The sequence below is a fragment of the Puma concolor genome, chromosome B3 (assembly GCF_028749965.1).
Source record: "Puma concolor isolate L17-30 chromosome B3, mPumCon1.1.hap2, whole genome shotgun sequence".
NCBI classification, from domain to species: Eukaryota; Metazoa; Chordata; class Mammalia; order Carnivora; family Felidae; genus Puma; species Puma concolor.
Genome location: NC_141672.1, coordinates 63149141 through 63221229, shown reverse-complemented (window position 1 = coordinate 63221229; position 72089 = coordinate 63149141). Strand labels below are relative to the sequence as shown.

General features: G+C 36.4%; 1 protein-coding gene and 1 long non-coding RNA gene across 10 annotated transcripts; one reads left to right on the top strand and one right to left on the bottom strand.

Annotated features, from left to right (window-relative positions):
- Positions 1 to 20362: 20362 nt before the first annotated feature.
- MBIP (MAP3K12 binding inhibitory protein 1) lies at positions 20363 to 42439 on the bottom strand. Of its 8 annotated transcripts, XR_015252411.1 has the most exons (10): positions 42261 to 42439; positions 38356 to 38475; positions 36317 to 36541; positions 36131 to 36227; positions 33294 to 33359; positions 32913 to 33065; positions 29210 to 29307; positions 25494 to 25638; positions 22560 to 22598; positions 20985 to 21073 (listed from the first exon to the last, which is right to left on the bottom strand). XR_015252411.1 is itself a non-coding variant. In XM_025919068.2 (9 exons), exons 1-9 carry the CDS (start codon positions 42387 to 42389, stop codon positions 20966 to 20968), a joined length of 1032 nt encoding a protein of 343 aa, XP_025774853.1. In that variant the 5' UTR covers positions 42390 to 42439; the 3' UTR covers positions 20363 to 20965. The 8 variants fall into 8 exon arrangements, 7 of the variants coding, with proteins under 7 accessions (XP_025774853.1, XP_086566026.1, XP_025774852.1 ...); XM_025919068.2 differs by lacking the exon at positions 25494 to 25638 and having other exon boundaries at positions 20363 to 21070; XM_086709900.1 differs by lacking the exon at positions 25494 to 25638 and having other exon boundaries at positions 20363 to 21073; positions 42306 to 42439.
- A 149-nt stretch (positions 42440 to 42588) lies between these two features.
- On the top strand, positions 42589 to 66172 carry LOC147580006 (uncharacterized). 2 transcript variants are annotated; one of them, XR_015252416.1, is made up of 4 exons: positions 42589 to 42708; positions 59519 to 59610; positions 61222 to 61346; positions 64096 to 66172. It is a non-coding gene; the product is annotated as an uncharacterized LOC147580006 (long non-coding RNA). The 2 variants fall into 2 exon arrangements; XR_015252417.1 differs by lacking the exon at positions 61222 to 61346.
- The last annotated feature ends 5917 nt before the right edge of the window (positions 66173 to 72089 follow it).

Sequence of the window (72089 nt, the reverse complement as noted above, 5' to 3'; positions counted from 1 at the left end):
CCAGAAGTAAGTATTTAATTATGTCCTAACACATTTTCTTCTTCTTTGCCTGGAGGATTATATGCCCTAGTGACAAGCTCATTCACTCTCTGAGGTTACCGTGTGGCATTATGGACCATACCATTCAAAAACCTTCTTAGGAAGAAACTATTCTTTAACCAGTAATTATTCACTTAAGAGAAAAGGATTGCAAAAATATCTGATTTCATTGTAGAGTTACCATTACACGGTGGTTTTAGCATTTTATAAGCTAAAGTTGTTGGAACTTCTCAGAAAATTGATAAATATTGCAATTTATTTTTCTAAGTAAAAGATGAAGCTATATTAAATACAAGAAGAAAAGCATTTCAAAGGTTTTGAATTTGTAAATACTCAAGTGAATAAAAGAAAATAATCTTTATACTTCAATGCAAGACTTAAAGTACACCTTAGAGTAAGTTGTTGAACATCTTATCTTTCACTGTAAAATCTGTAGCCTTTTAAATTGAGGTTTTAAATATTAATATGTACAAAACATGGCATTGTGTATATTTCCATAAAGCTAAATAACCCTTCACTTAGAGAAAGAGGCTAGTGTCAGGTGTTTGTGAGAAGGATATAAATATAGATTTTATGATATGAATAAATTGAATTAATGTATGTTTAATAAATTCCCATTCATTTGCAATAAATACACAAGAAAGTTAAAATCACTGGAGTGTTTTTGTCTTGGTAGTGGCATAGAAAGAAAGAAGCATTAAAAAATCTTCCCTTTCAAGGTTTTGTTTAAAAATACAACCTAGAAAATATCATGGGCTTCTCCAGAGTCAGCCAAGTCACCCTTACCTTCTTAATCGATCGTACCTTTCACAGAACACTGATGTTCACAATGGTGAACAGCATTTAGAATTCTGACTTGTCTGCACAGTCATCAAAAAAAGATTTCATTACATCTGGTAGAGTTTTTAAAAACCTCTTTACATATTGTATATTAATCTGTGACACTCAGTAATGCATTATAAGTAGAACTTTCAATTTTCAAGACATGCAGTCTTTAAAAAACAAGTTTATTGTGATGCTCGTAGCTTTTATTAGACTGGCCCAAATAACTTTAACTCTTGAAGGATTCCATAGCTTTCTGGGTTAGGGAAATTTTAGCCTAAAATTCTATCTGATTTTTAAAGTAGACCTAAGTTAGGGGAAGAAAACAAAACAAAACAAAACAGAAGAGGTTAGAGAGGGAGAGAGCCAACGCATAAGAGACTCTCAAAAACTGAGAACAAACTGAGGGTTGATGGGGGGGGGGGAGTGGGAGGGAGGGGAGGGTGGGTGATGGGTATTGAGGAGGGCACCTTTTGGGATGAGCACTGGGTGTTGTATGGAAACCAATTTGACAATAAATTTCATATTAAAAAAAATAATAAATAAATAAATAAAAGAAAAAAATTGTAAAAATAAAATAAAATAAAGTAGACCTAAGTTTCCCCAGAGGAACTGACCTCAGAGACAATCTGGTAAGAAGAGGGTTATGCCAGCACAGAAAATGACTCACATCACATCCATGGCTTATATCACTTCTACCCACATTCCATTACCCAGAATTTATTTGCATGGTCCCTATCTAACTGCAAGGAATCTGAAAAGTGTAGTCTTCCCTTATGCCCAGAGAAATAAAATAGTATTGGTGAATCTCTAACAGATCTCAGCCACAATGATCTTTACCAAAAGATTAGAGGTCATTTACTTTTTCTCCCAGTCTCTTAGCTTGGCCTTTTTATGCACACATCTTAAGTGTCTTGACATCTCTGGTCTCTTTCATAGGCTGAGTTATTACCACTTGAGGTGAAAAATTAAAACACTCTTCCAGTTCTTCCAAAGCATTTTTTTAAATGTTTATTTACTTTTGAGACAGAGCAAGAGACAGAGTGCAAGAGGGGAGGAGCAGACAGAGGGAGACACAGAATCCAAAGCAGGCTCCAGGCTCTGAGCTGTCAGCACAGAGCCTGACGTGGGGCTCGAACCCACAAACTGTGAGATCATGGCCTGAGTCAAAGTCAGACACTCAACTGACTGAGCCACACAGGCACCCCTTAAACTTGTTTAAATGTATCCAAATGTCATAGAAAAATATCTATATAAGTTTATATAGTTTATTTCCAGAAAAAAAAAAAAACCAACACAGTGAAAGGTTCTGAATAGACATTGTGGTATTTCAGTGGTACTAATTATAATGCAAAGCAGGACTATAAAGTTGCAAGGTTCAACATTACTAAAGTAAGGAAAAATCCATTCATTGAAAAAAGATGGAATCAGTACTGTCTGTGAATTACTTAAATAGACTATGGCTCTCTGGATTAACAAGCCTGTATCTATTTACTTGTTTGTAACAGATGATTATAATTTTTTATCTTCTGGTTCGAAGGTGTGAGGAGAAATGTAAGTCTTCAGTGTGAAATTTAATATCATGTAGCATTGGTAATGACCTTTTATTATGCTCTTGGAAAGTTTGAAGTATATTATAGAACTAGAGAACTGTGCCATAATTAATTTGGGGAGCTAGTCCAGGAACACAGACGGAAGTAATTCACTTGCACTTATGAAACTGATTGGTAGAGAGAATCTATTTTACTGCTGAGACCAAATAGATTTTTCATGATATTGTTATGCTAAGTTGAACATCACACCTTTTATGTTCTCTCCATTTGGCCTTGAATAAACATCAGTACAAAATTAATCTAAATGGTTTGCAAGTGGTCATGAGCAGTTGCCCATCTGCTTTGGACAGAATTATACAAATCAATTACATGGACATAAAAGCCAAACAACTGTAGGTGAATCAACAACAAAAATAAAATGGATGAACTCTTAAGTTTTGTTCATCATATATGGCCCCTTTAGTAACCAAAGATGGGTAAATTACTCTCATTAACCTTGAAAAATTAGGTGATTTGTACATAATAGATTTGAAACAATACCTTCCTATTCCCGGTTATGAGTATTTTGTCTGTGACACAGCATAGTTTAATAGGAGGTCTACAAAGGGGATTGTTCTGATATGGTTTGTTCCTTCCCAGAAAGGTTGTTCCATAAAATTAGCTTGTATTTGTTTTTCACTTTATAACTCAAACTAAAAATCCAGTTGCTTAGATGAAAATGAACATTGGCTATCAAGAGTAAAGTATGTATTTCACTTAAAGAAGTCAGCACTGAACCTTTGGGCAGGGGCTTACCTTGAAAGAGGTCAAAGGAAACACCGTGTAACCTTTCTATTGGTTATTTGTCAAGAAAGTCTTAAATTATATTTCGTTGCTATGAAAAACCCATCGATAAAGAACATTTGCATGTTGGGCTAAAGTTAGGCAAAATCTGAAACATTTAGCTTTCTTGAGGTGTTCTTCTCCCATAAAAGTAAAATTTACTGAGAGTACTTTTCTAGCCACGAGACTGTTCAGGAGATCATTACTAGGGAGCCCTGAGGGACAGATTTTGGGTCCTGGCTCTCTGTTTATGGAAAGATGAGACACTTCAATATCACTACATGTTGCTTGCCCCCTCCCCTGTCAGGGAAGCCTCCAGTTTACTGGATCTGGACTGAAAATTCCAGTGGCCATCCTTTCAGAATTCCTTTGGAGGAAGCTGTTGGCTACAAGTTCTCCAAACTGAGAAAAGCCTATACACTAAGAAACAGGGCTGTATTACAGAAAGAGAAGATTATGTTGGCATGAAAATGATTTGATTGCTTGACTGATTAAACTGAAATCGGTGATGTAAGTTGATAGTTATACTGTGATGGTTAATTCTCTGTCAACTTGACTGGGCTAAGGTATGCCCAGATAACTGGTAAATCATTTCTTTTTTTTTTTCTTTTTTTTCTTTTTTTTCTTTTTTTTTTAATGTTTATTTTTATTTTTGACAGAGAGAGAGAGAGAGAGACAGAGCATGAGCGGGGGAGGGGCAGAGAGACAGGGAGACACAGAATCAGAAGCAGGCTCCAGGCTCTGAGCTGTCAGCACAGAGCCCAACCCGGGGCTCGAACTCACAGACTGCGAGATCATGACCTGAGCCGGAAGTCGGACTGAGCCACCCAGGCACCCCAGTGGTAAATCCTTTCTGGGTGTATCTGTGAGGGCGTTTCTCAAAGAGATTAGCATTTAAATTGGTAGACAGTAGAGATCATCTTTATCATTGCACGGTGGCCTCATCCTTTCTATTGAGTTAAATATAATAAAAGATAGAGGAAAGGCAAATTTATTTTCTTTTGGGCTGGGAAATCCATCTTCTCCTGCCATTGGACTTCACAGCTCGTGAGTTTCAGTGTTTTAGGTTTGGAATGGAACTACACCACCGACTTTCCTAAGTCTCTAGCTTGCAGATGTCAGATCACTGGACTTCTGTCTCCATAATCATGTGAGCCAGTCCCTCATAGTAAGTCCCTACCTGTCTGTCTATTTATCCTATTGGCTCTGTTTCTCTGGAGAACTCTGACTAATACACATGCCTAAGATACCTCATCAGATGTCACCGGCTTGGACAAAAAAAAAAAAGCCTTTTTGTGCTGGAAACCTACTTAAAATCACTACAGAAATATTATTCTCTTTCCATCCCTATCTTTGGTCACTATTTTTCATTTGTTTCATGGTAACTTGTTTTGAGTATTTGCTCTATCTTAAAAGCTTTGCATCCTTCATATTTTTGCTACCCTTCTCCCTTTCACACTTTCTTCTAAAGTGAGATGTGATAGGGGCGCCTGGGTGGCGCAGTCGGTTAAGCGTCCGACTTCAGCCAGGTCACGATCTCGCGGTCCGTGAGTTCGAGCCCCGCGTCGGGCTCTGGGCTGATGGCTCAGAGCCTGGAGCCTGTTTCCGATTCTGTGTCTCCCTCTCTCTCTGCCCCTCGCCCGTTCATGCTCTGTCTCTCTCTGTCCCAAAAATAAATAAACGTTGAAAAAAAAAATTTAAAAAAAAAATAAATAAAGTGAGATGTGATATAAATCTAGCATATTCAAAGCCTTAAATTTTTAGTATGTTCTCACAATATGTCTGGCAATCTTTCTAATTTCCATTTGCCATCTTTCTGTATTTTTTTTTACCAGCATCTGCACACATCTTGATTTCCTAAACACCCTGGGTTATTGCTTACCATTGTTATGTTTTCAAAACTCTTCATACATCAGGAATAATCCGGAGGGCTTAAACTTGGCACTGGGGGAGTTAAAACACTTGAGTAGTGTACGTTCTTAATTAATACAGAAAGAAGAATCACTTATAATTTATTAAAAAATATCCAATGCTGATCCAAATAATATTTTGGAGTAAATGGGTATGAAGTGAACAGTCTTCCATGGTTCCTCATTCACTGATTCTTCCTGCTGGTGTGAGGGCTGTTCAAAATAGCACTTCACTTTTTGGTTTATTTATTAAGATCCTGCACTCAACTCTAAGAAATTAGCCTCCTAGAGGTGAATCACTTCCTACACAGCAAAAAAGAAATCTGTTCCTATAGCAAAGAAGAAAATCCTGCATCTATTCCTAAGACAGACAATAAAGAAAAGATCAAATAGATTTATTGCATAGCCTATTCTAGGTGTGAAATAGGGCAGCCTGATGTTTAAGTAATGTGGACTATAGTATCTGAAAAGGGTGATCTCGTTACTACCCATTAGACAAGGGGTATGTCCGAGATGGGAACATGATGGGTTTTTTGGTGAACTTTTAAACTCGAAGCTCTTTAGTAATTGAAAAATGGAATAGCTCAAGGAAAAGTGTTTTCCCCACATATGATATTCTGAAAGCTAATAGCATAACTGCACTGGAAGAGACACTGAGAGAGCTCTAGTCAAGCCCTGTGTCAGGTATGTTAAAATCATCCTGCTGCGATTCAGTCTTTGCTTTAATTATCTGCAAAATACTCTGGCAGTGGGAATGTTTCTCTTCCCTCCTGTTCTTATTCAGGGTACTGGCTGTTGGTTTATTGAATCAGAATTTTCAAAGACTTTCTACTTCCATTTTCAGGTGACTGATGCCCGTTAGACTTTAAGTTTCTCAGGAAAAAAAAAAAAGAATATATTCCTCAATAAAGTCCACCCCAGGGACAAAGGCCAGACAGGGGCTAAGAGAATTACTAAATTTGGTCTTGTCTCTCTCCCCCTCCTTCTCTTCCATCTTTTTTCTTTGCTTCTTTGTTAGTAAGAAGTAGGAAGGCACAAACATATCTAGGAGTATTTAGAAGAGTATTAAAAATTTTCAAATGAGTAAAGTTGAAGATCTAATTGGCTTTATTCAATGACTCATGAATTGGGCAGCATATCATCTGGCAAAGAGAAAGGAGCCTGAGGAGCTGCACAAAATGGAAGCCTTTTATAGGCAGAAGTGGGGAAAGAGTGGCTTATTTCAGGCACGTTCGTTCACTTTTAGGAGGTGAAAGGGGTCTATCGGACAAATTACCTTACTAGTGCTGACCAGGAAATCCAGTCTGACCAGTTAAGATTTCATTCCTGGGAAGGACTGATACTGCAATTAAGTTAGGTATTAAGTCTTGGTTTGCTGATGTGGAGCTTAGCACAATTCATTCCATTTTGGACCTGTTGTTTCTTTTTAACAAGAGAAAAGCTCACACATCGTTCACACCATGCCCCATGGAGAGGGTATACACACACAAATATATATACTATATGTATATATGTATATATGTATACATACATATGTATATGTAACTTTCACTGTACCATCACTTTATTCAACTAAGCAGTGTTCTGCCTGTTCAGATTAGGCAGTGGAAAACTTGTTAAATAGGTATTATTAGTGTGAGGGCTGACCCCTCATCCCTACTTCCCATAACACTGTAACAATTATTCAAGAACCAATGAATAGTGACTGTGGACACTGATGTGGGGAACAAAGGCAAATGGAAAAAAAAAAATTTCCTTACAACTTACAGACTATTGGCAAGTCCTTGAAACAGGCAGAGTGACCTTCCTCTGGGAGCTCAGCTGCCTCCATGTAGACACTTTGCCAAGGGCAAAAGTATCTTAACGATTGTATCTTAGCAATTGTATCTTAGCAATTGTATCTTAACATTATCCTGACCCCCCCAGGATCCTGTGAGTCTACTTTTAACATAGAAATTCCTTTGGAAACTTCCTTTATCTCTATCCTCCCAAGATATGTGTTAGCAATCATCCTCCAAGCATATGGCCCACTGATATACATGTGAAGGGTCTCATGACTGTTTACTAAGCAGTAATAAATGACCTATTCCTAACAACAGCTAGCCCCCTCAGGGTTCTGGAAACCTGTTTCTAAAATATCTTGGGTTGTGCTGTCCCCAACCCCCTTCCAACTTGAAAGTGTAGAATTAGTCACCTGTCAACCCCAGTATAGCTCTTTCTGCCCACGGATCCTGTCCCCCTGCTTTAATAAAACCACCCTTTGCACCAAAGACCTCTCAAGAATTCTTTCTTGACCATTTGCTCTGAACCCCAATATTTCCACATCAGACATAACAACCCACTGTATGTCAGATATACAGATCCTGTCCTCTTTACCTCAGCAGATTCATCTGTTTCCTGGCTAGCTAGCCTTCTCTTTGAGATATATTACCTGGGCCAACATTCTCCCCTTGTATCCTGCCTGTCGAATTGTACCAAATCTGTGTTCCACTCCCTGTAGTTTTTGGTAGGTGTTTGGCTGATTAATCCAATGGCCATGCACATTAATCCGAGATCTCTACCAGTAGAGAGGCTAGTTTCAGAAAGGAGACATTGCTTGTGTCCCTCAAATCTCACTATGTGAGTGACCATTGACTGTCCAACTGGCCCTGGATAGCCCTGTGTCTTTGAAAAGGCATGAAGCGATGCTTCAGAGTGACTGGATCTCTCTCCAAAAACAGTTTGTATTCTAGAATTTTTGGCACAGACCTGGATGAAAGTTTCTTTTGGGGACAGGAGACCCCCTGTTCCCTTCAGCAAGGAACATTACTCTGCCAGAGGATCAAATCTACTGAAAGTAGCTGGCTTTCATGGGTCTGCATGCTGATCAAGCCTGCTTGGCCAATGACAAATACCAGGCTCGATGAGAGCGGTTAAATTACATAAGTTAGTAAGTGGATTTCTTTTCTATGGCATTTTATCTTTAATATTGGCACCTCAGCAAAAAGGCCATCTCTTGAATTTTGTAGTTCAGTAGAAAGTGTGTTTGTGATTGTACTTGTGGTATTCCAAAATATGCAAAGTTGATAATCTTTATAGCTCTATATCTCTCCATTTGAGAAGCAAATTGCCTTTTTTGCTCTTACCAAAAAAGGGTAATTACTCATAATTTTATTTTTTCAGTTATTTTTTTGCCTTTGCTCTAGCTGACCATTTTCTGTCTTTATTTTATTTAAGGTTGCCTCAGCCTTTCCCCTGCTTACCCATCTGCTGCCTAACTTAGCTGTACTGTAAATAAATTTGCACTCTTGTTAGGGGCAAGAATGTGGGCTTGAGAAAGCATGAGGGCAGGTTAACCAACCCTGCCTTTTACAGAGGGCAGGACTCACCTTTTTGAGTCTCAAATCCCTTATCTGCAAATAGGGATAATAACACAATAACCTCTCAGCATATTGTAAAGATTAAATGAAATAATGCACGAGAAGGCCTTCATCCTTTGTGTGTTTTGAGGAAGTACTCACAATTGTTAGTTCATACCAGCTCTTCCTTTTTCTCCATTCATTAGTCGAAATTCACAGCTGTGAATGAAATTGCAGATGTTTGCTATACATATAGTAATTTTAAAAACTACATTTAAACAGAACATAATAAGATACTTAAAACAGATCTGTGGTTTCTTCAAAGGGGGCCCTTTTCTGAAATTTTTACTTTGAGGCCCAGAGGTTAAGGTTAAGACCCTGTTTATAATAATAAGTTCTTAATCAAGTGTAATGTACCTAAGCATAGTAATCTCTTCTCCACAGTGCAGCCAGAAGCTGGAGTAATTTTTCTAATGTGCATGTCTGATGGGGCCATCCCCCTGCTCCTCCCACTGGCTCTTTAAGCTGATTTACCAGGCCCTTTGGACTTGGGTGCTTCTTCCCTCTCAAGGATATCACTCCCACTCTTCCCCCCCCCCCCCCCACCCCATGCCAGACACAGTGCTCTGCACAAGGTGGCTAAACAAGGACAGTGTGTTGAATGAATACGTAAATGAATGGATCAACAAAGTGGTTACATATTCTATACCTTTTGTCGAACTATAGAATTCAACAGATGGTCTTCTGTTAAAGGTAATTTCCCCCCCCCCAACATGGTAATTTTTTATTTTGTCTCGTGTTATGTATCTCGTGTATTTTTTGGAGGGCAAAGTTCTACAGTTGTAGCAAATGGTTAGTTTTAAATGGAAATCAGTTACATTAACATGTGCATATGTATTAGATATGTAAGAATAGTAAGAGTGGAGAGAGAGAAGTGCCTAGTTGCCCTGTTTTCATGAAAAACTTTCAATTCTTCAAAACAGTGGAAAAGAAATATGCTGAAAAATGAAATTCTTTAACCACAAGTTAAATTTTCCTTTTATCTTGGAATTTCTTACATGGAAAAGTTTTCCAGAGGAGGGATACAGACAGTAAATGTGCTATTTAACTAAATTATGTGCTTGGTTAGAGGAAACTGAGTGCTGTGAAGAAAGAAAAAAAATAAAGCAGGTGAGATGGTATCTGAAGTCTGGGGGGTAGAGGGAAGACATGATATATTTAGGTCAGGGTAGAACCCATGGTAGGATTGCCAGTTTTAGAAAACAAAAACAAAAACAAAAACAAAAAACAGGATGTCCAATTAAATGCAAATTTAAGATAAATGATGAATAATTTTTAAAATATACGTGTCCCATTCAGTATTTGGGACATACTTAAACTAAGATGCTATTCATTGCTTATCTGAAATTCAAATTTTACTTGTACCTTGTAGTTTTTCTGGCACACATATCCCCTCCAGTCCTACCCCCACATTAAGAGTGAGATTTGAGCAAAGATCTGAAGGGGATGTGAGACAGCAGACTAGGGGAAGAGTGTACCATGCCGAGAGGTGGGAGTATGGCAGGTGCATTCCCAGCAGCAAGAGGCTGAGGAGTAATGAGGAGATGAGAAAGAAGGGGCCAGGCAGAACATGGAGGGCTTGTGGGCCTTTGGACAGATTTTGTTACCTCTCTTGAGTGAACTATGTAAAGATCCACGTCAGCAAAGAAGGGACATGAACTGACTTCTTATTTCTCTCTCTCTCTCCTCTCTCTCATTTTTAGATGTTTATTTATTTTGAGAGACAGAGTGTGAGCGTGGGAGGGGTAGAGAGAGAATCCCAAGCAGGCTCTACGCCATCAACACAGAGCCCATGTGGGACTCAAACCCACGAACTGTGAGATCATGACATTAGCCAAAATCAAGTGTATGACGCTTAGCCAACTGAGCCCCCCAGGCACCCTGACTTATGACTTATTATTTTAAAGGATTAGTCTGGCTGCTGTGTTGAAAATAGAGAACAGAGGGACAAGGGCAGAAGCAGGGAGACCCCAGGAGGATTTTGCAGTAATCTAGGAGAACACTACAATGGTGGCTCAAACTGAGGTGATAGGAAGTAGTAAAGAGAAATCGTTGGATTTTGAATATATTTTGAAGAGACAACAGAATTTCCTAACAAACCAAATATTTGAAAGATAGGAGTTAAAGGATGAAAGGTAGTTTTATTTTAATTTTTTTTAACATTTATTTATTTTTGAGAGACAGTGGTAGGGGAGGAGCAGAGAGCAGACACAATCCCAAGCAGGCTCCAGGCTCTGAGCTGTCAGCACAGGGCCAGATGCAGGGCTGGGACTCACCACCTGTGAGATCATGACCTGAGCCACCCAGGCACCCCGGAAAGGTAGGTTTCAGTCTGAGGGCCTGAAAAGAAGGGAGCTGCTATCCACTGAGATTGGAAAGATAGAAGTAAAGCAGGCCAGAGGACAGTATCAGGAGTCTACTTTAGGAAGTGGTAAGTTTGATAAAACTCAAGACGTCTGAGCAGTGACTTCAAGTGGACCACTGGATATAGAAATGTGGTCAGGAGAGGAGATAAATATTTTGTGCACTCCACAATCTCCATTTAGATCAACATTCCCAAAGAGAAATGGCTTGTCACAGTCCTTTTTGGGAAATTTTTGCTCCTTCTAGTTTTAGTGAGAAAATACCTTTCTTTAAGCCTGTTGCTTTGTTTGGTTCCCTATCACCTGTCACTTTTCAAAGATTGAGGTAAGAGTGACAGATTTAAAATATTTCTTCGTTTTTTAATTCTCCTAAAATTCAGGAAAGTAAGAAGAATTATTTTTCCTACACAAGTTCCCTTTTAAGGTCCCTTCTAGTGAGATTTTTCTCAAGTTTGTCATTGAGGGTCTCATTCTGGGTAATCTTGTTCTTTCTTTCTGTCTTTTTTTTTTTTTTCTTTGTAAACTCATTCGTTTTAAGTTTGACTTTGGCTCTTTCAGAATCAGGGTATAAATAGAATTTAAAGTCACACAAGTGTCCAGGCTTGTTGGATTTTCAGTTTATATGAAATATGTGGCAGTTTCTAATAGGAGAGGTGATAGGAACATTTGAAAAAAGGAACATACATCTAAGAGCCTTAGATTTCAGGGATCTAACAACTGGGTCTGGGTTGGAGAAGATAAGATCTAAAAGATGTTATAATGTACTCACAAGAGAGATTCTAACTTTTTAAACAGTTTTTAAAATAGGTTTTTACAGCATCAAATAATTTTAAGTTACCTGAGAGTTTGTTAAATAGCTCCAAAAGCATTGAATTAGGAATGAAGTAATTTGGTTTTAATCCTGATTATTTAACTACTTAGCTGTGAAGTCTTTGGGCAAATCTTTTAACTTTTGACATGTCCCACTTCTCACATTTAAAAAATGAGGATTCAGTGCAGCTGTTTACCCCTTCCTAGAGTAAGAATGAGATATAATTCAGATTAACATATGAGAAAGCACTTTGAAGGCATAAAGTACTCTACAAATTCAAGGGATTATTTCCCTATTGTCACCAGTATTATTTAATCCAAGAAGAATTCCTCCTAATCATCAACACAAAACATTAAATTTGACTATTGGCAAAATATAAAACAGTCAGGGATGTACTTGTGTTTCTTGAAAGAAGATAGTGTTCTTTCAGTAATGGTATTTCATTGAAATGAGCACGAGTTTGAATACTGAGTGATGACTAATTTCTATTATATTTCCCATTTGAAATTTCAGATTTGTAGTTATTTTGCTGAGAGCCAGGAATCATCAGAAGACTTTTATTGGGGGAATAGTCACCTCCCAACATTGATTTTGTCTCCCAGTAGCAGATAGCTAGAGCTAGTGTAGTCAGATGGAAACATTAGAAACAAATTAGTCGATCAATTTATTAACACAGAGATTTAAATTTCACATCTGTTTCACTGTCTGCATATTCCTGAGCTATGCACAATACTTGTCCTCTATTTGGTTTGTTTGCATTTGTTTTTTCAGTTAAAAGGAGAAAACATTTGGCATGTGGGTGCTCAATATTTTTAATTGAACTAAGGTAGTCTAAGCCAGGTATGGAAATGTAATTCCCCTTGCCAGTGATTGGTTTAAGAAGGCACATGTAATACAGTTCTGGCCAATGAGATGTAAGAGGATGTCTCATAAGAAAAGAGACACCTGGAAGAAATGCTGACATTGTCCCACATTGCTGCTTCTGCTGTCCTATAGCAGAAGATGTGACACTTGGAAGTGTGGCAGCCATCTTGCCATCATGAAAGCTTGGAGGTGATAACAGAAAGATGGGAAAAATCTGGGTCTTCAGTGACAGTTACTGAACTAGTGAATTAACCAGCCTTGGACTTTTTTTTATGTGTGATAATAAACCCTCTTATTGTTCAAGCCAGTTAAGTAGAAGTTTTCTGTAATTTGTATACAAAAGTAGCATAGTGAATACACAAACTCTAATAGCTTGTTTATTAGCTTTTCTGGTTATTTTCATTCATACATTCTCTTGATTATGTTAGTTGTGCTTCTTGGGCATTTCCAGTTGTTCCTGGTTTTGTTGAAAAGGAGCAACGGGGGCTATTGTCACTGCTGTGGATAAGGGCATACACTGGTTAAGGCTTGAGGGCAGATTCCATCTGTTTTATGTATCAACATATACCCAGCCCCATTATAGTACTTGTTATTCAATAGATTTTAAATGAATAAATAAATTTTCCATAATTCTTTTTTTGTTGTGGTTTTTACCATGATGGTACATTGGACTGATAGTTTCAGGCAACAGACTAAGGTTAACAGAATGCCCTTTCAATTCCCTTTTTCTAACTTTACCTTATAAAGGCAAATAAAGGTCAGAGACCAGAACTTTTCAAGCATCAGTCATATTTTTTTCTCCAGATTTGTTAATTGGCATGAGAGTTCATCTATGCTTGTCTTTCTATTGAGATCAGAATTCCAAGAGCAAGGAAAAAAGAAAAAGGCAGTGAATAGCAGCTATTTAATAGGCTGCCACATGAAGGCTAAAGTTCTTTAGCAATAGTGAATTTCAAAGCATACTTCCCATGCTATTAAACCCTAAATGTTTAAATCAGCTGAGATACAGGAAAGAAACAGAATTGTCACAGTTAAAAATGAACATACGTTTTTTGCTTGGTTATACTTTTCCACCTACCACTAGGTATATATCTAGCTCTGTCAGTAACATTTTTATTTATAAGTAATTTGCATCCTTTTTTTTAAATTTTATTTTTTATTTTTTAAAAATTTACATCCAAATTAGTTAGCATATAGTGAAACAATGATTTCAGGAGTAGATTCCTTAATGCCCCTTACCCATTTAGCCTATCCCACCCCCTCCCACAACATCCCTTTTTCAAAACAACATTCTAGTAAATCTCTGGGGTGGCTTGTTTTCCAAGGTTGGAAGCTATGTGCATGGAAAACCTACCAATCCAGAGTCTGCCTCGCATAGTTCAGGGTACCATGCAAGAAATAAAAAGAGTAGAAACAATTTTAGGTGTCCCTCATGAGGTCCCTCAAATGAAGGACATGATTTAGTTTATTTATACATTTGAAATGTTAAATAGCAGTTAAAATAGATAAAGCATAGCTATAAAGATCAATGTGGTAAAACTCAAAAACAATGTTCAGTGAAAAGTAGCAAGTACCAAGCATGATACGATTAATGTTAATATATTAAAAAAATAGTAAAAAAAATGCAAAGGAATGATTCATAGGAACTTTAGGATATAGGTTCCCTCTGAGGAGAGAGACAGAGAGGGGTGGGGAGGGAGGAGGAAAGGGAGGGAGGAGCAACTGGGTTTTGCTATATGTGTACTTGGTCTTTTCCTTTAAAAATAAAAACTTGAAATATATATGGCAAGTGTTAACATCTGTTAACAGTTGTCTGATAGATTATTGTCTGTACTCTTACATGTTTGAAATAGTTCATACTTTTATTTTTATTTATTTATTTTTAAAGAGAGCAAGCAGGAGAGGGGCAGAGAGAGAGAGAGATTGAGAATCTCAAGTGGGCTCCACACCCAGCGCAGACCCCAACTCAGGGCCCAATCCCACATCCGCCAAGAAATCATGACCTGAGCTCAACCGATTGAGGCACCCAGGTGTCCTAATAGTTCATAGTTTTAAGGAACTAATTTCACATGGCAAAATCTATTATTAACCCTGTTTGATAATCTAAAGTTATATCAGTATTCAAGCTTTTAATTTTGAGATAACTTGGAAAAAATTTGTATTCTATTTCATAGTAGTGTAGAAAAAGGTCATCCTAGAAAGGCCATTTAAAGACTATGAAAATAGTCTAAATGGACTAAAGAAAATAGTAGTCATGATAATAAATTCCTCAGACAGTTTTGTGCTTACCAAGAGCTGCAAGTTATAAGAGGCAAGTAAGAACATTTGAAGCATTTTGTCCTACAAGGATGGTTTGTTTTTGAAACGATCCCAACTTTTTACACAGGGAAAGCAGTTTGCCAGCTACTTAAATTTTTACTTTCTTAAAAAGCAGAAGCATGTGAACATTTTGTAATCCAGGGATTTTTCTCACATTTTTATTCATTCCTTTTGACTAAAGTTTCCTAGAGGAAGTGTGTAGGGAGATGACCTCACATGTCTTTAAATTTCTTAGAACCATTTTTAAAAATTAAATATTTGAAAGTAATTTTAGCTTGCTTATGTATATGATTTTTTTTTACTTTGGAATTGTTATAAAAAATTAATATTAGGCATATGTGAATTTTACAAAGATCCTCAGATTTTAAAACTGCATCTTAACTTTTAATATACCAGGAAAAATAGTCATTGCCATTTACCATCTGGGTCCAGTGAATCTTTAAAATAAAATAATTATAATATGTATTTAAGTCATTTTATTAATAATTTATGAAGTATAAAGGGGTAGTTCAATTAGAAACTTTAATAAGAATTTAAGCATGATAAACACAATTTTTATTCCATATATTTTGGCTTTGAAGATGTATACACACACACACACACACACACACACACACACTTTAAAGGTAGATAGATATATGTCAGTTGAATGTGACCACCTGCTCATCACTTGCCAGGCACGAACCTGCAACATATCCATCTTGTAAATAGTGACTCTAGATTTCAAATACAGTTCTATTAGGTTCTAGTTTATCATTACTTATGGTTCTTTTGCACTTGCATCGTGAAAATACAAAACTTAAAAAAAAACTTTGATGATATGATTTTATTGAAGGATGGCAATTATTGGAAAACATTTAAAATTTTTTTAGATTTATAAGCATCAATTAGAATGAACAGTCCAGTAATTTTTTCATTTCCACATCGTTTATATCCTTTCAATTACCTTTGTATATACAAAAATGCTGTCTTCAGCACTTTACAACTTAGGAACTATATCAAGTAAATTTTGGTGAATAAACATCATAAAAAGTGAAAAAATACAACCACACCACCCATTTAGCAAAATTAGATGGCCCAGGTCCTTATAAAATTTGCATGATGACTATTGAATAAGTGGATGAAAATACCTGATATTCTAATTGTGCTTAGAAATATATGGTTCACTCATTCATTCTTGAGTTTGAGAAAACAGACTTTGAATACACAGTCTGAAGACTCATGATCTGAGATTTTGCTTATGTGGTCAATTTCATCTGAGATTTTGCTTATGTGGTCAATTTCATCAACATCATTAGGATCCAGAGCACTGCCCTCTGTCTCTTTGCATTTACCTTCTGATTCCTTTAATAATTGTGGAAATTCTGTTAATTTCCTTCTACTTGTCATTATAGTAAAAACAAAGAAATCTAAACTATTAACTGTAATCATCATTGAAAGCCTTAAAAAAAAAAAAAACTCTAAAGATGGTGTCTCTCTAGACCCTTATATCTTCTTAAAAGATAATGCAATACTTTGGGCAATGTTATGTGAAAACAGAAGGATCCTCACTTATTTTACTGTTATATATACTATTACATTCTTCTAGGTGTTTCCATCATCATTCCATTTCCTTACTATTTTAGTCTTTTAAGGCACAGTTGCAAATAGTTGATTAGTAATAATTAAATAGTTGCTGGATGATGAAATAAAATATTTCAAAAGATAGGAAAAATTAAATCAGAGATCCCATAATGTATCTTAGAGTTATAGAAGGGTCCAGTGGACCTCTATGGGAATTGAAAAATATGAGTTTTATTCTATTTTTAAAAAGTAAATTTTCTTTTTATCCCTTGGAGAATATTAAGAGACTAAAAGTCATGAAATATCAATCTTTATAAAGTTAGCACTGCTCAAAAAAGAAACCCAAAGCTAAAATTTTGTTTAATGGACTCATGTGATATCTCTAGGGTTAAAAGATCATAAAACATTTTCAGATAAAGTCATGGGGGAGAAAAGTATTTCTTAGAGAACTAAAAACTTTGTAAAGGCCAACTGTTCCATCAATCTAGATCACAGGGGCAGAGTTTTGGCCCATGCTTTCTTTGGTGGAAGTGCCACTTATTCCCCCAAAGGGCTAGGTCATGTGGCTTTTTTTGTTCTTGAATATCCTCTCAGGCCACAGATAATTGGTCCAGGGGTAGACAGTTTTGAATACAAATTACTCCTTTTTCATATTTTGAATTGTAATAAACACGGGACACTGGAGCCAAAGAGATAGGTGAGAGCTAGCAGCACACAGACCCCAAAGTCTTACACAAAACTAAATTGCAAAGAAGGAGAAAAGAAGACATTTTCAGAGAAGTCAAGCTATAAGCAGAACGGGGCATATATTCAGAATCCAGACGACATGGCTCAGTGTGACAGAGTGACAAAACCTGGCTGAACTTCCTGCAATTTGAATTACATTATTTTTTTTAATGTTTATTTATTTTTGAGAGAGACAGAGACAGAATGCGAGTGGGTTAGGGGCAGAGAGAGAGGGAGACACAGAATCCAAAGCAGGCTCCAGGCCCTGAGCTGTCAGCACAGAGCCTGACGCGGGGCTCAAACTCATAAACTGTGAGATCATGACCTGAACCCGAAGTCGGATGCTCAACCGACTGAGCCACCCAGGCGCCCTGAATTACATTCTTTTATTTTCTTTTTTGAAAATTTTATTTATTTGGGGGGGGGGGTAGGGGGCAGAGAGAGAATCCCAGGAAGGCTCCATGTGGAGCCCTATAAAGGGGCTCAAACTCATGAACTATGAGATCATGACCTGAGCAGAAATCAAGAGTCGGGTGCTTAACCAACTGAGCCATTAGGCACCCCTGAATTATATTCTTTATAACAACCTATATGTAAGTTAGAGTTGGGTTTCTGTTTCTTGAAAACAACAAATCCCTAAAACAGAAATTAGTGCCAGCAATGGGACTGCAAGTCACAGACTCTGAGTGAAAATGAAGAACTAGCTGTGGAATCAAGGCAGAGGGATAAAGGCAGGAGTGACAGAAAGGATTCCTTATGCCATGGAAAACTGGGTAGTATGGAGGTAAGAGTTGGCAAAATAGCTAAACAATTGTCTAAAATTTCTTGGGACCCAAACCACATGTCACTAAAGGCCAAGCTTAGATTTAAAAGTTGTCAAATGTCAAAATGTAGGATTAATTCCCTATGGACATGATTAAAAATGCAGTGGCAAAAAGTTTTCTATACCCAGTTGGCTAAAAGCAGATAGGGAAAAGCAAAATTACTTATCTGTTTCATAAAGGTAAGTCTTTTCTAATGAGATTGTTGAAGACGAGGTCCAGATACCATTCATGAATTTGGAAAAGCTCAGGGCTCAGGAGCCTAGCAATTGAAAGGCTATCCAGTAGTAGCTGGAAACCCAGCCCTTTTCCTCAGGATAAACATATTGATTACTATCACCCCTGCTAGCTCCCAACCCTTAGTAAATCACTTCCTTAGACTGGAGGGGAGGGATTTTTAGGGGTAGACCAAGGTGGAAGTGCTTCCTGTTTTGCAAAACCTTTTCCACTTTTCCTCCTTTATTCTCTTGAGGACCGGGCCATTAAGAACAATGGGTCTAAGAGGAGCCAAACTAACAAAAATCCTGAGGAAATGGTCATTAGGTAGCCTGGTAATTAAAGAAGCAAACTTACCCACACAGAAATTCCTAGCATTGACTTTCAGTCAAGGATGTACTCAAGAAAGATGGTGATTGAAAACGCTCTAAAATTCTGGGGTAGTTATCATCAGAACCTTAGTCTTGAATAAGTACCTATGCCAACTCAAATCAACATGGTGTTTAGTCCTGGTCTCTTTTGGAGGCTTGAACTCAAGTAGAAAGGATGCTGGCACCGGACAACACTTACTAAAGTGGAGAGAGGAGGCTTGAAGGGGACAATGGTAAAAGGAAATCCTTCTAGTGGACAGATCCTAGGACTGTTAGGCATGATTTGGGAACTTATTCTACTGTCAAGAGGGTCAAGAAACAGACTCAAGACATTTATTTCGGAGCAGACTAGTGACCAGTATGTGATCCTGTTTTCTAGGTTTCTTCTCTACCTCTAAGTCAACCTCATTTTTACTTTTTTTTTTTTTAATTTTTTTTTTTTCGTTTACTACCTTTGGGACAGAGAGAGACAGAGCATGAACGGGGGAGGGGCAGAGAGAGGGAGACACAGAATCGGAAACAGGCTCCAGGCTCTGAGCCATCAGCCCAGAGCCTGACGCGGGGCTCGAACTCACGGACCGCGAGATCGTGACCTGGCTGAAGTCGGACGCTTAACCGACTGCGCCACCCAGGCGCCCCTCATTTTTACTTTTACTGACTTTTTTCCTGTTGTTATTGGCACGATGGTAGTAAATGTGCCAGTAAACCCAGAGGAGGTCATTCTGGCAGGATCATTACAATGACCAGACTGTAATGGAGACTGAGGAGCAGTCATCTGCAGCTGTCCCTGTAATACTGGATTACGCTGGGCAAGACGATCTTGAAGGATGAGTTGCTCCACAGAGAAGAAATATAGTGGTTAAAATGTTAGTAGAATCGACCTAGTCCACAGCTACTTCTTGGGAATGATTTCAAAGCCCCTTTTACCTGGTGCCCCCATTCTCAAAGCTTCCACAAATGGTTGTGCAAGGTTGTGTGCATACTGTATATATCTGTGAGGTCCTGCCCCATCATCCTGGCCACAAATGATAGAGACCCCTGATCGCACTGAGTGAGATCTAAGAGGAGTTCTGCAGAGTTGGGTTCGAGTTTGCACCATGTCAACTCAAAGGCATGAATGCCAAGGCTATGGAGACAGGGCTAACATGTCACCCTGTATGGAGTAATGAAGTTACTATCAAGTAGTAATGAAGAGGCCTTCAGAGAAATCAGTTCACAGAGAATAAAGCAGTCACATAGATGATTAGGGGTAAGAGAAAAAGAATGAAGAAGAGAGACAGAGGGAAAGAGAGGAAGAGGGAGAGCAGAAAAGAAGGAAGGTAGGGCACAGAGAACTAGACATAGAAACAGTCAGAGGCAGCTAGAGACAGAGAGAGATGAACTGTTGGTGACCTCCTAGGTACCACAATGTCCAGCTATACTTCTTATAATTAAATTCCAGATTTTTTGATTCAACAATTTCCTATTTACAAGCTATTTTAGGTAGATTTGATTCTTGCAACCAAAACAATTCTTGACCTAAACATCTGCTCCTTGACTGTAGCTGCATCTTTTCAATGATTAATTTGCAACTATAGAAATACATATGCTGCCTAACATAACTGGGACACTGTAAAAAAGTGAGGCTGTCAAGAGAGAGGGACTATTTGTAACATCTAAACACTTTCAAAGACAGACTTGGTTTTATACTGGAATAATAGCTAACATTTACTGAGCACTGCCCTTGGGCCAGTTTCAAAAGCTGTATATGCATGATCTCACCTATTCATGACAACCGTAGGTTTTATTATTATCAATGCCATTTTACAGATAAAGAAATTAAGATACAAAGAGAGATTAATTTGCTAAAGGTCACACAGTAAGGGGATAAAGGTAGAGTCTACTGTTTATTTACATTAAAGTTGGCATTTGGGAAAAAAGTATGCATTCATTTAAAATTCATTTCAGTTGGTAAATTCTTCTTGCCTATTACGTACAAAGTACTGATTTAAACAAAAAAACTGGTTAACACTGATGTTACAAATATAAAGTCCTTTTAAATATCACTATTCAAAATAAATCATCCTTTCTGTGGCATGTACACACACACAAAAAGATGTGCTTTGAAATTAAGTTTTTCGGTTTCCAAAATACCTCCTTTAGAACAGAAGGGGACACGTTCCGACAATGCTATTTTCCACACCTTATAACCATTTCAAACTTCACTGGAATATCTGCAGATGACCTGCTGCAGGCCAGACTCTCATGAAAAGAACCTTGATTTCAGAGAAGGACAGTTACATTGATAAACACATATCCACTTAATTAATTGCACTGTAAGTTACATGTATATAAAAAAAGTAAAATGACAAGAATGAGAGGAGTTTTTCATGGAAGGTGGTGGGTAGCCATGGAGTCTGCTTCTCTTGATTTTCTGAGCAGGGCTTGTCTGAGGGCACTAATTTTTTCATCAAGTTCAGCCAGTGAATAATTCTGCTGTAAACAAGAATAGAAATTGCTGAATAAGACTCTGAAGTATCTTAATGCAGATAAAGGGCTAAATGAACTAGAAATACTGACAATACAGTAAATGTCTTTTTTTTTCCTTCATAAGAGTAATTTTTAAATGTTTTTATTATTATTATTATTATTTTGAGAGAGAGAAAGAGAGCGCAGACACATGAGTGAGGGCAGAGACAGGAGGAGCAAGCTCTGTGCTATCAGAGCAAAGCCTGACAAGGGCCTCGAATTCTTGAACCGTGAGATCATGACCTCACTCAAAACCAAGAGTCGGATGCTGAACCGACTGCACGACCCAGGTGCCCCCATAAGAATAATTCTTAAATTGAACTATTTATGTTGGCTATATCAGATAAGCAGAAAATAACAAGGCTTAAAATATTTCATACTTTTTTTCTCTTTCCTAATGAGGAAGCTCTCCTGGATACTTTTTTTTTTTCAACGTTTATTTATTTTGGGGACAGAGAGAGACAGAGCATGAACGGGGGAGGGGCAGAGAGAGAGGGAGACACAGAATCGGAAACAGGCTCCAGGCTCTGAGCCATCAGCCCAGAGCCTGACGCGGGGCTCGAACTCACGGACCGCGAGATCGTGACCTGGCTGAAGTCGGACGCTTAACCGACTGCGCCACCCAGGCGCCCCTCTCCTGGATACTTCTAAAGGATTGTAAAAACTTTTCTTTAACTGACTACTCTCACTTTGAAAGGATTGTAAAAACTTTTCCTTTAATTGACTATTCTCACAGTAAAAAAATTAAACTTTAGGATTAGCTTAACTGCTAGAAATTCTCTTTTGATGGATCAACTGCAAGCAACTACCTCTCCTGGAAAACACGGATGCTCTCAGAAATTTATTCAAAATTTTACAAAAAAAAAAAAGTAGAAAACTATTCTTCAAAAATAAACCAAAAATATTTTTTAATTTTCTCCAACTTTAAATTTACATTACTACCATTAACAGCTATGAGAACCTCACTAATTAAGATTCAACTAATTAATATAGTAGGACTGTGGACAGTGGTAGGCTGAAGTCAACCTCTGCCAAACATCCTTTTTGGATTTAGATGCTGCTAATTAGTAGGGTCAGCAAAAGGGGGAGGGGCGGGTGGGGTGCCTGGCTGTCTCAGTCTGTAGAGCATAGGGCTCTTAATCTTGGGGTTCCTGAGATGGGGGGGGGATTTAAATTACCTAGCATTTATTATTTTTCTGCATTTGGTAATTGATACATTCTGCCACAATTAACAGCTAGATACTTTCACATTTATATGACTCATATGAATCATTCCTTACCCTTGAAATAAAATTATTTAACTCAAGTTCATTAATTTATGCTGCCCCCCTTTTTTTTCAATCTTGAATCCCAGGGTATGATCTAAAAACAACCAGTGTAGAAACTTTTATTGATGAGAGGCATAAAATTTATCCAACTATTTCAGAAGCCACATGAGAATTCAGTAACTTACTTGAGGTGGTTGTACTTTTCTTCTTTTTCCGGAAAAGCTCTAGATAAAAAGAAAGTAATCAATGCTTAGAAAATATAAACAATTTTCCTTTATAGAATACTGAACACAACACAGAGAACCCTGGCAGAAACAAAGCCCACAGAACTCATCAAGCACTATCTGCCACTGATATCTGTGTCCTTGTATCTTGGAAGATACTCTCTAAAAGATGATCTTAAAAGTATATAGTAATAGGGTGCCTGGGTGGCTCAGTCGGTTAAGCATCTGACTCGTGATTTCTGCTCAGGTCATGATCTCAATGCTCAGATCAAGCCCCGAGTTGGGCTCTGTGCTGACAGCAAGGAGCCTGCCTGGGATTCTCTCTCTCCCTCTCTCTTTCTACTCCTCCTCTGCTAGCACTCTCTGTGTTCTCAAAATAAGTAAATAAACTTAAAAAAAAAAAAAACAAAAAACTATATAGTAGTAACATCAAAGCAACATGCTCCTCCCTGGCTACACACACATTCCCATTAATTCCCAGCTTCTAATGAGGGGGAATAATTATGGAAGGAGATGCTGTGGGGACTTTCTCGACTTAGTTTCCTTTCTTATAGCCTTTCAGGATACTGAACAAGTGAAGCAATAGAGGAAAACAGAATTTGGATTACCAGGTGAAAACACACACATCCTTGGTTGACTCTGATGATCACTGTGGTTGTCTGTACAAGCAGCTACCCACTGTTCCTCTATAGGACTCGGGAATGCTGATCGTATCCCACTGGTCTTGTCAGCGACTAGAATGGACATGGGCCCAGTTGTGGCCAATGAGTAAGAAGAGGTTTGCTGGAGACTCGGGAGAGAGCTTCTGGAAAAAGCTTTCTCACTTCTAAGAGAAAGCCTTCAAAAGAGGCAGTTCCTCTGGACACTGCTGTGTCTGAATAGGACACCTGAAAGTAGCTGTCTTGCAATGTGCCACTGGGGGAAAAGCCAATACCAAGCAGAGCTGAGGGGGAAAGAGCCCAATTCTTTGACAACCATGATTTAGCCCAAGAACCAATTAACCCTGAAGAGTGTACTACCACTGAACTTCCTACTTTGTAAGATAATTTCCATGCTGTTCAAGCCAATTTAAGTTTAAATCTCTATTACTTAAGCTGACAACATTCTCACTGACATGCTGCTGAGCCTTTTAAACCTTGGCCAAATGAATTTCTAGATTTTCTTAGTTTCACAGAACCATAAGCTTCTGAATGGCAAATTAGTCTATCGGTATATTTGACAAAGAAATTGTCAATGTAGGTGGCAAAAATTTCTCACGAATATTTCTGACCACTAAGATTTAGAATAAAAGGTAAAAACTTTCATTTTCCTTTGTGTCAAAAGCTGTTTCAAAGAATACTGAGGTATGCTTCTTTATCAGTAGTTACAGTAAGTGGGAAATCATGAAGTGTTGTAATTGTTTTTTTTTTAATGTTTATTTATTTTTTAGTGAGATACAGAGTATGAACAGGAGAGGGTCATAGAGAGAAGGAGACAGAATCTGAAGCTGTCAGCACAGAGCCCGACTTGGGGCTCAAACCCATGAACTGTGAGATCAAGACCTGAGCTAAAGTCAGACACTTAACCAACTAAGCTATCCAAGTGCCCCGAAGTACTATAATTATTAAATATGGGGGGAAAGGTGTTTATATAAACAGGTTCCTTCCTTTGCCAAACTAAGCTGGATACCTGTGATGGGGCCCATAGGCAGGTAAGGGCTTAAGGTTTAATTTTGGTCAGATGACTCCTCAGTCTTCTACCTTCCCAAGGGGTGCCTTTTTACACACCGATTAAAATATACTTCCCCTTGTCTTCCTAACAGTTTAGTCTATTAAAATATTGACAGTTTCCATGTCATTGAGCAATCAGATTATTATTATATCACAAAACCAAAGTGAGAAGTATCAGAATGAGGAGAATAAGGACATCAGATTCAGTAACTTAAAAACAGTAAAATGTGGTTTTGGGGGCTTAGTTTAGGTGTAGGGTCTTAAGTATTTCTTCCATTGTGGTCCCATCCCACTACCGTGATTCAGATTTCTTTTTGGTGTGGACAATGATCTATTTCCTAAACTATCTTTCTGGACTCTAATCTCTAACTCAAACTTCATAATGCCACCAGATAGGAACAAGTTTCTCTTTCTCAAAAACTTAATTGTGCACCAGTGACACCAGAATTGCAAACTGGTTAGTGTGACCTTCAAGGCCCTCCAAAATGTGTTTGTTTGCAGTTTTAATTTCTAGCCAGATCCAGTTACTACCTCACGCTTCAGGCCCATGACACACTTTCACACGTACATGGCCTGTGCACATGAAGTTGACTCCCTTCTTCCTATACTTACCTTCAGAACCAGGAGTTACCATTACAGACAAGGTTCAGGATCCACCTAGTCAGTGCTTTGGAACAAAGGTAACACACCTTCAAAAGTCCAGTAATGAACTAGCAGCCAAACCCTATCCATTCACACATTTATTCAATGCCTACTATGGTCTATGTGTTCAAAGATGAACAAGACACAGTTCCTGCCCTTCAGAGGTTCAAAATATAGTGTAAAAAACAGATGTGTAAACATGTAAGTGGTAAGTGCTGTAAAATGAACAATGCTATAAAAATATATTTGTGAAGCATGTTATATTTGCGGTTTCAAGGGTCAAAATTTAAAATCAGTAATAATTCTTTGGAAATACTAATAAGGATTTTATCTTTTAAATGTCTATTAAGGGATGCCCTTAAAAATTTTAAAACATTATCCCATTCAAATCTTATCACGTTGAATGTGAAGAATGAAGACCTTTAGAACTATTACTTTAAAAGGTAAAACAAAACACTAATCTTTGTTGTAATTCCTGCTTTATATACATTGTTTTGGAGTTTTATGTCTGTTTCATAACTGAAGAGAACTTTACGTAACTTACTTTTGTTCCTGAACCAAATGCAATTTATATCTTTTTTCCGTTAGCTTTTCCCTTTTCATATGCTGTGCTTCAATGTTACCCATGATAACCAATCTCTGTTCAACTATGAGTCTTCCCTGTGTTTAGAATTCATCTACATGTAAATCTGGAATAAACACAGATAAATATTCTCAGAGTTCAGAATTCAGTTTCTATAAAAATTCAATCCATAAGAAATATAATGGGCTCAATTTTCCCTTACTAAGTTTATTTTATGTTTATTTATTTTTGAGAGAGAATGCACATGAGCAGAAGAGGGGCAGAAAGAGACAGGGAGACAGATTCCAAAGCAGGCTGCTCGCTGTCAGTGCAGAGACCTACATGGGGCTCAGACTCACGAACTATGAAAACATGACCCAAGCAGAAGTCACTCACTCAACTGACTAAGCCACAGGCACCCCTCCCTTACTAACTTTAGAAGCTAGAAGACTGTACAGCATATGTACTCTTTTCTATACACTTTTGAAAGATATGTAGAAATACGTGATTTCCATATGTGTACTCCCAGCATGAGGATGGTGAGAGTGATGAGTATATGTCCTCTACAGGGTATGTGTTTTAACTCTGCCCATGTCCACAGATGTTCCTAGAGCCAGACCTACTTTAAGTGAAGAGTGTGGCTCCCAGAGATGGCACATTCATTCTGTTTAGGAGGGGTGAGTGCCTGTGCCATTGGGCCTGTGCCATGTTTATTTATAGGCCTTAATGATAGAGTTAATCTGAATGTTTAAACCTTTTCAGTGTTTTGTCCTTCCTTGTAGCTCACTATTAATTTGGACTTGTCATTTGTAATACTAATCCAGAAGTGATCCTTCTAAGCAAATATATATTGTTTAACATATCTGGAAATATATTTTTAGAGTACTAGTTTTATCACAAGTATGGCAACCTAACACATACAGGCCAATCCTGTTTGCATGTATAATGCTTCCTGCTCCTAAAGTTGTCACCAAGTTTCAGACTTAAGGCCTCTGACAATCCCAGTGTTCTTTTACCCATTCTGTGTTTTAATTATCACCTCTACAGACTTTCCCAATTATTTGAAGTATAAGTCCTACTCTTGAAAAGTTTACCTGATGTTTCTATCTGCATATCCTGATATGACTTTAAATTCACATTTCCTCCCAAAATAACTCCCCCTCCAGATTTTCTTATTTCTATCAATGATAGTATAATTTTTCCAACCAGAAAATTGACTCACCCTTGCTCTATGCCTCTTGCATTAATCTTTTCTATTCACACTCTCTTGTCCTTAGTTCAGAATCTCACTTCATATCTAAGCTAGTATAATAAAGTCTCCTTATTCTTGGTCTCTCCCTTTTCATTTATCTTGCAGAGTATTAGATAAATCTTCTGAGTAATTTGCACAAGTCTCTTCCCCGCTCAAATGCTTTCAATAGCATTTAAACTTTAAATGCTTTAAACTTCTGGGTATGGTATTTAAGGTCCTCTACAATCTGACTAGTCTACCTCTTTAACCAAAACAGTCTAAACATTCTATCTTGTGTATAAGACATCCCCAAAACAAGATTATGATTTGAAGGGCTTGTTCTTTTGTTAATCAAGTTCAGTAACAGGTAGATGTTAAGCTTTATAAATCAAAAAGAAAGAGAATAATGATGGAGCAAGGTCTCTCTGGAGGCATCCAATACTACGATATTCTCTGTTAAGATCAGTTCTGTTGTTAACAAGAGCTATATTAACAAAGTATGAAATTGAACTACAAAAATAATCTGCCTAGGAATTACTTAATGAAGGCAACTTGAATGGAGAAAAAAAACTTATGGCAGACTGTTTTAGGAAAAAGCATAAAATCTTTATCAAGTTTTCTAGGAAGATACATTCAAAGAACAACCCTAAAAGTGGAAAAACCTTTGCAATTATGTAATATCACCAAGAAATTTTCTAAATTAGACAACTGAAGGCTAAAGGAATTGTATGACTTATCCACATTTTACATATGACACAGTGTATTCATAGCTGGTTTCTGAAACTAAGTAAATGCAGAGTTACTGAGGTTTTGGCCACATGCTAGACAGTGTGCTAAGTGCTTGACTGGTATTACCTCATTTAATCCTTGCTTCAGCCTTTAGAACTTCAATAAACCTTATTTTACATTTGAGGGAAATAAATCACTAAAACTCTTTCTCTAAATTCTTGATCTTTAAGCTTCATTGCTCACTTTTGTTATATAAACCTGCCTTCTTCATCTGGAAATACTTCTTTTCCTTACCTTACTCGAATACCTAATTCACCACTTTGGAAAAATTGCTGGTTTACCTAAAATAATTTTAAATATATTTTCACCAGTGACTTATAAATGATTCATGCTAATATGAGTTATTTTACATAGTTTTTCTGACCCAGGAGTTTTAGTAAAATTTTCACTAAAAATTTAGTAAATTAAAACATTTTGTTCACTTTTAGATGACATTTTGTTCACTTTTAGGTGAAAAGTTCTAATATGACACTGCTTTAAAAAAGAGAAAAAGAAAAAAAACAAAAACAAAATAAAACCTCAGAAAAGGCAGGTGTATGTATAATCACCCCAGAAGACTGAGTAAAATAACACAGTGAACTCAGGGTCACTTGTCTGAAACCTGCTGATGTGACAAAAAGAGACTTATCAGTACAACACCGTTTCTTAAAGTCCTTGGAAAAAACGGTAAAAATGAATGAATGAATAAATAAGTGCCAGAGTTGAGGAATTAGACAAGCATTGACTAGTCTTTCAAAAAGTTTAGTGGTTAAGCTAAAGAAAAAGGGTGGCAGATTGAGGTGTTTGTTTGTTTAGTATGGAGGAGAAATGTAAACATGTATGAGCTGAGGGAAGGAGTCTGGACAGTGAGGGATTAAACAGACAGAAAGTATAACTGACAGAGCAGGGTCCCAGAGGAAGCCTTTGTTCTATAAGATAGCATTTTCGTAAGTGACAGGATTGACAACTACCTAGGCTGATATATTATGCCATGAAAATGGCTGAAGTTTGAGAATTTGGGTAATGTTTAATAAAACTACCCCTTTAAAAAAAATTATGAGTCTAAATACAAAATTCAAAATCATAATTTTTTAAAAAGTAGGTAATTCCCTACATATGACTATGTTTATCTTTGAATTATTATTATTTTTTTTACGTTTATTTATTTTTTGAGAGACATGGAGAGACAGAGCACAAGTTGGGGAGGGGCAGAGAGAGAAGGAGACACAGAATCTGAAGCAGGCTCCGGGCTCCGAGCTGTCAGCACAGAGCCCGATGTGGGGCTCAAAGTCACAAAGTGAGATCATGACCTGAGCCGAAGTCGGACACTTAACTAACTGAGACACCCAGGCACCTCTATCTTTGAATTACTAAAACAGTGTTTCACATGGGGCACCTGGGTGGCCCAGCTGGCTATGTGTCAGACTTCGGCTCAGGTCATCATCACGGTTCATGAGTTCGAGCTCTGCGTCGGGCTCTGTGCTGACAATGTGGAGCCTGCTTTGGATTTGGTGTCACCCCTGCTCTCTGCCCCTCCCCTCTCACGCGCTCGCACGTGTTCTCTCTCTTTCTCTCTCTCAACATTAAAAAAAAAAACAACCCACCAGTGTTTCACATATAGCAGGTAAATGAGTGAATTGTTATATGATGAAGCATCATAAAATAAAATATTTATTTTTTTAAAGACACTTATACTTACTACAGAATGAAAATATTCAGGAGAGATGCCTTCCAATTCAAGGATTTTATCCTCAAGTTTTTTAATTCTCTGATAAATGTCTCTTGGCACTGGACCACCTAAATACATTTAAAAAAATTCTGAGATTCTATTGAATAATTCTTCTTACAATATTTATTCTTAAAATACTATGCAGAGAAACTTGTGCAGAGGAATGGGAAATATTTAAGCCTCAGAAGATAACGAACAAGAGTAAAATAAAATGAAATCCTTAGCTCATATTTTTATGTTATACACTGTGGGATATATTATATTACACCTCTCCCCAAGCCCCATTTATGCTTCCTATATTTCTAGAAGATTTGTTATATGTTAAATTTATTACATGCTACTGAATAGTTCCTGTATCGGACAATTTGTACTTCTGACAGATTTTGATAGTTACTTGTGAGGAGAAAAATGCATGGGGACCACAGACAGTTCAATTTGGTGATTGCAATGTCTTTATCACTTTCAAGTTATATTTCTCCCTACATGCCACATTTTCCCCTTTAACCTAAAAGAATGTTTAGGAGCTTCATCGTAATTCCTAACAAACTTTCTGTGGAGGGGGAAGATAAGTTAAAGTTACTCAAATTTCAATGTTATGATTATATCCCAAATCCTTTTATTTCTCAGTACATCAATGTGACCATTTTGTCTACACCCCCACCATCTCTGTCTGGATTACCACAACCTCCAAACTGGACTTCTTGTTTCTGCCTTGCTCCCAGTCTGTTCTCAACACAGCAATGATCTTTTTAAAACGTAAGTCAGATAGTGTCATTTCTCTGCTCAAAACCTTCCAATACCTTTGCATCTCACTCAGACTAAAAACCAGAGCCTCTACAGTAGTATATAAGGTCCTAAACAATTTGGACATTCTCCCCACACCTTTATCATTCTAGCCATTTGGTTCCTTTTTTTCTGTTATTTGAGTAGGCCAAATACTCTCACAGCTTTAGCACCTGTGGTTCCCTACACAAAGCTTTCTTTCACCAACTTTAGGTCTGGGCTCAAAAGTTACCTTATCAGGAAGGACTTCTCTGACCACCCTTTAAAAAATACCAACGCTAAACCTCCCCACAGACACACTCCCTATTCTTTCCCTTATTTTATTCCAAACCATTACTACCATCTCCATATATTACTACTACAGTCCATATATTTTGTTTTATTGCCTGTTTCTCCACTTTTATGTGAGCTCCAGGAGGGCAAAATTTTGTTGTGTTCATTGGTATGGCTGTGCAGCTTGTGCACTGCACAAACCTAGGAATCATCAGTTCACAAACAGGTGCTCAGTATTTACAGACTGAACGAATATATAATTAGATAATCATTATGCAATTAAAGCATACAGGCAAATTTTCTATCAAAAGTATCAACTTTTGTTGAAGTATGAAAACTCTAGAAATGGGGTTCTTTTTTCAGAATTTTTTTATCTTAGGATCTTGGTTGTTCTTGCTCTTGAGTACAGCAAAATGAATAACTTATTCAACTGACTTTGCTCTTGCTGCCCCCTTTACCTAGAATGTCCTCTGCCTCACCTCTGTATCTTTCAAGAGTCAAACTTCACTGAATCAGTGAAGCACTGCCTGAATCTCTTCATATGGAGGCTCCTTGTGCCCCACCATGTCCTTCCTTCATAGCCCCTGTAACATTCCACTTCAGCATTATTCTTTCTCCCAGACTGTGAAGTTCTTGAAGCTAAGGACCGCAGCTATATCATTTCAGTCCCCCTTGTGTCTAAAATAGTACTTGGCACATAGTAGGCACTCAACAGATACTTTTCATAATTAACTACTTGATACTATTAGACTTAATAAGCCAATCAATCCTTTTATCTAGTTGTTTTTTTAAATGAATTTACTTCTGGGGGAGGGGTTAACATTTAATGCTAATCTCTTATTACCCTCAAAGATTTACTCCTTCTCATCTTCTATCTTCTATTTCTATCCGGCAAATACTCCAGCTAGACTGGACTCAGAAATTCCCTAACCATATTTTTGTGCCTCAGTACTTTTTGCACACGGTGTTCCCTCTTTTTGGAATAATTTGCTCCTGCCTGCTGACAAATTCCTACTAATCCTTCAAGGATGCAAATAACACTTCACCAGGGATACCATCTCTTGATTTCTCCTGAGAGTTCTGACACTAACTTTGTGCCCACTGTACTTTGCATACATCTGAAAAGGGAAATGAGCAATCGTTCATTTAAAAACCTCTTGAATACCCGTTTTTTGCCAGACGCTGCGCTAAGCACAAAGTAATGAACATGGCAGACAGTTTGCTCTCACAGACCTTACTATCTAGCAAGGGACATAGATATTAAACAAATACAACTGTGCTAACTGCTGTAAAGGAGGGCAGGGAGTACCACGTGCTACTGAGACTACATGAAAGGGCAATCCATAACAGTCTGGGATCAGGAGGGGAAAGCATGGGCATAAGAAAAAGCCTTGGTAAAGGCCCTAAGGACAGCAAAATGAGTAGGAGCTGGGAAGCCCAGAGGGGGCTGGAACTGGAGGAGTACATCGTGCTATTTAAAATTATAATCCCCTCCCATCCTAAGCTCCTTTCTCTTCTCTTGGTCAACCTGCTTTTCTCTGTAGCTCTTCTTGTGTAGCATATAATTTATTACTAGAATTTTTGTTTACATGTATTCTCAGTGCCTAGAACAGTACCTGGCTTACAGTAGGAACTTAATACCTATTTGTGGAATGAATATATAAGTACTAAGTTTGGTATGCATGTAAGGCCAACAGGAAACCATTAAAGAATTTTTAACTGGGGAGCAGCAAGATCAGATTTGAGCTTCAGAAAAAGCAGTTTGGCCATTGGTCCAGATTTGGTCTTGAGGAAGAAGAGAAAGAAGACTAGTGGCAAGCAACCAGCAAATATCCTTCCATCAGTCTCAGGCAGAGAACAGTGACTTCAACTAGAGAAGCAGATGTGGAAGTAGACAGAAGTGGGTAGGTTTGAGAGATATTCAGAAGACAGAATCAACAGTTATCTGGTGACTAAATGAGAAGGGAGACTGGCTTTACAGCCAGTTAAGACTGAGGTTTGATTTCGAGTTGTCATTACTACCTTGGGCCTGTTGCTTGAGCTCTCTGAACTCAGTTTCTTCATCTGACAATAACAGCACCAACACCTCACAAAGGTACTGTTAAATATTAGGTGAGTTGACATGTATAATACTTTGAGTGACTGGCACTTAGTATTATTCAATAAATGTTAGTTCATTTCCCCTATGGTATTTACTTAATTATATGCTTCTCCTCACTGAAAGATCTTTGGGGACTAGGATCACATTTATCAATACTTGGTACCTAGCACAGTGGGTGATAGTCGTGGTTAAGTTATGACACTGGTGGCAGGAAAAAGACTACATTAATTTTCAGCCATGACTTTAATAAACTGAGAGTGTCAGGATCTATTTGGAATCTGTTCCCTTTCTACTAACAGTCTCAAATTGGTGAGAAGTGCAAGAGGAGGGAGAACCTGAACACATGAACTGTAGATTCCTTGAGAGTAGAGACTATGCTTTGTTCATTTTCATACCAACCAGAAGCATGTTTTGTACGTGGCAAGTGCTCAATGAAAATTCTGTGACTCAATAAATTGTGTAGTTTAACTACTTGCAAAGGTACCTTGTTAGGGCACTGCCCAGCACTCTGCTTACCCGTCTGCAATCGCAAGTGAGCCTCAATATTTTGTAGTCGTTCTTCTACAGCCTGATTACCACAATCTCGGAGCATGCTGTTAGGTTTATGACCTGACCCTTGAATTCCTTCAGGTCTAGTCTGTGGTCCATATGTATTCACAACTCTAGAAACTAAATTAAGAAACTTTGAAATGTAAATTTAATACGCTCCAACGTCAGAAATTCTATCTCCCTAACAGTACTTTATAAAGACCATCTAACCAACCCAAGTATGAAGGCAAGACTTTTTTTGTGTTTTAAAATAAACAAAATTTAGATAGGAAGGTGATTTCTATTCCATTTTGTTTATAATTGAGAATAAACTTCTGTCAGTGATGAAGATATGTAGTGGATACTTACCTTTTACATGACTTTTAAATCCCGGGTAAGGAGTAAAAATGGCATCAGTTCTTGCACAACTGTTTTCTAAGGAGAATTTAGATGAGTATAAGTTTAAATATATTCCTTGCTAAGTGAAATAAGCCATACAGAGAAAGACAGATACCATGTTTTCACTCTTATGTGGATACTGAGAAACTTAACAGGAACCCATGGGGGAGGGGAAGGAAAAAAAAAAAAAAAAAGAGGTTAGAGTGGGAGAGAGCCAAAGCATAAGAGACTGTTGAGAACTGAGAACAAACTGAGGGTTGATGGGGGGTGGGAGGGAGGAGAGGGTGGGTGATGGGTATTGAGGAGGGCACCTTTTGGGATGAGCACTGGGTGTTGTATGGAAACCAAGTTGACAATAAATTTCATATATTGAAAAAAAAAAAGTTTAAATATATTCTTAACTTCAACTATATGAGATTTTGATAAACTTCCAATAATTCATATTAACATGCTACTAATAAAAGAATTATCATTTCAAATAACAGTAATTAAATTACCATCTTATTCAGGATAAAATTTAGTGACCTTTACCCTCTAAAATTTATAAGCTTTAATCGTACCTAATTTTTACATTTATAGAAAGAAAAGTCCTCAGCATTCAGTGGCATAATTTAATATAATTTTTTAACAAATACCAATATCCACCCAAACCATCTGGACCTTTGGAGAAAATACTTTATATATTATAGAAAGCATTTTAATTTTAAGCCAAAGAGACTTTATTCCCTTTATTTCATCACAGAAATAAATAGAACTCATTACTTTTACCGAAATGCCTTTTAAAAAAATACAGCATTTTGATATTACTTATTGGTCAAATTAGCAATCATCTAATAAAAAGGATTAGTTATACATTTAACACATTTTAATTTCAGAATCCCAAAAGCTATCTGTCTCTTTCCAGACTGTTCCTGTCTAAAGGTACAATTTTAGGAAAAATAAGTTGTAAAAATTTGTTCCAGTTTTTTCTAAGCTGAAAGGCATAGCTTTTTTTTTTTTTTTCTCAAATTAGGTATCAAAAATTAATTACAAACCCAGGGGAAAACTGGAATAATGTTAACCTAACATGAATAAATTTGAAACATAAATGTGTCAAATATTATGAAATTATACTTAAAATGACATTAAGCCATGCACTGCAGTAAATTTCCTGAAAATTTCCCCTTATATTATAATAAAAAATAGATGATAAAAGAGATACTGAGGGAAAATTCTTTTTTTCCCTATGGAAACTGATTTTCAAAAAAAAATATTTTTTGTTTCAGTCAGATTGACAGGTATCAAAGGAATACACGAACACATTATAATACATTCATATTTTTTCAGTCTGAGTTTCCTTAACAGTTCTGCTGACAAATTAAATTATGTGAATATTCTAAATTTATCTTTTATATAGATAGTAAACAGAATCATTTTTTCTTTCCTTTTTTTTTTTTTTTTTTTGAGATACCTCAATATACGTTCAAAGGGCCATCACTTCTCCATTCTTTTTCTAACATTTCATGGGGCTAAGGGTTAAAAAAAGAAGCTATCATCCATTCCAGAGTTATATTCCATGTATATAGATTAACTGACCCATCAGTGAGAAATTCAGCATGGTGTGAAGATAGTGAATGTATGAGTGCTAGCCACTCTTCACAGCAATTCTTGCTAGCACTGTTTTGAGCCAGCAAGGGATTGAATGGGCCAAGGAATCCTGCTGAGCATTTCAATTCTTGTCAATTTCTATCCCCTGGTGGTTTATAATAATAGAGTTAGCAGGGAGAACAGAGGAATAACATTAGTGACACATGTGCTTGTTCCCTCAACAAACCCTTTCTCATGGGTTGCTTGCAGTTGGATGGATTGCAATACCTGAGATTTTGCCACTATTGCACCTGTTCTGAAAAGCTAACAGGAAAATTTACTAAGTCTAGAGATATGCATGTATAATGTTAATAGCAGAAAAGGCTGAATTCAGGACCCACTTGAGCCTGTATTATTTCATTATTAAGAGAATCAGTATACCAATGTAAGTGTCAATTCTAGGTTCATCTCACAATTCTGTATTCATAATAATTAGCTAAGAGATGGTAGAGGCAACAAGAAAAATGTTCATTCCAATTAGGAACTCTTCTCCATAATTTTTTCTAAGAACTACTTGTTCTGATTATTACTATGATGCCTGAGTAAGATCTATGCCAGTGCTTTGCAATACTTTGTATACTGCAGCATACCTGCAGATTTGTAAATATACTATAGCACCAAGTGGAAAGGAAAAGGAGAATCTGATAAAAAGAACAGCAAATGCATGCACTGTGAGAGAAAGGAAGAAAGCATAAGACACCACAGTCTTCATGACAGTTTTTTTTATCGTGACAGAAAACATTTCAAACAGCTCATGAGTAGTGAGAAAACTGCTCCCTCTTGAGGAGTATTAACTTTCCTAAGTTCACTTTATGTATTAACATCATAATTTCAAAAGTACATTTACAGGCTTGAAATTTATATAGCTTAGTTCCTTCTTGGGAGACTAAGCAACACTGCCACCCACATTTCATCTTCATTTCTAAAGGAAATTTAAAAGAATCTTCACCTGTGGTAGCCCCTGTGTGTAGCATTTGATCTTTGCATAACTAAAATGAAACCTGTTTTTGCAATGTAGTGTATTATTAAACAGAAAGAAATTCTGCTGCCTTAGCTTCTAAATAAACCCGTGAAATAAACTGGTTTAATGTTATTCATTTTTAAAAACAAATGAAAAATCAGAGCAACTGTAAAAACTGTGCTTAAAATCCTATGAAAATTAACTTCTTCGAGGTAGTTACCTTGATTACAATCAATAACATTGCAAAATTCCCTCACGTTGTTTTCATTGATTTCAGCTTGCTTTCTTTCAATAAATGCAGATATTCGTCTGTCAATCTACAAACAATAAGTATGCATGTTTTAACAATTCAAGCATAAGATTTTAAAAAATAATACCCCCCCCCAAAAAAACCAAAACTTCTTACTTCTGCTTTTCCAGCCTTTATTTGAACTACTTCTGGATCAACATGGATCTGTGTCTTTTTCACATCTCCTAAATCACAATCTTTGTGCTTTTCTTCCTCTTGTAGGTCACTAATGGGAAATTTGGCATTTACTTCATTCTTACTCCCCATTTCTGTTTTTTCTGTCCCTCCAACAACAGTTGTATTCTCCTCTTTAATCAGAGGCTGAAGTTTTGCTAAAAAAGGCTGAGAAAAACACAATTCCATCTGCAGAGGTTCAAACTAATCAAAATTAATTACACATTTAATATATTTATATAAATTTCTGCTAAGTAAATGCAATATTTAATATCAAACAAAATATAAAAAGTTGGCATATCAGGATACATAGATCTGATCACATGTGTTTGCTGTTCTCTGCTATTGTGACCATTATCATTTGCTATAAATCTGTTTGAAAGAAAGAAAGAAAGAAAGAAAGAAAGAAAGAAAGAAAGAAAGAAAGAAAGAAAGAAAACAAACCTGAGGAAATTTAAAATTTTCTTTGAGGGAATCATTCTGTCACTCATCTTTTATTTTGTGCCAAATCAAAGCCTCAGCCTCTGGCACCAATGCCACTTAATTAACATGTCATTCAAATGCCTCCTCAGAACACTAAGGCTTAGTATTTTTCCTCCTTAACATGAGAGCCAGTGCTCTCACTCAGCAAAGCCCTGCATTATCACTGTATCACTGGAGATTCTCCACTTGAAACTGCAGTTGGCCAAAGTGAATGAGACAGCATAGATATGAAATATATAGGTGTTATGCTGAGTGAACACTCAGGCTTTTCCTGACATGGCAAGGTACCTTCTTGGGTCACGAAATTAAATTTTTAAAAAGAAAATAAAAACTCCCAAGTTCCATAGCTGAAAAGAGATATATGCCTATCATTCACTATACTGGAGGGAATTAAAAAAAAAAAAAAACAAAAAACAAAAAAACCCTATTGTATAATGTAAATTATACCACTAATTCCACCCTCCACCCCCCCAACAATCAGGCCTCAATTGAGTTCTACAACGCATTATTTCTGTCCTTTAATCTTAGGGTTAACTATTTCAATATGAAACAGAGTTAAAATTTCCCATAGTCACTGAACAGAGGGTTGAGAATTAATGTTTACTCCATTAATCAAAACACACCAGTACTGGTCAATGTTCCAGTTATTTTTTCATACCTATAATTTTGCTTCTGTTGTTTACTATATACCAACTATTCTTCTGAAACCTTATAACATCCTAATAGCAATAAAATGACCAATCCAAACAGTTCTTCCACTTACCTTTTGACACTTCATATTATATACTTTGATTAGAGATAAACTGCAAACTTAACATCAGTTATAACTGCAGAGATGTTCAGCTGGAAACTAGCAAATAACTAGTTACTAAACTGAAATATTATAAAATATAGCAATACTATTATAAATAATTCAATGTTGACTTCTAATATAAGGGATGAATTATTTCAAACTGTTAAGAAAAAGAAAAGATAAAATAGTGACTGGCTACTTACTAAGATGAGACATTAATGTCACAGAAATTACTTTCTTTTTAAAAAGTATGCTGAAACTGTTTAATTGCAATAGACACTCCAGGATGTGTCATGCTGGGATAATGCCACTTCTTGAACCACTGAAAGCACTCCATGAGCCTCCAAACTCACCCAAGGCATGGAATCATTATCATAGCATGACACACACCTGCCGTGTCTTATTGCTTAATTATAACCCACCATAGATGCTACTGTATTGAATTTTCGGCACAAGTCTAGAATTGAATAGAATTGCATTCATTCAGTCTTCATAGCCACATTGGCCTATTGGACTATATTCCTGAGACTGTCCAGATCACTATGGAAATGAACGGATTTAGATCTAATCTGGCTGAAGTAACCTTTTACTGATAACACTATTAATACAGTGTTAAGACGGACCTGACAAATACTCTAGCTTATAATTTAACTGCAATTAATTTCTATTCTCAATACTGAATTAACATTTTTAACAAGAAATTTACCTGTAAATATAAAACATGTTGTTCAAGTGCACTAAAGATCAAAGTGGGCTGGAATGCCGAGAGGCTCTGGAGCTTGTTCCAATCGATTGTAATTTTCACCACATCATCTCTGAGGTTAAGCTTCAAAGGGGCAAACCAGCGACATCACAAAAATTACACGATTAAGCTGAATATATGGGATGTCACAAAAATAATATTTCTTTAGAGTAACATGCCTATTTAGCTCAAAGTTATCAGGTTTTTAATGATACATTAAAATGCTCTACCTAGTTACCATTTTAAAAGGCCAAGAAAGGTGCAATTTTTATAGAAAAAAATCACAATGACATCTCATTCTAATTTTATTCTTGGGTCTGTGTAATGGGACCATCTCACAGGTGAAACTGTCCAGGAAAGATGGAAAGATAAGGCTTTTTTTGATACTTCATTATCTAAAACCTTTGGATGAGAGGCAAGAAAGACTTGCCCTTTTCAGTACTTCTAGCTCAGAACATTAAACAGAGGGGCAGGTACATTTATGCAAGTTCTGATATAAACATTTCTTTTTGTTAAATATGTACATAAAAACATAACTGGCATACATCATTACTCTGATGTTTTCTGAATCACATTTTTATCATTTTCAACTTTAACCAATTTTTAAAATAATTTAAAACTCAAGATTATTCATACATATTATAAAATCTAGGGACAAACTGCAGCATGTTTATTTACTTCAAATAAAAAAACAATTACTTAGCTGTGGAATCTGAAGTGAAAAACAAAAACTTTTCCACAACACTGGCCAAATCTTTGGTTAAATAGTATTTTCTAGTATTGTGTGAGGGCTTATCATATAAAACTTCTTATAAGTTGGCTATGTGTGACCTGTTAGAATAAAATTATATACAGAAAACTACCAAGAACCCGAATATAAAATTAGTATCAAAATTAGTGAAAATTTTAGAAGGAAAGCTTCCATACTTAGGCTCTTAAGTAAATAAAAGTGAACCATAATAAACTTTTCTAGGGACATGTGTTTATAGCATACTATAAAGATATGCTGCATCGTAGAATTATTTTTTCAGAAACCATTTATTAAAAGTCCTATTTTGTACAAAATAAAGGCAAGTGTTACATTAGTTCAAATACAGATGTTATGAGTTGTGATTATAATAAAACAAAAAGATGAATCACTGAATAAAGAACCAGAGACCCAAAGTTACCAAAAAGGCACTATACTCAATGAATACTATATGACAAAAATTTACCACCCCCACCCTTTGCATGAGACAAGAAACATTTAAGGTCCATATTAGATACGTATAAAGAAATAGAAGTTTTGTATAGACTGCATTGGCAAAGGTTAGTTTATGTTAACTAAGGTTTTACATTAAGATTACTGCATTAATCTTAGTTTATATTATTTAATGCCTGTAAAAATTTCATTAGACAACAACTTACGTATGGAAGTAAACTATTACTGTACTTCTACAGTCCTGTAAGAGATCTATAGTTGATAATAAATTTATGTGTTATTCATAAGAGAGTTATCCCTAAACACTAGTTATAATAGAGTTTAGGGATAACACAGATAAATCCTCAACCAAAGCAAAGCATCAAATTTTCTAGAGAAAATAACTTATAGAAAATAAATCTTAATGTTGGGATCATATTCTCCTTTCAATTCAGCATGATTATGTAAGCCTTCCAAGCACAATTAAAAATATTTGGTCTTTCAAGAAAACCACATGATACAAATTAACTTTAAAATTATCCCAATAAAAATAAATAAATAAATAAAATTATCCCAATATATCCAACTATTTACTTAACAAATTCCCTATTAGTAATACGAGTTCTATGCATTTTTACCCTACAGAACTTGTTATTGTAAACCATTCACTCAAAAATGTATTAGTTCGATATTAATATGGCCTATACAAATATGCATTTTCAGTAAAAACTTAAATTAATATGAAACTCCAAGCTAACAATAAATAATGCTTCAGCTTGGTAAAATGGGCCATGGAGAGGCAAGCAAGAAGGTTAAAATCAGTAAATCTGAAATCTGGGATAGAAAATACTTTTTAACATTCATTTTTGTTTCTTACTGAGGAGAGCCAACAATATAATGATACTATGCAGAATGAAATTAGGCATATTGACATTTTTTTTGAAACTTATAATTAAAAATGCAGCCTGCAAACTTGTTGCAAAAGTAAATAGTGATTTCCTCCAGGAGCAATTTGATAAGTATTGTGGCTTTCATGCTTATCTTTAAAGAATACATCTCAAAACATAAAGAGTAATATCAAAATGGTTAGCATTGTAAAAAATAGTTAGCATTTAATTGATGAGACAAGGATTTACTTTTTGACACTTGTATAGATGGTCCCTTCACTGTGTCATGTAAACTCGCCAAATATTTACTCTTAACATTTTTGACAAGTGACATAAGTAAACTTTAATCACATCTCTATTTGTACCGTCAGAATATCTGAATGTTTAAATTTTTTAAATGAGTTGTAAAAATTCAGTATGCAAAATATTTCAAAAGAAATGTTTAAATTATTTCTTAATGTTACTTTAAAAAATATCTCATCACTAAAAAAAAACCTTATGTAAATTATAGATGAGCAAAAACTTTTTTCATCCTGACATTTAAATATAAATAAACCTTACAATTCTAATGTCATAAAACATTCTTAAACTGTTAAACCAGTACAGGTCTTCGGTGATAAGACTAAAATATTTATGTCCCCCAGTCTTTAAAATTTTTTTAGTAAGTCCGTGGCAAACAATTGAGTTCAAAAGTTATAACTTTTATCAGATTCTATTAATAACTGTTCCATTACACCAAACTAATGTTCAACTTGGAGTAGTACTTTTTGCAAGTCGCGACATGTTAGAATTTCTTTTAAATACTGAAATAACTTTAAAAAAAATGTATTCTCTATCTACCCACGGCTTTTTAAAATAATGTTTTACCAATCAGACAAATGATCCATTTTTATAAAGGAAGATAACATTATCTTCGACACAAAAGTCTGCTACCCGCACTAGTACCAACCCCACAACAAACATTTAGAGCTAGAAAATATTCCATCTAAAATATGAGAAAAGATTTCCTTTTTAAAAGCAAACAAACGTATTTTCAAGTGTTTCTCATTTAAAATATGCTTTGCATTTTACTTCATGAAACGAAATAGTCACTTAATTGTAATAGAGTGTAGGGAGTACTTTTATTTAAGCCCAATTTATTATGATATATCTGCAGAGGTTATTTATTAGCCAGTTAAATTAGTTAATAATTAAATGACGATTAAACAACAGTTCCCGATGCAAACTGTTGTCAACCGTGGCTAACTCATCCAACTTTATGCAAGAAGTATTTAGATTAATTCCTTTTATTTTCCTCCTTGTATGAAAGGGTAAGAGATGCACACAACGACCAGAAGGAAAAAAAGAAAGAAAACCAAGTGACTCATTACAGCAAATCACTCAAAAAAGGCTGAGAGCTCTTTTCCAAAACTCTCAGGCCGCACTAGCCTATCAATTTCAATAATGAATGGACTGAAGGAAAGAGAGTCCTACGCGCCAGGCGCCTTCCCAACCTACACAGCTTTTTACACATTCATTCTCTCCAAACATGTTCTCGGAGCCGGGTTTTCCACTTACACTCTCCTCTCTCACTCTTGGGGAGAAGAGTTGCAAGGAAATCTAGTCTGCAACCCATCCTGAACTAAGTCCGTACGGCCATCCTCGCTCCGACCGTAGGCTGCTGGGCTCGGGCTCCTCCTCCGGCCTCAGTTACTCAGGCCGGATCCCGGCCGGCGTCCTCGGCCCCCCGCCTCCGCTAGAGGAAAAAAGGGGGGAGGGGCTGGATAGTTCCCATACCCCTACTCCCACAGACCACCACTCACTTGTCCCACCAGGCTATGCAGAGAGCGAAAGATTTCGCAGAGCACCTCTTGGGAGAGATTAGGGCTGCAGCTCCGTTCCAAACTCCTGTCACCACTGCTGGAGCGACTAAGCTCAGCGACAGCAGCCATGACACCTTCACAGGCTACCCCCGCCACCACCGAGTTGTGCTCACAAACCCACCCCCTCCCGATTTCGTCTCTGGGAGATGACGTAAAAACACAGCGTCTCATTTAGACTCGGCTTTCGAGGACCCACTCTCTCGTTGTGACTGACAAGCCCGTGCACCAATCAGGTGCAGCTATAGCGTCACACCGAGGACTGGGAGCGGGGAATTGTAGACCTGAACGAGGTTGCAGAAGGTATTTGGGTTGGTGATTGGAACTGTGGTCCACTGAGTGTTAGCATCTGAAGACTGTCTTGGTTCTTAGATGTTGCTTATCAGTGATGGTAAGAGGAAACATAGTTAAATGTTAAGAGTTTTAGAAGTTAAATTTTTAAATTAAAAGTTAAAATTTTAACATGGCGCTGTGAAATGGTCTGCAGAAAGGTCGGGGATACAGCAGTGCCCACACCTGCTTCTAAACATTGGAAAACTGTTTCACATAGAATTGTCATACTTAGAACATTACAACCTTGTAGAATCTACAGGGTTGTTTAAAACACAAATTAACGTCACTAATATTTCATGCGAGGGAGCGGAGGATAGAAAAGAACAGTAAGATGCTTTACTATGCCTCATTTACTATCAAGGGAATGACGTTAATTACTTTAAATCTGCAAAATAATTATGTCAAGTTTTAAAACGCGCATCAGCTGCTATTCTCTGGGTGATACTGTAGAGACGCTCACCCTAAAACTTTCAAAGTGAGACACTGTCAATACAATTCTAACCCTTTAACCCAAGTAATTGCCTGCAACACAATCTTTGGAATTAGAAGGAAGGCATAAATCCGAATTGAAATTTGACAGAGTATTATTCATCAGATTTATTAAAACATATTTGGGGCGCCTGGGTGGCGCAGTCGGTTGAGCCTCCGACTTCAGCCAGGTCACGATCTTGCGGTCCGTGAGTTCGAGCCCCGCGTCAGGCTCTGGGCTGATGGCTGGAGCCTGGAGCCTGTTTCCGGTTCTGTGTCTCCCTCTCTCTCTGCCCCTCCCCCGTTCATGCTCTGTCTCTCTCTGTCCCAAAAATAAATAAACGTTGAAAAAAAAATTAAAAAAAAAAAACCATATTTGAAGGACTTTCAATCTTATAGTCAGAGTCTAACATTAAAAAGTTTTGTTGTCCAGTTGAAGAACACAAATTTTAGAAGAATTTTTAATGTTAAGCTCTATTCAAAAACAAAACACATCAGTGTAGAGATAAGGGATGAGGGATTTAAAATTCTTAATTCTAATAGTCTAATGCATCTACAGTAGAGAAAGCAAAGGTGGAAACTTGCACAATATGTATTCTTCAGTTTTAGAGTAGGCTGAATGAAAAGAGCAGAATAGGCATCAAGAAAGTGGAATAGGGGCAGTAGGGATAAAAGAACGCCTTTGACCTGTCCCTTGGGAGCCTCTTAATTAGGCTTTCATTTCCAAAGATCAGGAGGCTTGACAGGATCTTGAGAAATCCTGTCTGTTTCCTTGTTCACAGCAAGATATACAATTTATAATCCAGCCTATGTCTAGAAACATCCAGAGAAAGATTTCACAATGTGTAATCCCAAATTGAGCAACCTTCCGTACCTAACTCATCTCCATACCTAACCTAAATTCACGATTCTTTGCAATGCTAGCATTTTTTGCCTTAGGTCTCTTTTCAAGGAGAATATAAGAGGGTAACTAGAAATTTTTGTTTTGTAACAAATTAGCAACCAGTTTCAGATCATTTCTTTTCATCTAGGTGTGAACATTTTGTTGTTGTTTTGTTTTTGTTTTTGTTTTTTCCCCAATATTCAGGACACTGGTAGGAAACACAGTTGGGACCACGCTTAGTATATTATAAGAATAGCATCTTTAATTAGGTACTGCTCATTCCTGTCCATGCCATCACTGATTTTGAAATTTCAAGTTTTACTTGTTCCCTTATTCCTCTATTATAGAATTTATAGCCATTTGATTTTTATGTATGTTGTCTATTTAACTCTGTTTCAATATCCAAACTTACACTTATATCTTAGTACTGCTTAATGAGATAATAGTTGGAATTTAACTCTTTTGTGCATTATTCCTACTTTCCAGGGATCTTTCTTACTCCTTCCTGATGCTTATTACCTTCAGTTTGGAAATTTCTTATTTTCTTCTATTTATTTTAAATAGGCTGAAAAGATGTGGATTTCCTTGGGCTAACTTTAAATAGAAATATGTAGATAGTGATGTATAACAAAAAATATGATGAAAGCTATGACATTTAGAAAGGGAATAAAGAAAATAATTTTCTCATTATAGAAGGCTAATTATAGTTTATAAAGTGGGATGCTGCAAAATCTGCTGCCTGACAGAAATGATTCAAAGTGTTGTTCTTTGTGTTACCAACAGAATTAGAAATACTGTCCTGCAAGTTTATGCTAAGAATCAGTTGAGAGGATAGAAAGTATAAATGAAATCTGGACTATCCATCTTATCAACAAAAATATGCTTTATGAAGAGCCTTAAAGGCACAACTCCATTAAATAATCCAGTGCACAGCAAAATGCCTGTAGTATTATACATGCTCAACATGTTTGTTCAATGTACATAGTACAAATTTTAACTAATGCAGCAAAAGAAAAATAAACGTTATTTATCTTCTCTGCTTCCCCATCACCTGATGGATAAGTGCAAGTTCCTTAGAATGGCATCTTAGTCTCTTCTCATGATCTGGCCTTTGCCTAAATTCGCAGCCTCATTTTCTGTCACAAACCATCTGGTGCTAATGCTCCTGAAACTGCTTTTAGTTCTTTAGAACTTTACTATTTTTGTCTCCATGTTTTTTATTTATGCCCCCACCTCAGTTTATAAAACTCCTATTCCTCTTTCAAACTATGGCTCAGAAATCTCTGATAAGTCTTCCCTCAATTCTCATGAAGAGTTTATCTTTTCTGCTAAACTGCTCCTGCAACTTGTATATACTTTTGATTATTGTATTTATCATATTGATATTGAAATTTCCTTGACTATGAGCCTGTCTCCCCATTGAGCCATGACCATTTATCATGTTTGTGTATTTAAGGTTCAGTATAGTACCTGTATGTCAGGTACTATACTAATTAATCAGTATATGCTTGTTAAGCTGAATTTATTTGCCTATCTAGAGTGAACAGATATGTAAATGGGAAAAAAAAACCCACAAGCTTCTATACTTGAGGGGAAATTGTAACTCATAGTAAGAATGATATGCAAATTCATTTCAAATAACAAAGCATATCTGTTTATCCTCTTCTAGAATAATGCCAATTTCAAAGTGCTCAAATTTTTCTTAATGAATAAATATAGCTAGCCTCCATAAACATTCTCATGAATGTTAGCCATACCAATTAATTGTACATTCTATGTGCCAGACACTATGATCAGCATAGGCAATATAAAGATGAATCAGGCAAAGACTCTCAAAGAGCTCCAATTTTAGTGGGCTAGGTATATATGTAAGCAAACAACTATGATATAGTGTGACAATGATCATTTTAGAAGTATGTATAAGATAATACAACCAGTTAATTCCTTTGAGGAAATGTTTGGGTTCAGTGTCAGGAGAAGCTCTAAACTGATATAGAATGTGGATTGAGGCTCAAATGATGAGTATAAATTCTCAATTTAGATAAAGCATAAGCAGCAACTTGAACATGCTTGGTGTGTTTCGGGAGGATATACTGAATAGAGAAGGATGGCTGAGCCAGCATTTCCCAGAGTTTGTTCTGCTGAATACTAGTTCTGTAAGATGCTTCTTTCAACAGAAGTTTCCATGGCCAAACAAGTTGGAGTAATGTTGACTAATTGTGTTGCCATGTCATGAAATGGGTCACAGTATTCCACTTCCTATTAGCAAGGAGTTCACACTACGATCAAGTCGAGGCACAACGAAACAAATTCCAGAATCCTACCTTTGAGGATTTGTTTACTGGGACTCTCCATAACAATTTCTGAATCAGTCAAGATTTAGTTAGAAAATAGAAACCATACCTGTTACTTGAACAGAGAAAATGTTAGTAAAAATGTTATTAGGGTACATTGTTAACTCAAAAGATACCAAGAAACAATAATATATCACAATTAGCAAATTCAGGAAGCAACTAACCCCTCTAGGGCTGGGGAAGCAAAGTGAAGAGTTTGGAATTATTAAGATTTAGAGCTTAGGGGAGCATTCCTGTGGAGTTCCTCAGAGAAGGAGATGGTGCTCAGCTGGGACTGGTGTCTTAAGAGGCAGGGATGTGATTAGGCTGATTTGGCAAGTGTTTAAAACTGCAAACAGAGGGGCGCCTGGGTGGCGCAGTCGGTTAAGCGTCGGACTTCAGCCAGGTCACGATCTCGCGGTCCGTGAGTTCGAGCCCCGCGTCGGGCTCTGGGCTGATGGCTCGGAGCCTGTTTCCGATTCTGTGTCTCCCTCTTTCTCTGCCCCTCCCCCGTTCATGCTCTGTCTCTCTCTGTCCCAAAAATAAATAAACGTTGAAAAAAAAAAACTGCAAACAGAGCATCAAAGCACTGTAGTACAGCACCTTGCAGTCTAATATACATGTAATTGGGATCCCTAAAGGAGAATAGAAAGAGATTGGGGCCAAAGAAACATTTCAAGAGATAATGACTGAGAAAGTTCCAAAAAATAATGAAAGCATCAAACGACAGATCCAAGAAACCAGGCAACTCCAGTATTGATTGTATACTGCTATATAACAAATTACCCCAAAATTTAGTGGCTTACAACAACAAAAAATTCTTGTCTCCTAGTTTCTTTGGGTCAGAAATTCAGGAGTGGCTTTGGTGGTTCTTTCACTCACTGGGGAGAAAGCAGAAGTCATAGTGCCTTTTAGGACCTAGTCTCTCAAGTCACACAGTGCCACTTCCATCTGATTCTTTTTGTTATAGCAAGTTATGATGTTTGGCCCATACTCAAGAGGAGAGAAATTAGGTTCCACATCTCTATTTCAAATATGAAGGAGGGGCACCTGGGTGGTTCAGTTGGTTAAGCGTCTGACTTTGACTCAGGTCATGATCTCTCTATCTGTGAGTTCAAGCCCCATGCTGGGCTCTGTGCCGACAGCTCAGAGCCTGGCGCCTGCTTCAGATTCCCTCTCTCTCTGCCCCTCCCCTGCTTGTGCTCCGTCTCTCTTTCTCTCAAAAATAAACACTAAAAAAAAATATGAAGGGTAAATAAAGATTGTTTTTATGTGAACAAAATATAGTTCCTATAGTACAGCAGACCTACATTATAAGAAATGTTAAAAAACTCTTTAAGGCAAAAATACCACAATACCAGAAAGAAATTTGTGTCTACACAATGAAATGAAGACCTTAACCAATAGTTAAAATAAAGTAACATATAAAAGACATCTTTTCCTTATTTTTATTTGTTATAAAGGTAACTAACTATCCAAAACAAAAATAATGGCAAATTTATTGTGGGTATAGCATACATAAGAGGAATGTATAACACAAATCGGGAGGGAGCAATTGTAAGTGTACACTTGTAAGGTTTCTCCATTGTACATGGTGCAATATAATATTTTTTTTTTTTCAACGTTTATTTATTTTTGGGACAGAGAGAGACAGAGCATGAACGGGCGAGGGGCAGAGAGAGAGGGAGACACAGAATCGGAAACAGGCTCCAGGCTCTGAGCCATCAGCCCAGAGCCCGACGCGGGGCTCGAACTCACAGACCGTGAGATCATGACCTGGTTGAAGTCGGACGCTTAACCGACTGCGCCACCCAGGCGCCCCTGGTGCAATATAATATTATATGAAAGTAGTCTGTGATAAATTAAAGATGTAAATTTTAAGCCCTAAGGTAACTACTAAAATATTTTTAAAAGAAATATAATTAGGGGCGCCTGGGTGGCGCAGTCGGTTAAGCGTCCGACTTCAGCCAGGTCACGATCTCGCGGTCCGTGAGTTCGAGCCCCGCGTCGGGCTCTGAGATGATGGCTCAGAGCCTGGAGCCTGTTTCCGATTCTGTGTCTCCCTCTCTCTCTGCCCCTCCCCCGTTCATGCTCTGTCTCTCTCTGTCCCAAAAATAAATAAACATTGAAAAAAAAATTAAAAAAAAAAAGAAATATAATTAATAAGCTAATAATGGAAATATGAGGGAATTATAAAATAATTAATTTTAAAATGTCAGAAAAAAAGAAACAAAAAAGATGGAGCAAATAGAAAATAACTAACGGTAATAGTTTTTAATTCAACCATATTAATAGTTACATTAAATGTAAATGATATAAACTCAAATTTACAGGCTAATTAAAAACTAAGTTCTAATTATATTCTGACTGAAAGAAACTCACTTTAAATATAAAGACAGAGATAGCTTAAAGGTTAAAAGATGAAAAAAATACCATGCAAGTATCCATAAAAATAAATCTTGAAATATTAAAATGACTATTTTAATATCAGACAATGTAGGTATCCTAAGAGCAATATGTAATGTTAGAGGGCCAATTTACCAAGAAGCTTTAACAATATTGTTTGTGCAGCAACAACAGTTCTTCAAAAGTGTTTCATATTATCAGAAAAAACTAATAGAACTGAAAGGAGAAAGATATAAATCCACAATTATATTTGGAGTCTTCAACACTCTTCTCTTAATAATTGGTAAAAAAAATAAAATAAAAAACCAGTATGTGGGTTGGTACATTTGGTAGAGATACACTAAGTAAAAGAAAATGACTCATTCAAGAGAGGAAAGACACATTTAACATTTCTTCTTTTATTTTATTATAGTTATGAATCACCTTATTTTTTATAAATACTTTACATTAAAAATATTTTTTTCTTTGAAAAAGTCATATAAATCAAGCTTTACAAATTCAATCCCACTTTCTCCCCCTTTGACTTGTAATTTAATTTCAGAGGTAGTTAGTCTTCATTTCTAATTCATTTTTACAAGTCAGTAGTTCCAAATGTTTAAGATTTTTGTTTCTCAGTAAATGTACAAAATCTATATAAAGAAAATTGTAAAACACTTCTGAGAAACACTGAATAGACTTGAACAAATTAAAAGACCTACATTCTTGGCTAAGTATTAAACATTATGAGCTTGACAGTTCTTTCCATATGAATGTATAAAGTTGATACAATCCCAATACAAATATCGAACAAAAATTTTTCTGGACCTGGAAGGTTCATTTTAAAGTCAATATGGGGGCACCGGGGTGGCTCAGTCACTTAAGCATCCAATTCTTGATCTTGGCTCAGGTCATGATCCTGCAGCTCATGAGTTTGAATGGCCCTCATGGAGCGCTTTTCTGGCAGTGCAGAGACTGCTTGGGATTCTCCTTCTCCCTCTCTCTCTCTGCCCCTCCCCTGCTTGCTAGCTCTCTCTCTCAAAATAAATAAACATAAAAAAAAATCTTTAAAAAAGTAAAGTTAATGTGGAAAAATAAACAGACAAGAATAGTCAGGAAAATCTACACACATACAAAATTATTATTGAGCTTTCAGCTTTTAATATATTTGCTGGACAAAAAAATCTTGAGTATTTTTGTCTTTCAGTACTTTAAAGATGTGTCTCCATTATTTTCTGGCTTGCATGGTTTATTGAGAAGTTTGCTGTATATGTCTCTTTCTTCCTTTGGCTACTTTTAACATTTTTCTTTTTATAGCTGGTTTTCAGCAACTTTGTTTATGCTGTGCCTTGTTTTTATTCTACTTGGAGTTCATTGAACTTCCTGGGTCTGTGGGTTTGTAGTTTTCATCAATTGGGGAAATTTTAAATTTTATTTCTTCAAATATTTTTTTTCTATTACCTCTTCTCTCTATTTTCCTTTTGGGATTCTAGCTATATATCTGTTAGGCCACCTAATATCTCAGAAGTCTATTTATTTCTTTTCCAGTCTTTTTCTCTTGATGCTTCAGTTTGGATAATTTCTGTTGTTGTGTCTTCAAGTTCACTGGCATTATCTCTGAAGTGTTTAATTTGTTCTAAATCCCATCCATTGTATTTTTCATTTCTTATATTGTACTTCTCTAGAAGTTCCATTTGAGTCACTGTTATATCCTCCACATCTCTCCTCATCATGTCATGTTTCCTCATATTTTCTTAAATATACAGAGTATATTTATATTAGCTATTTCACATATCATTGTTAGTTACATCATCTCTTAATTTTGTGTCTGTTTCTACTGATTTTCTTATGGTTATCAGTCATATTTTCCTGATTTTTTGGTTACCAGACATTTTACACAAATATTACATAAATTATACATTGTTGGTTTGTGGAATTTGAAGCATTCACTTAAATAGTGTTTTATTTTGAAATGCAGTTAAATTACATGTAATAAGCTGCTTTTGAGGTTTGTTTTTAAGTTTTGTCTTGGCAAGTTTAGAATAGCCGTAGGTCAGGGCTAATTTAGCCCCACAACGAAGGTAATACCTATTCTGAGTGTTCTAGTTAATGTTCCTTGCATTGCAAGAGCTTTTCACTCTTGTTGGTGAAAACAAACTATTCTTATCCCCAGCCCTCTAATGAGCACTGGGAATTGTTCTGCCTATTAGTTTCAAGTCTTGAGTACTTTCCTCTCACATGTACCTGGATCAATACTCAAAGATTCTAGGATACCCCTCTATAGATCTCCAGAACTCTCTCTGCAGAGCTCCCTTTTCTCTGATACTCTGTCCCACAGACTCTTAACTGCCTTGACTCTGCAAACTGATTGCTGTCTCTTCAACCCAGTGAGACAAAGACTTTACTTGCATTCCATCTTCCTGACCTGCAGACTGGAAACTGTCTATAGGCAGCAAACTTGTACAATTACTGGGCTCAACTTGTTTGTTTCCTGTCCCTCAGGGATGACAGTTCTATACTTTCTATTATCCAATATCCAAAAAACGGTTGCTTCTTTTTTGTGTTTTTGCTTCCCACCCCCCACCCCCCACCTAGTCATTTAAGTGGGAGGATAAATCTTGCCCCTTGGTCAGATGTAGCGGTCTGCCACTGCTTTAATTAGGCCTTTTGATTCCCTTATAGTTCATGCAGTGGTTGTGACACTCGGCACAGGTAACATCCTCCAGAACTGGGAAAGCCAAATTTATGCTAAGCCATTAGTACTATCAGGGCTACATTTTCATAAGGGAGGGAGAAGGTGTTGGTCAAAGCACAGATAATTCCCAGATGTCCCTGACAATGACTCGACCTCTAATATTCTACTGTTCTTAGAAGTTCATTCTCTGACTCTGATTTAACACCACTTAAAAGAGTGGTTCTGCTACTAAGTTTGCTTCAAGAACTACAATTACAAGTCCACTTCTCCAAACATCTTAAAGCAAAGATCTGTGAGCGTTAAACTTTCTGTATGCCTGAAAAGTCTTTATTTTGTCATCATTCTTGAGTGATAGTTTGACTTGTCAAAGGTTTCTAGGTTCCAAGTTTTGTTTTCTTTTTCCTCAATACCTTGAAAGTATTTTTCTGGTCTTGTATTTGTTTGTTTTCCTAGTACCAGTGTTACTAATGAGAAATCTAATGACAGTATTTTCTCATTTTTTACAGTATTCTGTGTTTTCTCTGTGGAAGCTTGTCAATATCCTTTACTTTTCACAAGCTTCACCATGAGTTCAGATATGAGTTTTTTTTAACTTAATTTTGATCAGCATTTGACAAAATTTTAAAATTCTGCCAAATTGCTACTCATTTTAGGTTAACGTATTGTATTGCCCACCTACCATTCTATTTTTTCCTCCTGAAAATATGTAATATGAATGTCATTTTTTTATATTTTGTTTTTCTTTTTTAAATTTTTTAATTAAAAAAATTTTTTAATGTTTATTTATTTTTGAGAGAAAGAGACAGAGAGCAAGCAGGGGAGGGGCAGAGAGAGAGGAGGACACAGAATTTGAAGCAGGCTCCAGGCTCTGAGCTGTCAGCACAGAGCCCGACACAGGGCTCAGACTCACGAACTGGGAGATCATGACCTGAGCTGAAATCGGACACTTAACCGTCTGAACCACCCAGGCACCCCATCTTTTATATTTTTTCTTATATCTTGGTGATAGGGGCTTTCCTCAGTTCCATCTTTCTTCATTAATTTTCTTTTCATTTATATTTGGTCTGCTATTTAGCCCATCTTCTGAGTTTTTTTAATATAAAATATAGTTTTTATTTCTAAAATGTCTGGTTATTTTTCTTAACTACTAAGTAATTGTGTGTTTTATCATCTGTTTTTATTTGTTTGTTGATCTCTTTTATCTCTTTGAACATATTAAATATATTCATTTAATATCTTACTGTACTAAGATAGCAACTAGCTGTTTTCTTTCTTCACCAGAGAACGTAGTGAGATGAGAAAATGAAAACACATTTGAGGGCTTCTGTCTTTAACATTTAAGGGGGATGCAAGGAAAACTTTTTATAGATTTTTTTAGGATTGTAAAAATAGGATTGTTCTCAGAGGCAAGAACATTGACTACATAAAATCAAATCCCTTCTAATCCTGTGGCTGCTTCTAGTATTTGGTAAATGTAATCTTGCCATCTATTCTAAGAAATTATTCTAAAACACACAGAGTTTTGGGGTGCTTGAGTGTCTCCAACTCTTGGTTAAGCATCTAACTCTTGGTTTTGGCTCAGGTGATAATCTTGCCATTTGTGAGTTCAAGCTCTGTGTCGGGCTCTATGCTAGCAATGCAGAGGCTGCTTGGGATTCTCTCTCTCCCCTCTCCCTGTCTCCCTCTCTCTGCCCCTCCCTTGCTTGTGCTCTCTCTCTCAAAATACATAAATAAATTAAAAAAAAATAAAAAAGTTTTGAGCATAAAGATACCCAAATACCCTTCTATTTATACATGTTTAAAAACTAGAAGTATCTTGTGCATTCAGTCAAATGATACTTAAAGACTCAAAATGGGAACATGGTTGTTATAATGTCAAAAGAAAAAGATAGGATAATAAACTGTATAGATTGTTAACTCGAATACTGGAATGATGCATAGAAAAAAGACTGAAAGGAAATTCACCAAAATACTAACTGTGATTGGTTTAGAGTAGGTTTTTTTTTGTATACTTTCCTGACAATTTTTCCTATAATTTTCTGTGATGACTGAATTGCTTGAAAAATCAAGGAAATGGGAAAAAAACCAATGGTCTAGTATTCGCTGCATGACTTAACTTACAAGTTGTTCAAATCAATTGAGACAGAGTAAGTGAAAGCATGTTGTAAACTATAAAATGAAGTAGTAAGCTAAATTATTGTTATTAGCAATAACTGAAGGGTAATATAATTCGTCTTTTGAACTCTTCCTATAGAGAGCTCTCTTTTCGGTCAATTTCATCTAATTTATTTTTGTCAATACAAATGGGGTAGCAGAACACTTCGAAAATCTCCCTGAGGATAATAAACTATATTACCTTTTTTGTTATTGCTTTGAACTCTTACCATGATGATAATAAACAAAGCCCCTTAAGCTGGTTTTACCTCCTGCTCTTGTACCCAGGCAACAGCAGTATCCCCTTGAAAAAAAAAAAAAAAAGATAAAACTATTGAGATTTAAAATACAGTTTTACAACTTTCTCTAAAAGGTGAGTTAGTTAAATCACGGGGGAAGAAAATACCAAATTTACAGGAACAAACGTGTGTTTATTTTTTTTTTTTTTTAGTGTTTTTATTTATTTCTGAGACAGAGAGAGACAGAGCATGAGTGGGGGAGGGGCAGAGAGAGAGGGAGACACAGAATCTGAAGCAGGCTCCAGGCTCTGAGCTGTCAGCACAGAGTCCGACGCGGGACTCGAACTCACACACCGTGAGATCATGACCTGAGCTGAAATTGGTCGCTGAACCGACTGAGCCACCCAGGCACCCCACAAACGTGTGTTTATTAAGCAACACATTAACTGCAAGGGATTTCATATGTAGATTATCTATAATTTGAATGCAATTTTCTAAATTTTTTTTAATGTGAGTGGTTTCACGAAGGAACATACTTAAAGATCATAAAAGCCATTTATGAAAAGCCCACAGCTAACATCATCCTCAACGGGGAAAAACTGAGAGCTTTTTCCCTGAGATCAGGAACACGACAGGGATGCCCACTCTCACCGCTGTTGTTTAACATAGTGCTGGAAGTTCTAGCATCAGCAATCAGACAACAAAAGGAAATCAAAGGCATCAAAATTGGCAAAGATGAAGTCAAGCTTTCGCTTTTTGCAGATGACATGATATTATACATGGAAAATCCGATAGACTCCACCAAAAGTCTACTAGAACTGATACATGAATTCAGCAAAGTTGCAGGATACAAAATCAATGTACAGAAATCAGTTGCATTCTTATACACTAACAATGAAGCAACAGAAAGACAAGTAAAGAAACTGATCCCATTCACAATTGCACCAAGAAGCATAAAATACCTAGGAATAAATCTAACCAAAGATGTAAAGGATCTGTATGCTGAAAACTATAGAAAGCTTATGAAGGTAATTGAAGAAGATTTAAAGAAATGGAAAGACATTCCCTGCTCATGGATTGGAAGAATAAATATTGTCAAAATGTCAATACTACCCAAAGCTATCTACACATTCAATGCAATCCCAATCAAAATTGCACCAGCATTCTTCTCGAAACTAGAACAAGCAATCCTAAAATTCATATGGAACCACAAAAGGCCCCGAATAGCCAAAGTAATTTTGAAGAAGAAGACCAAAGCAGGAGGCATCACAATCCCAGACTTTAGCCTCTACTACAAAGCTGTCATCATCAAGACAGCATGGTATTGGCACAAAAACAGACACATAGACCAATGGAATAGAATAGAAACCCCAGAACTAGACCCACAAACGTATGGCCAACTCATCTTTGACAAAGCAGGAAAGAACATCCAATGGAAAAAAGACAGTCTCTTTAACAAATGGTGCTGGGAGAACTGGACAGCAACATGCAGAAGGTTGAAACTAGACCACTTTCTCACACCATTCACAAAAATAAACTCAAAATGGATAAAGGACCTGAATGTGAGACAGGAAACCATCAAAACCTTAGAGGAGAAAGCAGGAAAAGACCTCTCTGACCTCAGCCGTAGCAATCTCTTACTCGACACATCCCCAAAGGCAAGGGAATTAAAAGCAAAAGTGAATTCCTGGGACCTTATGAAGATCAAAAGCTTCTGCACAGCAAAGGAAACAACCAACAAAACTAAAAGGCAACCAACGGAATGGGAAAAGATATTTGCAAATGACATATCGGACAAAGGGCTAGTATCCAAAATCTATAAAGAGCTCACCAAACTCCACACCCGAAAAGCAAATAACCCAGTGAAGAAATGGGCAGAAAACATGAATAGACACTTCTCTAAAGAAGACATCCGGATGGCCAACAGGCACATGAAAAGATGTTCAGCGTCGCTCCTCATCAGGGAAATACAAATCAAAACCACACTCAGGTATCACCTCACGCCAGTCAGAGTGGCCAAAATGAACAAATCAGGAGACTATAGATGCTGGAGAGGATGTGGAGAAACGGGAACCCTCTTGCACTGTTGGTGGGAATGCAAATTGGTGCAGCCGCTCTGGAAAGCAGTGTGGAGGTTCCTCAGAAAATTAAAAATAGACCTACCCTATGACCCAGCAATAGCACTGTTAGGAATTTATCCAAGGGATACAGGAGTACTGATGCATAGGGGCACTTGTACCCCAATGTTCATAGCAGCACTCTCAACAATAGCCAAATTATGGAAAGAGCCTAAATGTCCATCAACTGATGAATGGATAAAGAAATTGTGGTTTATATACACTATGGAATACTACGTGGCAATGAGAAAAAATGAAATATGGCCTTTTGTAGCAACGTGGATGGAACTGGAGAGTGTGATGCTAAGTGAAATAAGCCATACAGAGAAAGACAGATACCATATGGTTTCTCTCTTATGTGGATCCTGAGAAACTTGACAGGAACCCATGGGGGAGGGGAAGGAAAAAAAAAGAGGTTAGAATGGGAGAGAGCCAAAGCATAAGGGACTGTTGAGAACTGAGAGCAAACTGAGGGTTGATGGGGGGTGGGAGGGAGGAGAGGGTGGGTGATGGGTATTGAGGAGGGCACCTTTTGGGATGAGCACTGGGTGTTGTATGGAAACCAATTTGACAATAAATTTCATATATAAATAAAAAAATAAAAAATAAATAAAAAAAAATAATGTGAGTGGTTCCAAAGTCTTTTGGTATTTAATAACATGTGCTATTATTAACACAGTTGTTAAAGTGCAGATGTTTTCTTCAGTGCCTGGCCCTTTCAAGATATTGCCCAGGAGAATGTTATTACTTACAATTGAACTACTTCTGGACCTCATGGCTTCCTTCCTCCTCAGTACCAATTATGTATCTGATGCTTTGGTAGGCAATGGAGATCCAGCTATGAACAGGAGATACAGATCCATCCTTGGGTTTTATGGAGTCTAGTCACACAAGTATTTGAGTGTCTAGTGTGTACCTAGCTCTATCCTGAGAATTTCAGGGTTCCCAAAGGAAAAATACTCCATATACTGAAGAGCCTTTTAGTTCTTGAATGGTGTTTTTTTGACCACTGCATAATAGCTTCCTTGGACTACCTACCTGGCTTCTGAACGAGAGGAATTGAAAATAGCCAGAATCAGTCAGCTTCTGTCCATCTTAGACTAGGAACCCCTCTACACTGAAGAAAATCCAGGTGTCAGAAAATTGATTTAAAATAAAAGATACTAATTCTGCCACAGAGTTTTAGAATTGTGATGTATTCAATCCTATCACTTTTTGATAAGCTAATGCAGTTTTGCCATATTTTCTTATGGTCATTTCAGATATGCAGACACATGGGATATATAAATTCTGACTAGACAATGAGCAGCATAAATGAATGTGCTAATAGCTAAACCAGTAGAGGCTGTTCTTTACTTTGTGTAGATTTAATGTCCTCTGGAAGGATCTCCAATTTATTTTTAAAAAATGATTTCTAAGGCTTATAGTATGGGATTGCCAAAATCTCACAATGGTAAAGTAAATGTTATTTATTTAATATTAATTTTATTACATCTTGCATTTAATACTTGTATATTTTTATGAAAGTTTAGTATAGAAGTTTATCATAAGAGGACACTTCTGTGGACATTCATATATAAATAAAACAATTCTAAGACTAGTTTACTAATCAGCTATTTCAGAAGTCATGTTAAAATGTGATTTTAGAATAGGACAGTTTACAATATAGTTCTAATTCATTTTTTATGGATTAAGAATATGAGAGAAATATCATGTAACACCATGTTATTTGGAGGAGACAGGGCTTGCTTATAGGGAAATGAGAAGCTGCATTTTGCATTTATTAAACCCCTATCTTTCTGCCATGCCCTCATCTTTAGTCACTACCCTACCCTACCCTATGTGTTTCCCTGATCCTTTTCCTGTCCAATAGAGAATTTTGTTCAAGTAGTATTCTTGGAGAACGTCATAACACTATGTGTACCCCTGGCCCACTGCAAAATCAATCTAACCTACTCCAACTGGGTTCTCATTGCTGCTTGACAATCTTGATATTGATCTCCCATTTATTCCCCAGCACACTTCCCTTAGAAGGTGCTTCAGATCTTTCTGCTCATACATCTGATTCACTACTTACCCTTTCCATTCTCACCAGATAATATCCATCCAACTTTACTGAGAAATTTACAGGTAACTAGTGCTGTTTAATTTTTCCTTATCTCTACCTTCAAGCAGCAAACTTTTATTATCAACCATGTGCCGGGCTCTATGCTTGTTCCTGGCACATAGTAGGTGCTCAATAACTGTTGAAATGAATCTATGTGTTGATGAAAAGATAGGTCTAGGGGCTGAGATACTTTACATAGAGGAGGAGTACAGAATGGAAGGGCACAATAGGTAATTTTGACCTTGGATGTTCTTAGTAAAGAAGGATGGTTTCCTATTGCAAAGAAAGAAGAGTTTTGTTTTTGGTTTTGTTTTTTTATTTCCAGGGCTAAACTCTTCTTACCATTCCTTTCTTCTTCCTCTTTGAAAGTGATTCAGCTCTCTCAAAGAAGGACAACTTCATTATATCTAAACACACCTCTCTGAAACCCATCACCATCATCAACAACTAAAATTCTGACCCTACTGACTATAACCATCCCATTTTCATACTTACCTTTTGTATAAGTGCTCTGTAATTACTGTAGTATACTTATTTCCTTGTCACCCATATTGTCCTCTTGAATTCATTTTGTCTTTTTTTTTTAATGTTTATTCATTTTTGAGAGACAGAGACAGAGTGTGAGCAGAGGAGGGACAGAGAGAGGGGGACACAAACAGAATCTGAAGCAGGCTCCAGGTTCTGAGTTGTCAACACAGAGCCTGATGTGGGGCTCAAACCCACAAACCATGAGGTTATGACCTGAGCTGAAGTCGGATGCTTAACCGACAGAGCCACCAGGCGCCCCGTATTTTGTCATTTTATTATTCCCATTTATACCAACTAAAATCTCGCCTACTTTTGTTTTTTTTAATCTCACCTATTTTTTAAGACTCATCTCTCACACCAAACATTCTCTGGCCCCTGTAACTGGAAGCTCTCTTGAGAGAACCAGCATTGTCTGTGCTGCTCCTATGATATATATCTTAACCTGCCTTTTACTTCTGTGCAATGCCATGGGTTTCATTTCTATAACATAGGGTTCAATAAACATTGGTTGAATGAACATCGATAAATTGAATACCTTACATGGGGATGGCAAAAGAAAAAATAGTTAATCTTTTTACAAAATAAACTTTTTTCTGTAATCACTCTAATAAACAATTCATTTTAAATGCTATTTCTATCCATGTCTCGCCACTCCAGTGAATGAAGATGAAATTGTCAGCAATTTGGCCAGCTTCAGTTTTAAGCTAGCAGGATGTTATTAGAAATGGTGATAGTGGTATAGCCATAGTTCCCTGTGTTTATTGTTGGAGGAAACTAATGCTTTATATCAAATATGTTACTAAAGTCTAGATTTCTCCAATGAAACTTAAAGGGAATTGTGAGGCACCTCTGAATGACAGGTTTCTGAACCAGTTCCAAGGTGGATTCTGAAGACTACAAATGGGAATTTTTGGTTTGCTTTCAAATAGTTCTGATATTCTTCATTTTGTCATGTTTTTCAGCTGCTACTGGTTATCACTGCACTTTATCAAATAGCATCCCCATTTCAATTGAGAATGAAGAGGTTCTTGGATAAAGAACTTATAAAAATCAGGTACAATAATAAAGTCATGGATGATTCTTGGAATTTGCTAAAATGAAATGCTGCATCTAAGTGCAATATAAGTGCAACATCTTAGCTACATAAGATCATTATCATAAAGTAATCATCATGATTAAAAAAAAAAAACCCCTAATTGAATCATTATTCTTTCCAAAAGATCAGAATTCTGAGAATACTACTCAGAAGCTCTCAAACTTAATATGGAGCAGGAAATATTGCGATGAGTCCTCAAGAGTGAGAAATAAAAAACAGTTGTGCTGTTCTTTCATTGTGCTTTTTAAATTTCATTATTCATAACTATATAGTACTTATGTATGGTGAAGAATGTAGTCAGAGGGGAATGCATCTGTCAGAATCTTAGTATATAAAAAAGAATAGAAGTAAAAACAAAATAAGCATACTCAGTAAGTTATCATATGTCATATTTGAAACTTGAGCTATATATTCTTTTTTGAAACAAGGATAATAAAACAATAAATAAAATTTTTAAAGTGTACTTATGCTATAACTAAATAAAAGAAACTTGTAAGCAGGTAAATAAAGCTAGATCTATGATTTCTTATTTTGACTCCCTGGACAATACCAACAGCAAAATAATGCCCAAAATATGCGTATCCTTTTGTAACTGTATCTACAAGGATACAAATGATATTTTAATATTCAATGAGAAATATTACATATATAAAAGTTATGGAAATCTAACACTAAATTTTGTGGTGGTTAACATTTTAGTAGAGTCTGTGGTCAGTATAAAATTTTAAAATAATGTATAGAGTTTGAAAGTATGATGGATACCAAAGACGAGAAAGAAAAGAAATTGTAGACAATTCAGTAAGAAGACGTTTGAAGGATCTATTTAGCTTGATTTTTTACCCAGCAGATTAAAAAGCGAAATGCCTAATTTTATATATTTATGGATTATATTTTAAGATGCTTTAATTTAGTCATTCTGTTTTTCAGTCTTCTCATATCTTGACATTGATTCCCATATTGACCTAAGTAAGCTACTACATCAGGCATAGTCTGATGTAGTAAACCTTAGTGCCTTAAAACATGACAAGTTTTTGTTTCTTGCTCCTGTTACATGTACATCATTAGTTGGCTGGGGACTCTCCTGTACATTATCCTCATTTAGAGACTCTGGCTGAAGAGGGGGTCTACCTACACTGTTTCACAATTACTGTGGAAAAGAAAAAGTAAAATGGAAAATAAGCACAAAATATTAAAGCTTCTCCCTAAAAGTGATGTTTTGTTACTTCTGATCACATTACTTGACTAATGCAAAGGATATGGCCATGCTAACTTCAAATGGGATCAAGAATGATAGTCCCCTCATGTGCTCTGAAGGAGAAAGGCCAGACTTACTTAGTATACTAATGAGTTCTATACTCATCTAGAAAGGACTGGAGATGGCAACTCTTTTAATTCATTCTCTGTTCAAGCCAGATTTGAGTGTTGCTTCCTTTTCTAGTTGTAGGACGAGAAGGATATTGATGGGTGATAACTTTCTTCAAAGGAAGAAATGTAAGAGAATATTATATGGAGCATTAGGATTAACTTTTATTCTTCACTCATTTGTTTATGGACTTATTTCTTCTTTAGCCCCCAAGGAGGCTATAATTTGTCAGGAAACATAGGTCTGGGCTCCATGAAACAACTGGAGGATGAGGCAGACTATCATATCATTCCAGTGAATGGTTTATAGGCCACAAAATAAAATCAAAAAGGTAGGTGAAATTAAGGAAAAGATAAGTGTTAAGTGAGTTAAGAAAATTTCCTTGAAGAAGATATATCATTAGATGGACATGAAATATTAGGTTTAGTTTAATCAAAAGAAGGAAAGAAGTTATTTATTTTTTTTTTTTAACGTTTATTTATTTTTGAGACAGAGAGAGACAGAGCATGAATGGGGGAGGGTCAGAGAGAGAGGGAAACACAGAATCTGAAACAGGCTCCAGGCTCTGAGCGGTCAGCACAGAGCCCGACGCGGGGCTCGAACTCACGGACTGCGAGATCATGACCTGAGCCGAAGTCGGCCGCTTAACCGAGTGAGCCACCCAGGCGCCCCGGAAAGAAGTTATTTCTAATAAGAAACACAGCAAGTAAGAAGCCAGAAATGAGAATGAGCAAGGAAGAAGGAGAGATGAGATTTGCTCAACTGGAGTAAAGGGTAAGATTAAAAGTTGAAATAGTACGTTAGGATTAGTTTTCTGTGAACTTGAACATGAGGCTATAACCTTTATATTTGACCTAATGGGAAGTAGTAAGAAACTGTGGATTCAGCTAAAGCCAGAATAAAAGAGTGTTTTAAATTGTAGGAGTTTTAAGGATACACCTGAAGAAAAAATTCCGAGGAAGTTATATTTTGTTACAAAAATGTTTTGAGAAAGCTGAAGACTGGGTTCCTGTTAGACTTTAAGTGTTTCAATCTGGTTGGTGAGATAGACCATGCCTTTGAGATAAAAGTAGTCTTTGGTTAAAATTTTCAAGTATAAATTTGGTCACTGATGGAAACTCTCTAGAAATAGTTAAGAAAAATTAATTCAGCTATCCAAAAAAGTTTTGGTTATTCCACCTGGAGATAAAAGGTTGATTTAACTTATGTTACAATTATTAAAAAGACCCATACATATATCATAAAATATAAATATGCTACCTAATACCCTGTACCCATGTGCTACCTCGTAAAAGAGCATACTGTGTTTTCAAGTCATGAAAAAATAAAAATTCATTGTGTCCTATATTAATTAAAGCATGAACCATAGTTTCATAGGAAAAGCATGGTTTTTAGAAGGAGACATATCTGGGTTCACATCCAAGGTGAGCTTGACAGAGAAGTAGAGAAGGCTAAACTACTCTAGCTTCTAGAGCCTCGAATTCCTCACCTATAAAATGGCAATAATAGGGGTACCTAGCTGGCTCAGCTGCTAGAGCATATGGCTCTTGATCTTGGGGTCGTGAGTTTGAGCCCCATGTGTGGTTTTTTTTTTAAATAAATAAGCAAATAAAATGTCAATAGTAATTGGATCTGCCTCAGAGTTGTCAATAAATGATGAAACATATATAAAGTAGCTAGATATAATAGGTATGGTAGCAGTGATGGCAATGATTATATAGAAGCAACTACTTAATATTATTGAATTGAGTTGAGTTGAATTTAATGAAAATTTCCCGTCTTTATATTTGTAAAGATTATAAAATTAGTAAATCCTAATTATTAATGATTTATTCACTAAAATTTATTTCATAATTTTACTTGTATTCTAGAAATAAGTAAAAAGAAGAAGTAAAGAAGAAAATAAATGTTAAGTCAGAGAATTCAGTGTTCTATTTCTTAAGTGTTCATGATCCCTAATAGGTTTTATTCCACTTAACAGATGGCCACCCCAAAGGCAGAAACTTTCATCAGTGACTACTCCCTAAAACTGTTTGTGGTGAATAGTACAATCCTATTTTTCAGATGAGGAAGCTATACAAAATAAGTAGAACTCAAGAAGTTAGTTGAAAAAGCAGTACTTTAACTCATGGCATTTGATTTATATCACTGTGTTGACTTTGTTGTTCCTCAGTAGTTTTATAGTACCTTGCCTTTTAGAGGAGAAGTTATGGTTATGAATGTCAGTCTTCAAACTGTACCCCAAGGACCACATTTAGTCAATCTAAGGTCCCTGAGGATTTGATCACTTCCCAAAATTGTACTCCTGGTTCTTTCCCATATCTGCTGCATACACTGAGTATAGAAGATCTGAGAGTATGGTGATAAGTAAAATGAAAACAAAGAAATAAAATAGAAATTCATATTTAACAGCCTTGAGGTAGTAATCATGAAATTTTGATTTGAAATGGTCTTAAAGTAAAATTACTAAATTTTAATTTGAAAATATTATACACACACACACACACACGCATGCATATGCTAATGGGGCCTTTGGCTTAATTGAGTATTAAGGTCTGATACTTCCTCTAACTGGGTAGAGCAGTGCAGTATGGTACTAATGTCCTTAGTCTAAGCAGTTACAAAAAAATGAACAATGGTAATCGTTCTCAAGTATTTATTTTGGTGGTTCCTCAAGAGATAGTCCAGAGGTTCTGCCTTACTGGAGAATCATCTACCCCATTACCACTTTGACATCACTTAAAATGGAGTGTGTATGTATGTGTGTGTATAGAAAAAAATCACTTAAGGTGACAAAGTAAATTCAATTAGACCAGGTAAGTATTTTGGCCTGTATGTGAAGGGACTTTTGGACAAATGCATTTGACAAGCCACTGAGGAAAATAGACCTTTGTTATTAGACATGAGTGCTCTGTCTTACAAACAAACAAATCCATCCCTCCTAAAAATAAATAAATAGAAAAGTAAAGGGAAAAAACACCACAGCTTAAATGATAGGTTTTGTAAATGTTCTGCTATTTTACAGTTTTTCAATTGAAACCACAGTTTCCTTTTTCTTCTTTCTACTTTTATACACACAGCCTAGAAGATGGACGTTTGGCAAGCCATAATAGACTGCTCCTTTCCCAGGTATCTCCTGCTTGTTTCCTTTATCTGTGAATAGGAAATGGCTTAAAGGCACCTGTGTGATGAAGGTCCCAGGGGCAGCTGCCTGACTACTGAATGCCTGATTATGTGTTAACATGCTTTGTCAGATATTGGCAGAATCTGTTCTCTTCTTTTGCCTTTTCAGCAAGGGTACCATTGACAGGCTGGCTACCCATTTATAGAAATGTTGTCCATCAAACTGTGAGGAAGGACAATAGTGTTTTTCTGTGGCCAGTGACTGTGGGAAACTTTTCTTTGGCTATTCAGGCAATTTTTGTAGCTTGCTCTGAAGAGGAGAGACTGATGAGTGCAAAAAGTACAATTAAGCAAAGCCAGACTTCAATTGAAGGCTCTAGTGTAGTCTGCTGTTCTCCTTTTTTTTTTTTAATTTAGAAGGGGGGAAAAACCCTATGGGTTTTCATGTTGCTGTGTGGCATTCAGCAGGGGGCTATTACAATCCTAAATTTTTTTTCTAGACCACCTAATTCTAAGTTAAAATTAAATGTAATGAGAGCCACTTGGAGTTCTGAATATTTTAAAGCATAATTCCCACAGAAGGGATTCGACCTAAACTGCAGTGAGCATCAGTTGGCTAATTATAGCTGCATTTTATATTACAGCAGGTGTCAGATGCAGTCATCTCAATAAAGTCCACATAATACTCGGGAAATAACAAAGACTTTTCTTTGAATGTGGGTACTAATTTCTGCTAGGTGTCATATGAGCCTTGATACTTCTTATTGGCATTAACAAGAGCACTGCAGCACTCAGAAATGCTTTTTGCTTGGGATGAATTGATACTGTAAAGCACTTACCAGTCAGACTTGACAGATGTCAGTAGTTAATACTAATGTTGCAGAGGTCGGAATATAATGCAAAGAGTCTTATGTAAATACTCTTAGATGATGGGCTGGTTTTGAGAAGGCGCCTGAGCACTGCACCAACTCACTTAATGAAAGTTAAATAGATAGCAGTGGGGTATCTGCTTTTACTTTGGGTCCTGCTTTATTGCAAGTCCTCCAGAAGTGAAGGGCAGATGGTAAGGCAGTAAACTAGGTGAACAAATACACTGGACTTGGATAAGGACTTGTTATGTTCACAGCACTTTCCTTGAGCTTGTGTGGGTGATTCAAATTACTAAAGTTATAGGTCAAAAGCATGCCTGAAGATAAGAGCTCCTGTGTATATCCCACAGATAAAAAATAAATTTAATTTAGAAAATATGTCTGCAACTGAAAAACAATTAGACAATGGCGTAGGCAAGACAAATGTCTCTTTAAAATCATGGCAATTGTTCCACACTGCTCCGTACTTTTAGGAGTTTTACGGTTTGTCTAACCTATTGTAATCACATTGGATCACAGCAAGTGAGATCAAAACAGAAGACCTATTAAAATCTTATTACAAAATATCGATGAGATAAGACAAATGTGAACTTTTTACACACATGCCATTCTGGGATCAACACTATTTATTTTAAATCTAATTCAGAGGTAACAAAGCAAAGAGAATTGTCCCTAATTATATCTCCCAAAACAGTTTCGGGTTCTCATTTTGGCAGGTTACAGTTTATGTACATCTCATAGCAAATTCTGTAGGGTGCTGTCAGCAATTAGGCAGAAATTGCCTTCAGTAATTTAATATTCATTTAGCATTGGTTCAATAAATGAAAGAACACTGATAGGAGCAAAGCACTGTTAAGCCCAGAAATAAAATCTAAGGTAAAACAGAAGACACATTGTCCCTAGAGTGCTGACCATCAGTTCACAAAAACAATGTCCCTCATAGCTGTTTTGAAGATTTCTGTTAATTTTTGTTCAGATCATATATGTTCATGGATTTTGATACGGTCCAGGACAAAATTGTGAAATAGTATGACAAGTTGCAGAGAAATCACTACAAAGGAGAACAAGTAATCTGCTAATGGCAATAGTTTCCTTATAATCCTCAATAATGTTCAAGTGTTTTTAATGCTTAAGCCTCAATCGTGAATAAAAATTTTATTTCTTATTTCTTCTTCCATAAATGTAATGTTTATTACAGAAAGTTTAGAAAACAAATATAAGATACAGAAAAGAAAATAATCCATAATTCTATAGGGACTCATAACATTATTAATATTTTGGTTTCTTTCATGTTTACTCTTTATTCTTCATTTATATACATATAAAATGTATATGTACCTTCTTTTAAGGTGGTTTATATTTATTTTGAGAGAGAGACTGAGCACAAGTGGGGAAGGGGCAGATAGAGAGGGAGAGAAAGAGAATCCCAAACAGGCTACACACTGTCAGCACAGAGCCTGATGAGGTGATCAGTCTCACTAACGGTGAGATCATGGCCTGAGTTGGAATCAAGAGTTGGACACTCAACCAACTGAGCCACCCAGGTGACCTATAACTATCTTTTGAAATAAACCTTATGGTATACTAAGAATATCTTTTTATACTATTGTGTGTTCTTTCACAATGCAATTTTTATTGATTACATAATATTCTACATAATATTCTAGTGTATGGATATACTATACTTTCTTTTTAAATTTACTATTGCTGTACATTTAGATTATTTCCAATCTTTGTTTTAAACTCTATTTTGTCCAATATAGGTATCGTTACCATGGCTTTCTTTTCACATCCATTTGCATGAAAAATGCTTCTCCATCTGGTCACTTTCAATCTGCATGTGTCTTTAGGTCTGAAATTAATCTCTTGTAGGCAGCATATAGATAGGTCTTGTTTTTTTATCCATTCTATCAACCTTTGTCTTTTGATTGGAGCTTTTAGTCCATTTACATCCAAAGTAATTATTGATAGGCATGTATTTATTGCCATTTTGTTACTTGTTTAATGGTTGTTTTTGTAGTTTTTTTCCATTCCTTTCTTCTCTTGTTCTCTTCTCTCATGATTAGTTGGCTTTTTTAGTGATACACTTGAATTCCTTTCTCTTTATTTTTTGCATCTCTATTACTGGTTTTTGATTCGTGGTTACCATTAGGTTTGTACATAATATCTTCTGTATATAGCAGACTGTATTAAGTTGATGGTCACTTAAGTTTGAACCCATTCTTTACTCCTTTCCTCCCCCTGTTTTGGGTATATGATATCATACTATACACCCTTTTATTTTTTGAGTCCCTTGAATTATTTTTACAGATACACTTATTTTTACTGCTTTTGTATTTCCTACTTTTCATACTCTTATTTATGGTCTTTCCTTTCCACTCAAATGTCCCTTTAACATTTCTTATAGGGCTGGTTTAGTGGTCATGAATTCCTTTAACTTTTGTTTGTCTGGGAAACTATCTCTACTTCTACTCTGAATGATAGCCTTGCTGGATATATACATCTATTTAGCGAATGTTATTATGCTTGATGGTGTTGCTGAGTTCCCTAAGTCTGTTCTCATTTTCCATAATTTTTTTCTCTCATCTCTCATCTGTGGCCTTGTGGTATTCAACTTCTCTGTACCTCAATTTCCATGTCTGAAGAGTAGGAAACCTTATTATTAGCTATCAATTACTATCACAATTTACAATCATTGATCTACATTAGTTGAATTAATAATGCATAAGATGTTAAGAATATTATTTTAATAACTTTTTGTTAGTGCCTACTATGTGCAGGATACTTGAAGGTGCTAAGAATTCAGCAGTGAACAAAAGAGATTTTTTTAAAAATCTCTGACCAAAAATGACAAAAAAAAAAACACAACACCCCAAAACAACACACACACAAAAGGGGGATAAGAAGGGATGGAGAATTCAATGTTAAATAGGATAGTGAAAGAAAGCCTTGCTAAAAAGATGATTCTTGAGCAATTATCTGAAGGAAGAGAGGGAGAAGCCTTGCAAATATCTGGAGAAAGGGAGTTCTAGGCAGAGAGAACAGACAATGCAAAGGTCTGGGAAAAGATGCAGTGATGGATAATGTAAAAGAACTCTGATATGTAGAAACTCTGAAATGTATATGGGCCGTGGGTCATGACTACACAAAAACAACACTGCTAAGTTAAAAATTCAGTTTAAAATGTTTAAAATGCTGTGAGATTAATTGCTGGCATGACAACATGAGGTGTTCTTCTGACTTGCTCCCCAGTGAAACTGGTCAAAACTGGTCAAAATTATTTTTAAAAACTGGTCAAAATTACAAACAACAAACAAAAACAGATTATTAAAACCTTTGGAAATGATCCTAATGCAAATAGCAAATGAAAAAAAATCCACTCAGGAAAATCTAAGTTAAAAAAAAGAAAAATAACTAGGTAAGAAAGGCAAGTGTATGGTATTTGAATCAGACCACTCCCTCTTTCTCCCCTCCCAAATCAGGGAGGCAGAGATTCCCCCCCCCCCAACCCCCCACATACACTCCCCAGCTCTGAGCTGGAGGGCTTTCTTCCTGGGACTAGCAGGATCCTAGCATTTCTCACCCTGCCCCCAACTGCCTGTTGCTCAGGCTAATTCCTGAATGAGTTCAGGAAGAGTAGGGATCCCTTCTTGTGTCCAATCCTGCTTGTAGTAGAGAGGCTCTACCTTGGGAGTAGCATCCTAGAAGGGTTGGGACCCTGATAACCCTTACCCAAGCTCCTGACATGGTAGCTCCCTACCAGAAGAAGCAAGTTAAGAGGACCTCATTGTCCCTCCTCTCAGCTCCTGGGCCCTTACTCAGAGAGTTTGTCTTAGGGGAGAGGCAGGCCATGAACCAAATACCTCCTAATTTTTTCTCAAAGTAACTGTCTTCATTTACAACAGAGACTGGAAAAATTTAAGCCTAAGGGTGTTCTCAGAAATAGTAGATATGTAGTAAAAGGCAGTTGATATAGCCAAGACTAAGGCTGGCTAGTTTGCAGGAGTGAAAGGAAAATAAGACAGCTAGGAGGATCCCTCCTGGGTTTAGAACAAATATCAAACACTGACATCTAAAACTATTCCTTCAAAAGAGCCACAATTTGATTGGATCTGTTTGTACAAGAACTAATTCCTTAGGGCATTATTGAAAACAGTAGAGCAATCAGCCCTGCAATTAGTGTAGTTTAACAGCTTGGTGTGGTCTGAGATTGAGTGACTAAGAACATTCCCAAAACTGTGCCTCCTAGAGGAACAACATCAGCAATGTAACAATGTGGGAGAAAAATAGACGTCACTAAAATAATCCAACCTGTCAGTAAAAAAATAATGAAATAACAAGCTCACTATAGGGGACAAGGGGTAGCAGTACCCAGAATGGCTACAATATAGTATCCAAAATGTCCAGTTTCCAATGAAAATTTATGAGGCATACAGAAAAATAAGAAAACGTGATTCATACATCAGGGAAAAAAGCAGATCTATAAACTACCTTTGAGAGCAACCAGATGACAAATTAATTTAAAATAATAATATTTTAATAATATTTTAATAAATGTTAATAGAATATTTCAAAGTAGGTTTTATATACATATCTACAGAACTAAAGTAAAGAATGATTAAAGAAACAAAGGAAGGTGTGATGACACTGTCACATCAAATAGGAAATGTCAACGAAGAGGAATTATAAAAATGAACTAAATGGAAATTCTGAAGTTGAAAAGTACAATAACTGGAATAAAATATTGACTAGAGAATCTCAACAGATTTGAATTAGCATAATAAAGAATTAGTGAACTTTAAGATAGACTGATAGAGATTTTACAAGCTGAAGAACAGGGAGAGAAAAGAGTAAAGAAAAATGAACAGAGCCTCAGAGATATGGGACACCATTAGATACACCAGCATACAAATAATGGGAGTATCAGAAGGAAGGGAGAATAAACAAAAATATCAAAGAAATAATGGCTGAAAACTTCTCAAATGTATTGAAAAATAATAACCTCCATACTCAGGAAGCTCAACAAAATCCCAATAGGGTAAACTCAAAGAGAACTGCAGGCACAGCATAGTAAAAATGATGAAAGACAAGAAAATCTTGAAAGCAGCAAAATAAAAGAAATTAGTCAGTTATAAGGAACCTCAGTAAAATTATGAGCTGACTTTTCAGCAGAAACAATAGGGGCCAGAAGGCAGTGGGTTAAAATATTTAAAGTAGTCAAAGATTAAAAAAAAAAAAAGTTCAACCAAGAATTCTATACCCAGCAGTGCTTTCAACAATGAAGGCAAAAGAAAGACTCCCAAATAAACAAAACTGAGAGAATTTGTTGCCAGCAGACTCACAAGAAATACTAAAGGAAGTTCTTCAAGCTGAGAGCAAGTGACCCCAGACAGTAATGTGAATCTGCACACAGAATGCTGGTAAAGGGTTTCTTGGAGTAACGCACTAGAGCAAGGAAAGTGCATGAGCCTGGATATCATATTGTGTCAGAGAGTAAGGAAGTACTCAAAGAATGATGGTGTCATGTTAAAAGAACACACAAGCAAACTTGGAACTTCTACTGGTTAAATCTGGGATAATTTGAGCACCAAAATAACATTGAATTAAACAATAAACCACAAGACCATACTGACTAAATAACTAAAATTTTAAATTTAGTTATTAAATAACTAAATTGATAGATGAAGAAGGAGATAGTTACACAGTTTTAAAGCATCTTTCCACAGAACACTTAATAATTACATAAGGGAAAAGAGATGTTACTTAATTCAAATTGTCAATTTGAATATTAATAATAGGGCACACAAATTCTGAGACAGCAAGCAATATGAAGAGCTCAACATCTTTTTGTGATATTCTAGAAAAAGATTCTTTACCTAATCATAATGTAATCATAAAGAAATACCAAACAAATCCAAACTGAAGCACATTTTATAAAAACCCAAAGTGAGGAGTATTCTACAAAGTAATTTTCAAAAGTGTCAAGGTTACTGTTGTGGACAGAACCTAACATGACCCCCCCCCCCCACACACACACACACACAAAGATACCTGTCCTTTGGTGTCCATGCCTTTGTGTAATGGCCTTCCCTTCAGTTTCAGCAAACTTGTGACTTGCTTTTAACCAATACAACATGGCAGAGGTGATGGGATGTCATTCCATAATTATCTATGATGTATATAAGACTCCATCTTGTTAGCAGAGGTGCCAGAAACTCCCCCTTACTGTCCTTAAGGTAAACTGCCATAAAATAAATGGTAATGTTAGAGAAGCTAACATGGCAGGGAACTGTGGATAGCCTCTAGGAGCTAAAAGTGGCTTCCAGCAAGAGACCTGAAGCAGCTAACAACCTGAGGGAACTTGGAAGCAGATATATACCCACGGTAGCCTCTGATGAGACCACAGCATTGGCTGACACATACAATTCAGCCTGGTAAAACCCTGAAGCATAGAATCTAGTTAAGCCAGGCCTGGACTCTTGATTAAATTTTAAATTATAAACATATATTGTTTTAACCTAAGTTTGTAGCAATTGTTATACAGTGTAGAAAACTAATATAGTTATAAAAGTCAATTAAAGACTAAGAAACTTTCAGATTAAAGGATACTAATGTGTTAGACAAATGTTTGATTGTTTTTTTGTTTTTATTTTTGTTTTTGGTTTTGTTTTTTTAGATGTTATTTTTCTAAGTAATCTCTATACCCAACATAGGGCTCAAACTCACAAACCTGAGATCAAGAGTTGCATACTTCACTGACTGAACCAGCCAGGGGCCCCTGCATTGCATGATTCTGAATTGGATTCTTTAGACAATTCTTTGGAAAACTTTAATGGAGTCTGAGAATTAGTATGCAGTAGCAGTATGTCAGTGTTCCTGATTTTGATGGTTATTTTGAAGTTAAGTAGGTGGAAATGTGGTAGGAAATAAACACTAAAAGTTCAAGGATGAAATAAAAATTAGTTAATAAGTGTTTTTTCTTCACTTTGCCTAGTAAGATTGACTATTTTTCTATTTAATTAAAGAAGAGAAGCATTGCTTCTGTCTGCCTTTCTCCTAATAGATAAGGAAGGGGATAAAAT

Coding starts and splice junctions, on each gene's coding strand:
- MBIP (XM_025919067.2), bottom strand. CDS start 42,389: ATGGCTGCTGTCGCTGAGCTTAGTCGCTCCAGCAGTGGTGACAGGAGT. Junction 38,476..42,260: donor TGCATAGCCTGGTGGGACAA/GTGAGTGGTGGT, acceptor GCCCCTTTGAAG/CTTAACCTCAGAGATGATGT. Junction 36,542..38,355: donor AACATGTTTTATATTTACAG/GTAAATTTCTTG, acceptor TGTTTTTCTCAG/CCTTTTTTAGCAAAACTTCA.